Here is a 71,195-nt window from a genome sequence, read left to right on the forward strand (position 1 = left end):
GGGTTTTGTTCTTTTATCCATTCTGATACCCCATGTCTTTTGATTGGAGCATTTAGTCCATTTACATTCAGAGTGATTATTGATAGATATAATTTAGTGCCATTGTATTACCTGTAAAGTTAGTGTTTCTGGGGATTTTCTTTGTTTCTTTCTAGTCTTTGTTCCTTTTGGTCTTTCTTTCCAACTCAAAGAGTTCCCTTTCATATTTCTTGCAGGGCTGGTTTAGTGGTCATGAACTATTTTAGTTTTTGTTTGTCTGGGAAACTCCTTATCTTTCCTTCTATTTGGAATGACAGCCTTGCTGGATAAAGTATTCTTGGTTGCATATTTTTCCCATTCAGCATGTTGAATGTATTAGGCCACTGTCTTCTCACCTGCTAAGTTTCTTTGGCTAGATCTGCTACTAACCTGATTTGTCTTCCCTTAAGGGTTAGGGTTTTCTTTTCCCTTGCTGCTTTCAGGATTCTTTTCTTATTTCGCAAATTTTGCTATGATAGTTCTTGGTGTTGGCCTGCTTTTGTTGATTTTGATGGGAGTTCTCTGTGCCTACTGGATTTGGATATGTTTCCTTCCCTAGATTAGGGTAGTTTTCAGGGATAATTTGCTCAAATCTTCTGGCCTCTTTCCCCTCTCTTCTTCTTCTGGGACTCCTATGATGCGAATGTTATCATGCTTTATAGGGTTGCTGAGTTCCCGAGGTTTACATTTGTGATCCAATATTTTTCTTTCCCTCTTCTTTTCAGCTTCATTATTTTCCATCCTTTTATCTTCTGTATCACTTATTTGTTCCTCTGCTTCTTCCATCTTGTGATCATTACATCTAGTTGATTTTGCATCTTGGTTATAGCATTTTTTATTTCTGCCTGACTAGTTCTTAGGTCTTTTATCTCCATGGTAAGGGACTTCCTGGTATCTTCTATAGTTTTCTCAAGCCCAGCTAGTATCCTTATGATTGTTTCTTTAAATTCTGGAGTAGGCATATTACTTATATCTGTTTTGATTAGATCCCAGCTGTGACCTCTTCTTGTTCTTTCATTTGGGGTGAATTCTTCTGTCTTGGCATTTTGTTTAGGTCTCTGTCTTCTGTGTATTATTATTTTTTAGTCTTTTTTTTTTTTAAATCTTCTATGTGTTATGAAAGCCTTTTATGTTTCCTGCTCCTGAGACTAATGGATGGAGATATATATATATTTGAAGACTTTATTTATCTGTTTGAAAGAGAGAAAGAGAGCACGAGTAGCGGAAGGGGTGGTGCAATTTTAAATGGTATTTAAATGGAATTCATTATTAGTGTAGAGAAATGCAAAATATTTTTGTGTATTAATTTTGTATCCAAAGCTTTACTGAATTAACTTTTCAGTTATAATAGTTTTCTGGTGGAGTCTTTAATGTCTTCCATATATAGTATCATGTCATCTGCAAATAGTGACAGTTTTGCTTCTTCCTTATCAGGTTGGATGCCCTTTATTTCTTTTTCTTGTCTGGTTGCTGTGGCTAGGACTTCCAGTACATGTTGAGTAAAAGTGGTGAGAGTGGGCATTCTTGTTCCTCTAAGATGAGGAACAGTTTTTCCCCCATTGAGTATGATGTTAGCTGTGGGTTCTCATATATGGTCCTTATTCTGTTTAAGGATGTTCCCTTTAAACCCATTTTCTTGAGAGTTTTTATCCTGAACAAATGTTGGATTCTGTCAAATGCTTTCTTGGCATCTATTGAGATGATTATATGGTTTTTATCCTTTCTCTTGGAAATATGTATCACATTTATTGATTTGTGCATATTGAACCACACTTGCAACCCTGGAATAAATCCCACTTGATCATGGCAAATGATCTTTAAAATGTATTGTTGAATTCAGTTTGCTAATATTTTGTTGAGGATTTTTGCATCTTTGTTCATTGGTTATATTGGCCTATAGCTTGTTTTTGTTTTTGTTTTGTTTTTTGTGTCTGTTTGATTTTGGTATGAGGGTAATGCTGGCCTTGTAGATAAAATTTGGAAGCTTTCCTTTCTCTCTCTTTTTTGCAATATTTTGCAAAGAATAGGTATTCTTTTTTTTAAAGATTTTATTTATTTACTTGACGGAGAGACCGAGAGAGAGTGTGTAGGAAAGGGAGAGGGAGAAGCAGACTCCCTGCTGAGTAGGGAGCCTGATGTGGGACTCCATCCCAGGACACTGGGATCATGACCTGAGCCAAAGGCAGATGCTTAACTGACTGAGCTACCCAGGCACCTGAGAATAGGCTTTAATTCTTTAAATGTTTGGTAGAGTTCACCTATGAAGCCATCTGCTCTTGGACTCTTATTAGTTGGGAGGTTTTTGTCTTTGATTACTGATTCAGTCTTATTACAAGTAATCACTCTGTTCAGATACTATATTTATTCCTGATCCAGTTTTGGAAGATTTTATGTTTCTAGGAATTGATTCATTTCTTCTAGTTGTCCAATTTGTTGGCATATAATTTTTCATAATAATCTCTTTTAATCCTTTGTATTTCTGTGATATAAGTTACTTCCCCTTTTGTTTCTGGGTTTACTTATTTGTGTCATCTTTTTTTTTTTCTTGATGAATGTGGCTAAAGGTTTATCAATTTTGTTTATCTTCTGAAAGAACCAACTCCTGATTTCAGTAATTTTTTTTTTTTTGGTCCCTATTTCATTTATTACTGCTCTGATCTTAATTATTTTCTTCCTTTAAATAGGTTGGGCTTTGTTTGCTCTTTTCTACCTCTTTTTAGATGTAAGGTTAAGTTGTTTATTTGAGATTTTTCTTATTTCTTGAGGTAGGCCTCTTATAAACTTCCCTCTTAGAACTGTTTTTATTGTATTCCAAAGATTTTGGACTGTTGTGTTTTCATTTCATTTGTCCCCATATATTTTTTTGATTTCCTATTTGGTTTCTTGGTTGACCCATTGGTTGTTTAGTAGCAAGTTAGCCTCCACATTTTTCTCAGATTTTTTTCTTTTAAATGATTTCTTGTTTCATATTTTTGTGGTCAGCAAAGATGCATAATATGATTTTAATCTTCTTAAATTTATTGAGACTTGTTTTGAGGCCCAACATATGATCTATCCTGGAGAATGTTCCATGTACACTTGCAGAGAATGTGTATACTGCTGTGTTTGGATGGAATGTTCTGTATCTGTTAGATCAGTCTGGTCTAATGTGTCATTCAAAACCACTGTTTCCTTGTTGATTTTCTGCCTGGATGATCTATCCATTGCTCTAAGTGGGGTCTTAAAGTCCCACTGAGCCACCCAGGTTCCCCTCTATTATAGGTTTTTAATTTATGGTTATCATTGGGTTCATATATAACATCTTATATTTATAGCAATCCGTATTAAATTGATGTTCACTTAAGCACATTCTAAAAGCTCTAAATTTTTACTCTCTCATATTTTATATATACAATGTCATTTTTTACATATTTTTTTTGTATCCCTTGACTATTTTGTGTAGATAATTGATTTTACTGCATTTTTGTTTTAATCTCCATGAGTGATTTATAAGTGATTAATCTACTGCCTTTATTATATGTTTGCTTTTACTGGTGACTTTTTTTCCTTTCATAATTTCCTTCTGCTTATAGCATTTTTTTTACACTTAAAGAATTCCCTCTAACGTTTCCTGTAAGACTGGTTTAGTGGTGATAAACTCCTTTAGCTTTTTTTGTTTGGGAATCTTTTGATCTCTCCTTCAATTATGAGTGATAACCTTGCTGAGTAGAGTATTCTCAGTTGTAGGTTTGTACTTTTCAGCACTTTGAATATATTATGCCACTTTCTCTGGTCTGCAAAGTTTCTGCTGAAAAATCAGCTGATGGCCTTATATATGTAACTGTTTTCTTTTCTCTCATTACTTTGTAAAATTCTCTCCTTATCACTACTTTTTGTCATTTTAATTATTAAGTGTCTTTGTGTGGACCTTTTAGGGTTCATCTTGTTTGGAGCTCTGTGATTCCTGGACCTGGACGTCTGTTTCCTTCCCAGATTATGGAAGTTTTCAGCTATTCTTTTCTACCTTTCCTTTCCTTTCTTTTTTTTTTGCTTTTTTTCCCTTTTCTTTCTTTCTTTCTTTTCTTTCTTTTCTTTCTTTTCTTTCTTTTCTTTTCTTTCTTTCTTTTCTTTCTTTCGAGATTATGTGCACACATGCACACACAAGTGGGGGGAGGGGAAAAGGGAGAGGGAGAGGGAAGATTTTAAGCAAGCTCCATGCCCAGCATGGAGCCCAACATGAGGCTCAATCTCATGACCCTGAGATCATGACCTGAGCTGAAATCAAGAGTTGGACGCTCAGTCGACTGAGTCACCCAGGTGCCCCTTCAGCTCTCTGTTCCCTTCTCTCTGTCTTTTTCTTCTGGGATTCCTATAATGCAAATGTTATTATGTTTGATGATGTTGCTGAGTTCCTTTAACCTATTCTCATTTTTTATTATTCTTTTTTCTGTTCAGCTTGGTTGCTTTCCATTATGCTGTCTTCCAGATCACTAATCTGTTCATCTGCTCGTCTAATCTGTTCTTGATTCCCTCTAGTGTCTTTTTAATTTTAGTTATTGAATTCTTCATCTGTGACTGGTTCTTTATTTATATTTATTTCTGTTGAAGTTCTCAGTGAGCTCATCATCTCTTTTCTCAAGTCCAGTGAATATTTTTATGATCATTACTTTGAATTCTTTATTAGGCATGTTGCTTATCTCCCTTTCATGTAGCTCTATATTGTAGTTTTGTTTTATTCTTTAATTTGGGACATGTTTTTGTGTCTTTTCATTTTGTTTAACCCTCTGTGTTTGTTTCTATGTATTAGGGATGTAATAGCTACAGCTACATCTTCTAGTCTTGAAAGTAGTGGCCTTATATGGAAGAGGTCCTATGATGCCCCATAATGCAATCCCCTTGTAGGTCAACAGAACCTGGTGCTCCAGGGTGCCCCCAGTGTGGGCTGCATGCATCCTCCTGTTGTGGCTTAGCTCCATTTGCCTTTAGCTCAGTTGGCTGAAATGAGCTGCTCTGAGTGCACTGGGCGGGGTTTGGTCCTAACACTGTTGAAAGGCCTGTCTGAGGTCACTGTGTGATAATTGGTGGTTGGGGCTAGCAGGCAGCCTAGCTATCTGCAGTTAGCCTTTCTGCCATAGTTGCGGGTGCCCTGGAGGGCAGGGCTTGTTCCCTGCATAGCCAGCTGAGAGGCTAGACTGCTGGAACTTCAGGCATGCTGGTGTCTGCGGCTATCTCCCCCTCTTCCCAGGGCAGGAGTCACTTCTGAGTAGTGTTGAGTCTTGCAAGGGCTGCCTACAAGGCGTGGCAGGGCAAGAGCAGCTTTGGATGGGTGCTTACCAAGGTGGGAGGGTTGAGTGGGACTGTCAGTAGGGAAACAAGGGTAGATGCTAGCAAGGTAGATGGATAGTGCAGCTCTAGCTCAAGCAAGTGTCCTGGTATCTAGGCTGAGGGAGGGGAAGAGAAGTGGAGACTGCTAGCTTTTTTGTTGCTGAGATCCAGGAGAAATCTCTTAAAGATCCCCACCCCTCCTGCATTAAGATTAGTCAGTAAATCTCCTTAATGTATACCCCATGTACTCTTCAAACTGCTGCTTCTGTGCTGGGTCTCAGGCTGAGTTTTTAGGCTTTTTAAGATCAGGGACTCAGTTTCCTATCACCCTCTAGCTCTCCTGGAGTTAAGCTTGCTGTTTTTTAAAAGCTACTAGAATTAAGGCCCACTAAAGCTCCTTGGGTTAAGCCCCATTGGTTTTCAAACCCAGATGCTATAAAGACTTGTCTTCCCAGTGTGGGTCTCCAGTGCCTGGGGTGGGGTCTGATCCTCTCACTTCTCCATGCTTGGGATGTCACTCTTGTTTGTTGTTAATCTTACTGGGGGTTTGGTTCTTGGCTGTGCCTCCACCCCTCCTACCCTTTTCAATGTGGCCTTCTCTCTATGATTAGCTGTGGAAGGTCTGTTCTGCCAGTCTTCAGATCATTTTCTGAGTTAGTTGCATAAATGTGGCTGTTATCTTGGTGTGTGTGTGGGGCGGGGGGGACAAGGTGATCTCAGGATCCTTCTACTCCACCATCTTCCCTAAACTCCTTACATTTTGAACTTTGCGGACTGCATCCATATGGTCCTATCATATTACTTTATTTCCTGATTTTGAGAAAATCAATAATTAGGTCTACTTCATATTCAGGTTGGAATTTTAATTTTTTAAAATTTTTTAAAAAGATCTTATTTTTTGACAGAGAGAGACACAGCGAGAGAGACAACACAAGCAGGGGGAGTGGGAGAGGGAGAAGCAGGCTTCCCACTGAGCAGGGAGCACGATGTGTGGCTCGATCCCAAGACCCTAGGATCATGACCTGAGCTGAAGGCAGACTCTTAATGACTAAGCCACCCAGGTACCCCGTCAGGTTGGAATTTTTTAGCAAGGATATTTCTTAGGTGATGATGTGTGTATTTCCTGTTGTTTCACATCAGTGGGCATGTCAAGTCTGGTTGTCTTTCTCTGTGATCAGAGGATGTATCTTGGCAGGTAAGGTAGAGCAAACTTATTATGCTAATGTCATAAGGAACTAAGTTTTCAGGAGACAAAAAACAGGTACAAACATAAAACAAGATAGGTATATAAAACCTTTTTAACCATAAGTTTGAATTGGAAAGGTCAGAATAAAATCCTAATATATCTTCTTTAAAAAAAATAGGTTTGTCCTAACTCTGTTTACAAAAAAAGGCATATAAAAAATAACCAGCCTAGAAGCAATAAGCACCTGTAAGCCCATATTATAGTTTGTAAACATAATTTCTCACCAAAAAGTACCAAAACTTTTTTGGAGAAATACATGGGTTGAATCTGGGACAGGAAATATAGGAAATGAGCCTGGAAGTTTCTTGCCTTTCCTGCATGGTACCTCAAGATGTAAAAAAAGTAGATGAAGAAAAGTTCTTTATGGAAAAATTCTAATAAATGAAAAAGGAATAATAGAATTAGATTATCACCATTTTGCAATTTCTCAATGGACTAATGGAACTAGACAAAGTACAAAGTCAGGTTCTTTTGTTTCATTTTGCCTATTTTACTAGTTATTCTAGGAGGGAGGGAGTATAATTTTGGGAGCCTCCTTGTGCCAGTCCTTAGGGTGATCTGTGCCTTTTTCTAACACCCCTCCATCTCAGGTACTAAGTGGTCAGGCATAAGGTAAACATTCTTTCTTTCTTTCTTTTTTATTTTTTTATTTTTTTATTTTTATTTTTTATTTTTTTTAAGATTTTATTTATTTATTTGAGACAGAGAGAATGAGAGAGAGAGAGCACATGAGAGGGGGGAGGGTCAGAGGCAGAAGCAGGCTCCCTGCCGAGCAGGGAGCCCAATGCGGGACTCGATCCAGGGACTCCAGGATCATGACCTGAGCCGAAGGCAGTCGCTTAACCAACTGAGCCACCCAGGCGCCCATTTCTTTCTTTTTTTAAAGATTTATTTATTTGTTATTTGAGAGAGAGAGAGCGAGCATGTAAGGGGGAGGGGGAGGAGCAGAGGGAGAGAGAGAATCCCAAGCAGACTCCCCGCTGAGCACAGAGCCTAACTTGGGGCTAGATCCCACGACCCTGAGATCATGACCCAAGCAGAAACCAAGAGTTGGACGCCTAACCAACGGAGCCACCCAGGCACCCCAAGGTAAACATTCTTCAGTGATTATAGAAAGGTACTAGTATCAGGTGCTGGTTCAGCCTTCATTTCAATGGAGCCACTCCTTCCTCAGAAACTCTCTTGCCAGGTTATTACTAACAACAAAATAATTCTATTCCAAGAGGTCTTTACCCTCTGGGTCTTTTGTTGCTGAGGTTTCATGAGATTCCCACGTACAATTAGTGACTAACCATCCCAACAGCTGGCGATGCTACCTGAAGGAGATTTGTCCTACCCCCTAGTTGGACTTTGATTCCTGATCTGCTGATTATTTTCCAGAAAGTTATAGTGACTGCCTGGCCAGATGCCAGCTCATTGTACCAGCTGAGTGTAAAAATGGGCAAATGATCAAGTAGTGTGCATATCAGGCCTGCTAGCACAGGACTCACTAGGAAAAACTTACAGGATTAGTCTCTCCTTGTCTGTCCTAGGTGGATCTGAACCCCAGAGTCCCTTTCTTGTGCCATGGGGCATTTAAGTTAAAAGATGGAGGAAGCACTGACTCCTCCTCCATCATCAGGACTGGATGCCATTGCAATATAGTGAGGCATCTCCTAGTTCCTGGTCTGATCCTGCCACATCAGTTTTTCAGGTTAGGAGAATCACCAGGCCTCCCACAGTGATCAGGGGGCTGAGGTCCAAGCCATGTAGTTATACCTCTTGGAGGTGGCTTTCTGGCAGGATTTTCCACAGAAGTGTTCAGGATTGAGTTCCAGCCCTGACCCTGGCATCATTAGGATGGGGGGGATGGGTCCTGAGATTTAAGCTGACTAGAATTGATCACCTGAAGCACAGGGCCACAGAGATTTCCAGGGAGAGTCACAGGAGGCCCACTACTTTTCTGGAAAACTAGCCTGCAAAGGTTCGGTCTTAACCATGTTAATCCTTTCTCTCTCAGCATTTGGGTTGTTTCCAGGCTTTTGCTACTGGAAATAGTGAGGCAATGAATAGCCTTGTACTCACCTTCTTTTCAAAATTTACCATCATATCTTTGAAATTGAGTCCTGGAAGTAGGGTTCCTGGGTCAGAAGCCACATGCAAATTTTCTAGAAATTACTTACTCCCTTCTCAGGGGTTGTACTATTTCATCAGAATTTTTAAAAAGTTCTCTTAGTGATTCTAAGATACAGGCAGTATTGAGAAACACTGATCTAGAATAGATTCCCCCAAATTTCTTATATCATTTGAAAATTACTTGGGCTCTTCCATTTCTTGGTAAATCTCTAATTCCAAATCTTGGTAAATCTTCAGGTAAAAAAATCCCTGCAAGGCGTTAGCACTACAATTATGGGCCCTTAAATCCTGGCTGAATGTAACCATAATACCTTATATTCAGACAGCAGTTTCACTAACATCATCTCGTTCGGTCCTCATAGTATTTCAGTGAGGTAAAGGAAACTGATGTCCTTATCTCCATGTTATAGTTTTGGTGTATAGAAGGGAGCCAGATATCTATACCACAGAGTTCAGTCTGGGGTTCATAAGTGGGCTTTGGAGGAGGACCTCTCAGCCCCTTAAATTATATGTGGCATTAATGTGGGCATATTGTGGTGGTAGTAATGGAGGGAGACTTGGCCCATAGTGTTCCTCAGATTCTCAAAGGAATCTGTTGCCCCAAACAGGCTAAGTGGAAAGAACATGGGATTTGAAATCAGAAGAAAAATTATCCTAGTATTTCCTGGCTGTGTGATTGGATTTGAGGGAGGGCTGAGTGCTGCCCACTGCTCAGCCCAGCTGGTTGAATTGACAGGGCCAATCTGGCTTTCCCATGCAGGGTACTTTTACTTCTTTTAAGGGTGGGGAACAGTAGGATCTAAAGGCAGGGTGACCAAGGTAGAAAACAACTCAGGCACTCAGTTCTTATTCTTTTTTTTTTTTCTTTTCTTTTTTTATTATTATTTAAGACCTTTATTAACGGGTGCTTGCTGTTTGTTGATTTTTTTGAAAAAATCAAGTTGTAAACTTTTTATTACAAATTAAAAATGAGGTTCTTAAAAATCTCAACTTGACCAGATATGAAACAATTTAAAAAACCTTTAAAGGTGTATTGAGAAAAACCAGTTTTGTTTTTTTTTAAAAACACTTTTGTCATTACCAAAAAGAGACGTCTTTAGGTAAAAATAATAAAAACCCCATTCTGCATAGATAATGCAGATGGTTCTATTTATCTGGTCAGTGGGCAAAAAGCAAGCACTTAAGGTCTTCAGCTCCAATCTTTTGTTCATTTCTTATTGCTGGAATTTCATCTTCATTTCTTCCTGGTGGATGACTAAACCGGATGATGGTAGAGATGGTAAGCCGGCATTTACTCAGCCCCGCCCTGCTCAGCCTTGGGAGCGGACGAATTCTCAGCTGGTGGATCGGCTGCTTTTGTCTCTTTGCCATCTTGTGGTTTAGGGTTTTCTGGGCGTCTGGGTCGGTAATTGAAGTTGCCGTGGTACCTACGTTGAGGTGGCTGCTGACCTTGGGTCTCGTCTCCTTGATTTTCCTTATCTTCCTCATTGCCATCCTCTCCAGGCTGTCTTCGGCGAGGAGGACCCCTGCGGAGTCGTGGTCTCCAACCCCGATACATATTCGGTCTCACTGGTCTACCTTGTTCTCCTGCACCCTGGTTGTCAGCACCCTCCATCACTTCTCCCTGCACAGGAGGGTTGGAATACGGTGGTGCGCGCCCATAGGGTCTCCGCATGTAGTAAGGTGGGAACCGTCACCCGCGGGAGGGCTGGCGCTGTTGGGCCCGGCCTTCGGGAGCACTTTCCGATGCCTCGTTCTTTCCCCCACTCTCACTCTGCTGGTGATTCTGCTGGGAATTGCGTGGAGGACCCCTGCGACGCGGACAGCGTCTATAATGGTTACGGTCTGCTGCATGTTTGCTGCCTTGCACTGGAACTCCCCCAGGGCCTGGCACATTTGCTGCCCCCGCACCCTTTTCTCCTTCAGCCGCATCAGAGTCCGCAGGCTCTCCATCTCCTACACTGCGAAGGTACTTCCTGGGCCTATTCTTCTTTACGGTGGTCTGGTGTGCAAATACATCCTCCTTGGTGTCATTCCTGTTGGTGAAACCAGATCCGTGTCTTACATTGAACCACTTTACCGTTCCCAAAACCTTCGTTGCGATGAGGTTTTTGTCCCCGCCGGCAGGCGCCGCCGATGGGAGGCCCCCCGGGCCGCTGCGGGGCTTGGTGTCGGCTGCGCGGACGGCGGGGACGGCGGGCGGCTGCTGCGTCTCGGCCTCGCGGCTCATGGTTGCGGTGACGGTGACTGGGGCCGGCGGCGGCAGCTGCGGCTCGTCCCGGGGTGTGAGGGTAACTAGCCCGGCGGCCGCGGCGGGCCTGCTCGGGGCTCTCTGGGGTCCGCTCTCCGCTCCCGCTACCCATCGAACCTACTCACTTCTTGTTCTTCACGGTGTTTAAACATCTTGGATTTGAATGATTTGGGTGGGAAACACTCCTGTATTCCACCACTCCTTGTTGTTCGCCAAGGTCGAGAGTCACAGCCCATCTTACGTGAGTTTCCCCCACGGTTCCCTCTTCCTGGGGAAGCCCATCCCTCAGATCTTCTTATGGTTAACTCTCTCATCACTGAGGTCTCTGCTTCTGAAAGGCTTTCCTTGGTCCATCTGGATCAGCAACATTCAAAGGACGTATGACGGGAGTCACAAATATGAGCCACACATGTAATTTTACATTACATTAAAAACAAGTAAAAAGAACCAGGTGAAATTGATTTTAATAATATATTTCATTGCATCCAATGTGTTTAAAATATCATGTCAACTTGTAATAAATATGCAAATTATGATCGGGATATTTTACGTTCTTTTTTTTTGTGCCAAGTCTTTGAAATCCAGTGTGATTTTATACTTATGACATATCTCCATGTGGAGTAGCCATATTTCAAATGCTTAATAGACACATGTAGGCTAGACGCTCTCATAGCAGACAACCATAGGCAAAGTGCCTCCCACTCCCACTCAGAATGATGTTTTATTGCTTTCATAGTACTTATCATATTCTAAAATTATCTTTTTCATTTGTTCTGTATGAGCTTGTTATTTTCCTCCTCGAATGTGACCTCCATGAAGGCAAGGGTTTTATACATTCACTACTGCATCCCTCATCATCAATGCTCAATAAGTACTTCTTAAATGGATAAATGAGTAAATGCTTACTTGTTAAAGAGATAAATTAATGAATCGGTGATTAAAAAAAAAAATGGATGAAACTGCCTGGTCTCTAGAGGCATTTGAATATGTGACCCCTGCCTTAGGCAGTCACTTGACTTTTCTCAGCCTCTATAAAGTGGGGGTAATATTATCAACTTCATAGGATTGTAAGAATTAAATAATAGTGTGAAATTGTTTCATAAACTGTAAAATCCTCTGTAAAGGGCAGTTATTAAGTGACTTGCCCAAATGTATATAATTAGTAATTGTGTGTAAGAATGTGTAAGAGCAGGACTTTGAAATCAAAGAGTCCTGGCTCTGCCATTTACTGCTCACATGACCTGGGCACATTGTTTACCTTTCATGACCTACAGAAACAGAATCTCCAGGGGCGCCTGGGTGGCTTAGTCTTAAGTATCTGCCTTCAGCTCAGGTCATGGTCCCAGGGTCCTGGGATAGAGCCCCGCATTGGGCTCCCTGCTCGGTGGGAAGCCTACCTCTCCCTCTCCCACTCCCCCTGCTTGTGTTCCCTCTCGCTGTGCCTCTCTCTGTCAAAATAAATAAAATAAAAAAAAAAAGGAACAGAATCTCCAGGGAAGGGGCCTGGCAAACTGGATTTTTAACAAACACACCAAATGATTCTTATTATCAAACAAGTTTGAGGAACACTAGTTCTGACGTGACTGCTCTGTCAGGATTGTCTGTGATTCACATTAAGACATAGTTATCCTGTTAAGCCCCTGTGTCTGGTTTAGCATTTTTGAGTGCATAGCTTTGGAAAGATTGGTGAGCAGCCATGAGAAAGTTGATAACACCTAGAGACGCGGTATCACTCTGGTGATCAGTGGGATGACAGATATCACTGCCAACTCTTTCTTTCTCATCTGAAGGCTGATGTCAGCTCTGGCATCCATTACCTGGTCATGGTGTACTTTACAGACAAGAAACCAAAATCAAGACCAAAGACCCTAGGAAGGATCAGCAGTCTCTCTCTCTCTGTCTCCCTCTCTCTCTCAGTAGAAGGGTTAGTCATCAAAAAGAGGGACCCTTGTGGCCACCAAGAAGGCACTTGCCACCTGATGACAGGCCCCCAAATAGAAAGGATCCAAAGTAATAGCCTTGTGAGTTGTGCTAGTCCTTTTGGGTTAGAGTGTAGAAATGTCAAGACAGCCTGCAAATGGGTGCTAGGCAGCTATGATACATATAATATCTTTACGCTCTAAGATGAATTTTAAAAAATAGCCCTCTCCTAATTTCTTTTGACTATTCCTTAATATTTAGTAAATATTTATTATTTCAAAGTGTCCCCATTTCCCACCTAAAACATACAATCCTCAACTTATAATAAAAGACTTATAGTACTATCTTTTTATCTTTATCTTTTTTTTTTTTTTAGATTTTATTTATTTGAGAGAGAGAGAGAATGAGATAGAGCATGAGAGGGGGGAGGGTCAGAGGGAGAAGCAGACTCCCCGCTGAGCAGGGAGCCCAGTGTGGGACTCGATCCCTGGACTCCAGGATCATGACCTGAGCCGAAGGCAGTCGCTTAATCAACTGAGCCACCCGGGCGCCCTATCTTTTTCTTTTATTTATCCAATTGGCAGATATCTAAAAGTCAACATACTGTGTTAGCAAGGATATAGGAATTAGATACTCTCATAGATTGTTGATGGGAGTATAAATTGCTACAAAACCTTTACTGCATTGTGAGGGAGTGTGTAGTTCAGCAATAGACATAAAAATTATAAATGTATACATCCTTGGATCAAGTGATTCTATTTCTATCCCATGTATGTGACTATACATGCAAAATACCATATGTGCATACATACAAAGGAATGTATGTTGTTCAGCCTTAAAAAAGAATGAAATTCTGATCTATGCTACAACATGGATGCATTTTGTCTCAGTGAAATAGGTGAAATAAGCCACAAGCAGCTTGTAAATAAATGGCTAAATGAAATAACCCAGATACAACAGGACAAATACGCTCCCACTTATATGAGGTACCTAGAGTAGTCAAATACGTAAGGACAGAAAGCAGAATAGTGGTTACTAGGGCCTGGTGGGGAGCAATAAATGGGGAGTTATTGTTTAATGGGTGCAGAGTTTCAGTTTGGGAAGAGGAAACCGTCTGGAGATGGATGGTGGTGATGGTTGCATGGTAATGTCAATGTACTCAATGACATTGAATGGCATACTTAAAATGTAAATTTGGTACTTATGTCCTATCGTAAAAATATATGTGAAAGTTATTCATTATAATATAGTATTGATAACAGTATTGTTGACAACAACAAGATTGGAAACAACCTAAATATCCGTGAGCAGAGGACTGTTACATATAACTTTCTGGTATATTCATACAATGAAATACTATGCAGTCATTAAAAATTAATGTTTATACATTGACATGTACACTGGATAGTGTTTATTTTCTTCTCCAAATTCACTGTTTACCTTCTTTGCCCTGTTTTGTTCTCTGGAAGGCTACCCTTTCTGCAATGAATCGACTGGGCTCCATTGGCCTCTGGCTTCCATTGGTAAGGTCAGGAGGAAACACCAACAGGAGTTAGTTCCTTGGTTCTCTCTCCTCTAGGCCTCAGGTTGGCAGTGGCAGTGTTTGTCTCCTGTTGGACAGAGTTCTGGCAATATTGCTCCCCATCCAAGCCTAGGGTAGAGGTAGGTAGCTCTGGGGAACTTCACTGTGCTGTGTTGTATGTGGAGATATTTTACTAAAGTCTGGACTTAGTATTGACATATAATCACTGAGAATGGTATGTTATAAGTTCCCTGGAATACTGTACAGAGAGAAGTCCAAAGGCTTAGGGAGAGAAAAATGTTTTAATTAATTGTTTATGTGCAAATTGCTATGTCCCCCTAGAAGGTCTGGAGGAGACTCATTTCCTGAGACATTAGAAAGTACATTATCAGTGAAAGGAGCACCAGCATCTTTGAACAGTCCTGGGGCGGCCATACTCTCTGGGTTGGAAGTGAGGGTAGGAGATGCTGCAATGGAGTTTCAAGGGGAATAATGGAATCCTGGTGTGGTGGAGGCCAAGTGGCAGCAAGGGGCAAGGAGTACATTACTACAATAAGCCATGAGGGTTTCTGAGTGGAAATTAGCGATTTTGATCTGTAGGGCTTTGTGATGGTGGCTAATTGATCACAGAGTCCTTAGGAATGAAGTAGATGGGCAGACTTCTAAGGTTGCTTGAACTAGTAGCTTGACCCGAAAAGCAGAAAAATATTCTAGGGAAGGTGGGCAGAAATCTGACCTGGTGTCTTGTTCGGTTTCCAGATCTAAGACAGTACACAGGCTTGGAGCCCATTGATTGAGGAAGAGGTAAGACCCATTGAGGAAGGACTCTGCAGGGCGCCTGGGTGGCTCAGTTGGTTGGGCAACTGCCTTCAGCTCGGGTTATGATCCTGGCGTCCCGGGATCGAGTCCCATACCGGGCTCCCTGCTCAGCGGGGGGTCTGCTTCTCCCTCTGACTCTCTTCCCTCTCGTGCTCTCGGTCTCTCATTCTCTCTCTCAAATAAATAAATAAAATCTTAAAAAAAAAAAAAAAGAGGAAGGACTCTGCAGTGTGGCCACAAACCTCCCTTGGAGGAACCTGTATTCATTTAACAGGGTGACTATACAGTAGAAAAAATTTATACCCAGACCTCCCTGGAGTTACCAGTTACTGGTTCTAATACGATGCTAATTTCTGGAGACCCCCAAATGCCATTGTAGTTTCCTCTATTGAGAAAGGACTTAGAGAATTTAGGTAATAGATGAAGTCTTGTTCCAAGCCTATTGCAAAGTGGATCCTGGACCCATCTGTGCTCATTTCCCTTGTCCCAGATGGTAGTGACAACAGATATACTGTGCAAATGGATGAACCCTCATACTGGCTCCCTGACCCATGAAATGGCATTAGGTAGCAAGAGGTCAAATAGAAGCCCCTGGTACTGCCCTCATCTGACCTCCAACCCAAGATAGTAAACAAAAAGCAACACCACATCTCTGGGGGAATTATAGACACCAATGACTCACTCAAAGACAACACAGAATGGGTAATTCCTACCATATCTCCATTTAACTCACCTGTTTGGACAATGCAAAAACCAGAGCATCTTGGAGAATGTAGATTATTTCAAATTTATTTGGGAGTAGTACCAAGCTCAGCTGAGGATCTGAATATAGCATCTTAAGTGGCACAAATTAGCGCAGCCCCTCACTACCCTCTACTAGTATTCTGCTATTGATTTATCATAGATTTTTAAAAAAGGTTTTTATTTATTTACTTGACAGAGAGAGAGCACAAGTAGGCAGAGCGGCAGGCAGAGGGAGAGGAAGAAGCAGGCTCTCTGCTGAGCAGGAAACCCGACGTGGGGCTCGATCCCAGGACCCTGGGTTCATGACCTGAGCTGAAGGCAGCCGCTTAACTGACTGAGCCATCCAGGCGCCCCTATCATAGATGTTTTTGTTCATCGCTATCAGCAAAGATACCAAAAGCTGTTTGCCTTCATGAAGCAGGGAGATTAGTATTGTTATTATTTTACTTAAGGGCTAAGTCCGTTCTATTTCTGTCACAACATAGGCTAGAGGGAACTCGATCGTCTGGATATCTCACAGAATGTCACATTGTTCTGTATTAATAAAGTTATATTAACATCCCTGGTGAGTGAGAAGTAGCCAGGACCCTATTTGCCACAGTAGAAAGCATGCACGCCAGAGGATGGGAAATAAACCCAGCAAGGGGCTTGGCCACAGTGGGGGATGTATCTATGGAAATCCAGGGGACTTGGGCATGTTTGGATAGCCCCCCTGAAGTGAGAGAGAAGATTCTTCACTTTGTACCTTGTACCATGAAGAAAGGGGCACAATTGGTGGGCCTCTTCTGCTTTTGGAGGCAACATATACTACATTTGGGCAAGATGCTCTGATCTACATGCTGGGTCAATTGTAGGTGATACCCAATGAAACGACTCTAGCAAGTCAAGGCAGTGATGCAAAATGTCTGCCACTTATGTCTTACAACCCAGTAGGCCCAGTGACCTCTGTGGTTGACACAAATGCTTTGTGGAGCCTCCTGTAAGACCCAGTAAAAGAATCAGAACCCAGACTCCTAGGATTTCAGAATAAGGTCATGTTCTCCTCTTCTGACAACTATGCCCTCTTGGAATAGCAACTCCTGGATTATTACTGGGTCCTGGTAATGACTGAATGAACGTCTGATTATGGCATACTAATCAACTCTGTCCCAAATGACCCATCATGAACTGGATGTTATTGGACCCACAAAATCATAAAATTGGACACATGCAGCAGCATTCCAATGTTAAATGGGGATAGACTATCCAAGACCAAGCTGAGTAGGTCTGGCAGACACAAGTGACTGCATGATCAGGCAGCTCAGACTCCTGTGGCGTCTGTGGCTAATGCATTGCTATGTCTCACTCAACTTAGACTACAGGCCATGTGGGGATTCCCTATAAACAGAGGAGGAAAAGGCACAAGCCTGCTTTACTTCTGGGTCTATTATTTATGGTATGCTGGTACCAGCAAATGCAGATGGCCACTGCTTTTCAGCCTTACTTAGAGATGGCCCAGAAAGTGTGGTAAAAGGAAAGTTTTCCCAGTGGATAGAACATCATATGGATTGGTTGTCCACATCGGGTTGTCCACTTTGCATGGAAGGAGAAATGACCTGATGTATGGATCAATCCTAATTTATAGGCAGTAACTAATGGACTAATCTGCTTATTGGGGAGAGAACAAGACTGGAGAGTTAAGGACAAAGAAATGTGGTGGCGGTGAAGTAGGTAGATTGAATGGTCACAGAATGTGAAACTATTTTTGACCCATGTGAACGTTCACCAAAGGTCATGCATTGCAGAGGAGTTTCTTCGTAATTTGAGGACAAGAGGATCAGTCAGCCCCTCTTAACAGATTTCTTTGCTTGCTTAATAAGACACCGTGCAATATGCCCTCCTTGGCAGCAGTGATTTAACCTCACCCAGGTGATCTGGTTGTCAACACAGTTTTTTTTTTAACTTGTATTTAGTGTAACTTTATTTTTTTTTATTAAGTTCAGTTAGCCACCATACAGAACATCATTAGTTTTTGATGTAGTGTTCAATGATTCATTAGTTGCGTATAACACCCAGTGCTCACAGTTTGAATGCTCAACCTATCAATAGCAGTGATCAAGGGTGACCTCCTACTGCGGCACCATTCCCTGGAGGGATCAGCCAAGCACCTGGTGGCAGGTTGATTACATGAGATCCTTTTATCATGAAGGGGGCAGTAATTTGTTCTTAACAGATAAATACATATTCAAGTTATAGATTTGCTTTCCCTTCCCACAGTGCTGTTTCCAGAATTTGTTGACTTGAAGAAGGTTTTTATCCGTTAGCACGGTATTCGCTTTGGCACTGACCCTGACCAGAGTCACATTTTATGACAAAGATGTTGTAACAAAGGGCTCTTGTTCTCAGAATTTGTTGATCTTACCATATGCCCCATCACCCAGAAGCAGCTACCTTGAAAAAATGGTGGGAAAATCTACTGAAAGCTGAAGTGCTTTTCCACAGAATGCAGTATATGCTTTCACGTGGGGACCACCCTGTGGTGGTATCTGCCTTATAGTCAGGATCCAGGGGTCCAACAATCAAAGGGTAGAGGTGGGAATGGCCTCTCATTATTCTTTTTTTTAATTATTTACATTTTTCTTTTTAATTAATTTATTTTTTAATTTAATTTTTTATTATGTTATGTTAATCACTATACATTACATCATTAGTTTTTGATGATGTGTTCTATGATTCATTGTTTGCATATAACACCCAGTGCTCCATGCAGAACGTGCCCTTTTTAATACCCATCACCAGGCTAACCCATTCCCCCACCCCCCCTCCCCTCTAGAACCCTCAGTTTGTTTCTCAGAGTCCAGTCTCTCATGTTTCGTCTTTTCCTCCGATTTCCCCCCTTTCATTCTTCCCTTCCTACTATCTTCTTCTTTTTTTTTTTTTTTTTTTAACATATAATGTATTATTTGTTTCAGAGGTACAGGTCTGTGATTCAAGTCTTACACAATTCACAGTGCTCACCATAGCACATACCCTCCCCAATGTCTATCACCCAGCCACCCCATCCTTCCCACCCCCACCACTCCAGCAACCCTCAGTTTGTTTCCTGAGATTAAGAATTCCTCAAATCAGTGAGATCATATGATACATATCTTTCTCTGATTGACTTATTTTGCTTAGCATAATACCCTCCAGTTCCATCCACGTCGTTGCAAATGGCAAGATTTCATTTTTTTTTTTGATGGCTGCATAATATTCTATTGTATATATATATACCACATCTTCTTTATCCATTCATCTGTCGATGGACATCTTGGCTCTTTACACAGTTTGGCTATTGTGGACATTGCTGCTATAAACATCGGGGTGCACGTACCCCTTTGGATCACTACATTTGTATGTTTGGGGTAAATACCCAGTGGTGCAATTGCTGGGTCATACAGTAGCTCTATTTTCAACTTTTTGAGGAACCTCCATACGGTTTTCCAGAGTGGCTGCACCAGCTTGCATTCCCACCAACAGTGTAGGAGGGTTCCCCTTTCTCCACATCCCCGCCAACATCTGTCGTTTCCTGACTTGTTAATTTTAGCCATTCTGACTGGCATGAGGCGGTATCTCATTGAGGTTTTGATTTGGATTTCCCTGATGCCGAGCGATGTTGAGCACTTTTTCATGTGTCTGTTGACCATTTGGATGTCTTCTTTGGAAAAATGTCTGTTCATGTCTTCTGCCCATTTCTTGATTGGATTCTTTGTTCTTTGGGTGTTGAGTTTGAAAAGTTCTTTATAGATTGTGGATACTAGCCCTTTATCTGATATGTCATTTGCAAATATCTTCTCTCATTCTGTCGGTCATCTTTCAGTTTTGTTGACTGTTTGCTGTGCAAAAGCTTTTTTTCTTGATGAAGTCCCAATAGTTCATTTTTGTCCTTGCTTCCTTTGCCTTTGGCGATGTTTCTAGGAAAAAGTTGCTGCGGATGAGGTCGAAGAGGTTGCTGCCTGTGTTCTCCTCAAGGATTTTGATGGACTCCTGTCTCACATTTAGTCTTTCATCCATTTTGAGTCTGTTTTTGTGTGTGGTGTAAGGAAATGGTCCAGTTTCATTCTTCTGCATGTGGCTGTCCAATTTTCCCAACACCATTTGTTGAAGAGACTCTCTTTTTTCCATTGGACATTCTTTCCTGCTTTGTCGAAGATGAGTTGACCATAGAGTTGAAGGTCCATTTCTGGGCTCTCTGTTCTGTTCCATTGATCTATGTGTCTGTTTTTGTGCCAGTACCATACTGTCTTGATGATTACAGCTTTGTAATAGAGCTTGAAGTCCAGAATTGTGATGCTGCCAGCTTTGCTTTTCTTTTTCAACATTCCTCTGCTATTCAGGGTCTTTTCTTGTTCCATACGAATTTTAGGATTATTTGTTCCATATCTTTGAAAAAAGTGGATGGTATTTTGTTAGGGATTGCATTAAATGCATAGATTGCTCCAGGTAGCATTGACATCTTCACAATATTTGTTCTTCCATTCCATGAGCATGGAACATTTTTTCATTTCTTTGTGTTTTCCTCAATTTCTTTCATGAGTATTTTATAGTTTTCTGAGTACAGATTCTTTGCCTCTTTGGTTAGATTTATTCCTAGGTATCTTATGGTTTTGGGTGCAATTGTAAATGGGATTGACTCCTTAATTTCTCTTTCTTCATTCTTGTTGTTGGTGTATAGAAATGCAACCGATTTCTGTGCATTGATTTTATATCCTGCCACTTTACTGAATTCCTGTATGAGTTCTAGCAGTTTTGGGGTGGAATTTTTGGGGTTTTCCACATAAAGTATCATATCGTGTGCAAAGAGTGAGAGTTTGACTTCTTCTTTGCCACTTTGCTGTGGCTAGGACTTCTAGTACTATGTTGAATAGCAGTGGTGAGAGTGGACATCCCTGCCATGTTCCTGACCTTAGGGGGAAAGCTCTCAGTTTTTCCCCATTGAGAATGATATTCGCTGTGGGTTTTTCATAGATCACTTTTATGATATTGAGGTATGTACCCTCTATCCCTACACTGTGAAGAGTTTTAATCAAGAAAGGATGCTGTACTTTGTCAAATGCTTTTTCTGCATCTATTGAGAGGATCATATGGTTCTTGTTCTTTCTTTTATTAATGTATTGTATCACACTGATTGATTTGTGGATGTTGAACTAACCTTGCAGCTCAGGAATAAATCCCACTTGGTCGTGGTGAATAATCCTTTTAATGTACTGTTGGATCCTATTGGCTAGTATTTTGGTGAGAATTTTTGCATCCATGTTCATCAGGGATATTGGTCTGTAATTCTCCTTTTTGATGGGGTCTTTGTCTGATTTTGGGATCAAGGTAATGCTTGGCCTCTCATTATTCTTTATGACTCACTTTCCGAATTTTCCTTTTCTATTCCCGTAACCTTGAATACAGTGATTTGGAGGCCCAGGTTCCCAAAGGAGGAATGCTTTTCCAGGTAAGACAGTCAGGCAGTCTTGTTAAATTGAAAACTAAGACTTACTCTCTGGCCATTTTTGGCCCCCCCTGCTTTTTTTTTTAGATAAATAGTTCACTGAGTGAACTATCTATCCTTATGCTGATAGCACAGTGTTTTGATTATTGTTGCTTTGTAGTAAGTTTTAAAATCAGGAAATGGGAGCCTTTCAACTTCGCTCTTCATTCTCTGTGTGTGTGCATGTGTGTGTGTTTCCCTCTTTGGGGTCCTTTTCATTTCCTTTTGAATTTTAGGATCAGTGTGTCCATTTCCACAAGAAAGACAAGTGAAATTTTGATAGGGATTGCATTGAATTTATAGAACCTGCTGATAATTTAAATGAAGAGCAATGTAGCAAGTAAAGTTTAATGATTTTGAAATATGACTGAATGATATTCCCTTATGATGGTGTGGTAGCTGGTGGGACTTTATGTTCCCGTTTTGAAGACACATTTCTCATCTAGACAAAGGATAAAGTAGGTGCTGAGAAGTAACATGAGTGGACAATGCTGGATATTTTCTTCAGATAAACTCTCCACCTTTTCCCATATTGCTCTGGACTCTAGGAGGCTGACATTTATGGATTGTATCATCCAGGCTCTCTTGTTATCTGGCTTTTGGTTGGATTCAGGAGGCACCAACAGAAGATTGTAGAATGGGAAGAAAGAGGTTAGTACATGCCTTGGGCTTCCTCCCCGATGAGGTAAATGTTGGCAGTGGCTATGTTTTCTTCTGGTGGGTCACCCTGTTGTGCAGCAACAGATTTTTCTGGGTTCTGATAACCAATTCATCTACTTACCTTTTCAGGCCTGAGGGTACTAGTGGCTTCCTTCTCCCTTACTGGTTTCTCCTAAGCCTGCAAAAATCATCATAAATAGTCCTGTTATTTTTGTAAATAGTCTTGCTATTTTTCTCTTGATCACCTGTTTATAGTGTGCCATCTACTTCTTCCCATCCCTGACAATACGTAAAGGAAAGATCTATAAGATATATTAAGTCAAAGAAGCAAAATACAGAGCTATGTAATAATTTATTATTTTTTTGTAAAAATAAGGGTAGGGAGAATGTATCTATGTATTTTCTTAGATATTGTACAGTTGACCCTTGAACAACAGAGGTTTGAACTGTGTAGGTCTACTTATACGTGGATTTTGTTGGAAAAATAGTATAGTGCTGTAAATAAATTTTTTCTTATGATTTTTAAAAATTTTAGAGAGAGAGAGTGAGAGAGTGCATACATGCGAGTGGGTGGGAGGGGCAGAGGGAGAGGGAGAAAGAATGTGAAGCAGACTTAGTGCTGAGTGTGGAGTGTGACTTGGGGCTAAATCCCACCACCCTAAGATCATGAACTGAGCCAAAATCAAGAGTTGGACACTCAACTGACTGAACCACCCGGGCACCCCCTTATGATTTTCTCAATAACATTTTCTTTTCTCTGGCTTACTTTATTTTAAGAATATAGTATATAATATGTATAACATACAGAATATGTGTTAATCAAATGTTTATTTTATCGGTAAGGCCTCTGGTCAACAGTAGATTATTAGTAGTTAAATTTTTGGAAAGTCAGAAAAGTTATATATGGATTTTCAGTTGCATGGGGGAGGGTGCCCCTAACCCCCAGGGTGTTCAAGGGTAAGCTGTACTAGTTAGGAATTAGGTTTAGCTTCAAGAGATAATTCCCAAAAAGAACAGTGACTTGAAAAAAAAAAAAGATTACTTCCCTCCGTAAATGTCTGGGTGAAGGTAGTCCAGACCTGAGATGGGCTCTGTTGCATGGTACACCCAGGGAGCCAGGTTCCTTCTAGCTCACAAGCCCCTTATCCTTAGGGTATGGCCTTGTTCTCAGTCAATGGAAACATCCACCTTCCAGGCAGTGGGATGGAGAATGAGAAGAAGAGGCAAAGGGCCTACACCAGGGACGTTTCCTGGAAACTGCCACATAGCCCTTCTCTTTATACCCCTTCTAGTCACACCTAGCTATAAGGGAGCCTGGGAAATATAGTTTTTATTCCTAGTAGCCTTATGCCCAAATTAAAATTCTAATACTATTTAAGAAGAGGAGACTTGATATTGGAAGTAATTAGCAATCTTTGTTACATATGTGTATTTAAAATAACTCAGGAAGAATATCAAGAAACTAAAAGCTGTGGTTTCTAGGGAGAGGGTTGTCAGGTGAGAATAGGGCCAATGAAGGATAACAGTGGCAGGAAGAGTTTTCACTATATCTTGTTACATATTTTGATTTGTGAAACCTGTATCTGTATTTTCTATTTACAAACTCGAATAGATTAATTAAAAATTCTTCTCTAAAGATAAGTAAATAAAAGAAGAAAAATAAAAAAATAAAGAAAAAATGTTTTAGCCAACTAAAGTTAGCCAACTTTGGTGAGGATAAAGGAACCCCAGAGTCCAGTGGACAAATGACCCCAGCAATTAGATGACCTACTTGAAAGAGGAACGTATAACTTTGGGTGCATTAGTTTTCTATTGCCGTGTAACAAATAAAATAAATTAATCAGCTCAAAATCACAAATTTATTACTTCACCATTTCTGTGTGTCAGAAGTCTGGCATGTTTTTACTGGGTTCTCTGTTCAGGGTCTCATAAGTTTGCAATCAAGGTATTGGATGGCTGTATCATCATCAGAAGTTTCAACTAGGGAAATATCCACTTCAAGCTTATTTAGATTTATTTCCTTAGTTGTTAGCTCTCAGGTCCTAGCCACATGTCTTCCTCCATCTCTGCAACATACTTTTGTCAAATATTGCTCATGTTACTTTGCCCATGTGGCCAGTCAGAGAAAACTCTCTGCTCTTAAATGGCTCATGTGATGAGGTTAGACACACCCAAATAATTTTTCTTTCTTAAAGTTTACTGTGCCAATATAGAGCAATGAAATAGAATAGAGAGCCCAGAAATAAATGTTCATATATGTGGTCACATGATTTTCCCTAAGACAACTCAATGGGGAAAAGACAATGTTTCCAAGAAATGGTGCTAGGAAAGCTATATATCCACATGCAAAAGAATGAAATTAGACCCTTATCTTCCACCATATACAAAAATTAACCCAAGATGGATTAAAGGTCTAAATGTAAGACCCCAAATTATAGAACTCCTAGAAGAAAACAGGAAAAACTTTATGAGATTGGATTTGGCAGTGATTTCTTAGATATGATACCAAACATACAAGCAACAAAAGCAAAAAAAAAAAAAAAAAAATATGTACCATACCAAGCTTAAAAACTTCTATGTGTCAAATGAAAAAATCAGCAGTGAAAAACAATGTATAGAATTGGAGAAAATATCTGCAAATCATATATCTGGTAAGTAGATAATAGCCAGAATAAAGAACTCCTACAACTAAACAGCAAAAACAAATAACCTAATTAAACAATGAGTAAAGAACTTGAATAGACATTTCTCCAAAGATGATATAAATGGCCAACAAGCATATGAAAAGATGTTCAACATCACTAATCATTAGAGAAAAGCAAATAAAAACCACAATGAAATATCATCTCACACCCATAAAAACAGAAAACAACAGAAAATAAAAAACAGAAAATAACAAATGTCAGCAAGGATGTGGAAAAATTGGAACTGTTGTACACCTTTGGTGGGAATGTAAAATGGTGCAGCTGCTATGGGAAATAGTAACGATAGTTTCTCAAAAAATTTAAAGGCAAATTTTAAATCAGAACTACCATATAATCCAGCAATCCCACTTCTGGGTATATATCCAAAATAATTGAAAGCAGCGTCTCAAAGAGATATTTGCACACCCATGTTCATTGCAGCATTATTCACAACAGCCAAGAAATAGAAGCAACCCAAATGTCCACTGATGGAGAAATGGATAAATAAAATGTGGTATATATATATACAATGGAATATAACTCAGTCTCAAAAGGAAGGAAATCTTGTCCAATGCTACAAAACACATGAATCTTGAGGATATTAATTGAAATAAGTCAGGTACAAAAAGACAAACACTGTATGATTCTACTTATATGAGTTGTCCAAAGCACTCAAATTCACAGAAACAGAAAATAGAATGGAGATTGTCAGGATCTGGGGAGAGGGGGAAATGGAAGTTGCTATAGAGTTTTAATTTCACAAGATGAAAAAGTCCAGAGATCTGTTGTACAACAATGTGAATATGCTTAACTTGACTGAACTGTACACTTTAAAGTTAAGGTGATAAATTGTACATAATTTTTTTTTTACTACAGTTAAAAAAAAAAGTCAACTGTGCCATATAATGTAACCTAATTCTGGGAATGAGATCTCATCTATTCATAGATTCTATCCATACTTCAAGGAAAGGGGGATTACACAAGGGTGAACGTTATTTGGGGGTCATCTTAGATAGAATTCTGCCTACCTCATAGTAGGACTGAAGCCACTTTTTCAGAGACCTTTCCTATCTGGATTTTTAAGTCCCAGCTATAAGCTTTGGAGGTTCTGGATTCTGTTTAAGAGAGACAGGATTTCCTTCTTTTATAATATTCAATGATATCTGTCTGAGTATACTTCTGTTGGTGGGAATTTATTTTTTAGAGTGAAATGGCTGTTCATTAATGGTGTGTCCTTCATGTTAGATTGACCTGCTTGTGGCAACTTTGGGTTTGTCTGCCTGAGGTGATCATCAAAACTTGTCTGGGAAAACCTTATTTGTAGTGAAGAAATATTTTCCTGAGAGTTAATAGTTTGAACACACCTAGGAAATAGGAAGAGGTTAAGGACTTGAAAGTATTGTTTTCATCACATTTAACTTTGTCCCAGATCTGATGGATTAAACCATACTTGTGGAAAATCTGAGTTTGAATAATTCAGTACCTAAGAAAATATTCTTAATGGTTAGAAGCTTGAGAGAATTGTGAATACAGTATTTACACAAATGATACACAAATGAAGGCAGGATGGCTGGTTTGCAAAGAGAACTTAATGTAGTCATAGTACATAAAACATAATTTAGTTATAAGAGAGGTAGATGATAAATTAAGCAGTTAAAAATGTATAGCATCTAGCATTCTAAAGCAAAGGAAAAACAATCTTGTATATTTTTCAATATATAACTTGTACGCAGAGAGAAGATCCCTCTAAACCTTCTTCCTCTTAAATTAGAACATGAACTTTACATTTTTTTTTAAGATTTTATTTATTTATTTGAGAGAGAGAATGAGAGAGAGAGAGCACATGAGAGGGGGGAGGGTCAGAGGGAGAAGCAGACTCCCCACTGAGCAGGGAGTCCGATGTGGGACTCGATCCCGGGACTCCAGGATCATGACCTGAGCTGAAGGCAGTCGCTTAACCAACTGAGCCACCCAGGCGCCCTAGAACATGAACTTTAAAGAGCATGCAAGCTACCCCCAATTTTTCCCATCTCAACTTCTCTTTCCTTAGTGTCCTCGTTTTTAGAAGTCAAATGACTGACATTGTTCTTGTGGGAAGGAAGTTTAGTGTATCCCCTTTAATGATTTGGATCATTAACCTGTTAGATGACCCTGAATTTTACTCAGCTTAATGTTCCCAAAATATCACAAGGAGTCTGAAGGGCCATTTTTCTCAGCAAATCAAAGTCCAGAGAGATTGTATCTTGGTGGTCTGCCTCCTCAGCTAGTGAGCACCAGAAGAGAATACCTGAGCTAGAAAGTTGAGGTAATGCCTCTTTTCCAGACAAGATGCCTTCAATTTTTTAGGAACACTTGGTGATTTTTTTTTTTTAAGATTTTATTTATTTGACAGAGAGAGACACAGTGAGAGAGGGAACACAAGCAGGGGGAGTGGGAGAGGGAGAAGCAGGCTTCCTGCAGAGCAGGGAGCCCTATGCGGGGCTTGATCCTAGGACCCTGAGATCATGACCCAAGCCGAAGGCAGACGCTTAACGACTGAGCCACCCAGGCGCCCCCAGGAACACTTGGTGATTTGTTGCTGAGAGCGTAACCTAGTTTCAAAGCTATTCTTGCCAAAGAACCACTTCAGTGTTTCCAAGCAGTATGTTGATTGGGCTTGTCAATGATAGCCTGTCCCATTTCAGACCAGCCTTTCACACCGAGAAATGGAAATATACTAAGGACCTGTCTTAATTGGTCACAATCTTGGAAGCTGCTGATGTGAGTTTCTCTTGGCAGAATTGTCTGCCTACATAATAAGCAGCCAGACTGTATGGTCTGTGGATATGGACGTTACAGGATAAGCCCTCTTCTACTCTGAATCCATCTTGGATAATATCATCTCTCCTTTGGCTTAATCTGAGGGCTCTTTGAGCAACCTCCAGATTCCAGGGACACTGTCTAACCTGATAAGCCCCTTAATGTTTTCTTCCCTCCCTTGGCCAAGGTTATTGTATAAGAAAGCAATGAGTCATTCAGATCAGCCTGGAAATTTTTCTAAAAACCATTCTCTCCCAAGCATCATTTGAAGCTGTTATCTGATTTCTCTGATTCCTATCTTATTACTTTTGTATTTAATGTTTTTTCCTCTGTCCCAGGTCTTTTCTGTTTGTGTTTGTTTGTTTTAGTTAATAGTCTACCAGGTTTTGGGATTCGACTTCTCCCTGAGGTAGTGTTGGGTAGCTGGGGACCCAGAGCATCCAGGTGTGGGCTGGTCTGGGAGGGAGGCCTGACACTTGTGGGATTTGTTTCTGGTAAATTGCTTCTGGAGGCTGCACTTACATTCTGTCCCTACTTAGAGCTGTGTCGAAAGCAATTCTCCATGGCATTCCTACACTTTTTGGATTATCTGTTCAAGGATATATGAAGAATAAATGACCTTGGAAGCTAGAGATAATAAAGCCTAGAAATGTCACCCTCCCCAGACACATTCCAGGGTAGTAAAATCCTCCTCCTCCCTCTGGAAAGACTTGCTTACATTCCAGAGGAAAGATAACTCCTTTCTCTCCGGAGAAGAGAATGGGCAGGTCACCGGCAGCTCCAAATAAATCAGTTTTTCCTAATTTGGGGGTTCTTGTCTTATGAGGAACCCCAGTACATTAGGCCCTCACTGCGTCACCGTATGGGACTGGGGCTTTGGGAACCCGCACAAGATACTGCCTTGGCAGCTGATTTTGTCGTGATTAATCAACGGTCTTTGTTTCTGATCTAAAGTGTGTGTGTTCTGTCAGTATGCAGTATTTGTATAAAACTATATGTAGCAGTCTTACTTATTAGCTTTCAAGTAGGGCAAAATCTTCAACCTTTCAGTTTCTGACTTACTAGTCTCCTGTAGTATTCCAATGAGATTCCAAATTCTGGAATAGAAGAACACAGTGAATGAAATCTCAAATTCTGGAATAGAATACAATTCAGGCCCCAGTTGAGATTTTTAAGCTATGCATGTTGACATGAGGAAGACTTAGCTATAATTTAACTACTAGAACTCTGGAACGTTCTTATTATTCTACATTACAAGGTCCAAGCTGTTTATGTTTCTCATTATCTGTAATAAGAAAGAGGTTTTATTGGAAATAACATCCCAGAAATAAATATGGTGAATGAAACAATAAGAAGAGATTTTCATGTAAAGTATGGAGGAAAACAGTTTATTTGTTCATAGAAATAGGTTAAACACAACACTGCAGTTTTGGAGATACTGTTCAGGGGATTATGTGAAGCTGAATTTAGTGAGTCTATTGGAAAAAAAAGGAAGTAAAACAGAAACAAGCAATAATTTAATGTGAAAATATGTCCAATTAAAATATAGTATACAAACTATAGAAATACTGTTTTCCTTAGAATAAAATAATATCAAAATTCCTGGAAAGTGACCATTTCTAGTCATAGAAATGTATTTTATACCATCAAATGAGGTTTGGGAGTAAAATTAGGGATGATAAAAAACAAGCTTCCTCCCATCTTTTTTTTTCTTTTTTAAATTTTATTATGTTAGTCACCATACAATACATCATTAGTTTTTGATGATTCATTGTTTTCATATAACACCCAGTGCTCCATGCAGTGCGTACCCTCCTTAATACCCATCACTGGGCTAACCCATCCCCCCACCCCTCTCCCCTCTAAAACCCTGTTTGTTTCTCAGAGTCCATAGTCTCTCATGGTTCCTCCCACCTTCTTAAGAATTTATATGTCTTTTGTCATTTAACTTCTTTGCAAAGTTAGAGCTTTCATTTTGCCTCAAGGTTTTGCACTTTGGTCCAAAGTGAGCAGCATGATATTCATGAAGCATAATTTTTAAAGCTATCTATCTACTTGCATTTGTTGCTACATTCAAGGAGAACAAAGGAATGCTTAATAGGTTGTAGGATCAGTAGCTCAGAGCTACAAAAAGGGGTGTTTTAAATCAATACAGCCCACCATTGTGTTCAGATATTTTTGGTAGTCACGAGAAGTCTTTTGCATGCAAAATAAGTACTGCACATAATATTTAGAGGTGACCATGACCTTGAAGACCATGCAGAGGAACCAAATGTCCATGGTTTAGCAAAGTTCCACAGCAGGATAGTAGTGTGACAAGAAGGGAAGGGCACGTGCTTCCTACACTGCCTAGCATCCCTGTATTTAATCTGTCCCCACTAACCATTAGGTGAAACACCCAGGTGAATATCAGCACTTACCTATGAAGAGTTTACAGAAGAGTTTAAGAATTAATGTTTCTTTTTTCTTTTTTCTGAACATAAAACTATTTATTGACCACTGTTTACCAGTATTTACAATAAAGTAAACAATATACACTTGGATAACATTCTGACTACAAAGTTATTGTTTTTCCTGGTTTCTGCTGAACCAGTAACTCAAATACTGAGAAGACTGAGCCTACATGTCAGGAACGAGTTGGGGTAAAGAAAATACATGCAGGTTAAGAATTTGGATTATAAAAGTCTGTCCACCTATTTATTCCAGCAGGTGCTAAATTGCCAACATCTCTAACCATCTGATTATGATTAGGTTTCCATGAACAAAGTCTTAGACATTCCATGAATCATGACCTTTTAGTCAATACAGCACAGAGATTTCAACTTCTTGAAAAGGAATGGTTCACTAGAAGGAAACTTTAAATGTCCATTTAACTAAGTTTTGCTTACCTAATTAAAACACACCAGGACTTGTCTAGTTTTGTCATTTGGGTGGGGAGGCTGTTGGTGGTGATAAAGTTTTCCTTTCAGGGATCTTGCAAATGAACTTGCATTTATGACTGTAGATATGAGTATGGATTCTGATATGGCTGCTTTTAAATTGTCCAATTTAAAAATTTGAAAGGTTAAGGCTTCAGGAAAAACTTCAGTTTAACTTTAAGTGATTTATTTCTTAAGTTGCTGAAAATGATAACATCCCAGAAACACGGGCTTATCCATGGTTATAAATGCTGTTTTTGTTTTGGTGAGTGTTAAAATAACAAAAACCATTTATGTATGTATTTTAAGTATACACACAAAAACCCCCTAAATAAACAAAAAATCCAGAATGGTCCTTAGGCATATAGGAGTTAAACACAAATTCTGACTGAGTAACGACTATGAAGATTTCCCCCTTAGAAAAGGTGTTCTCTAATGCAGGGGGATAATATACCATGGTCTCAAATATTTTTTTCTGATAAAGGAAGCAGCTACAGAAAGCTTTTATTTGTTCAAAGTAACCAATGCTATAGATGTAAAAAAATCCAACAACTCCCCAATACTACTTCAAAACAAACATATCAAACGTGATTTTCATTAGAATATTATTTCTTCACACTAATAAATCAAAAAACAAAGACCCAGATTATATATATATATATATATATATAAAGCAATGCAAACAATTATTGAGCTTCATCTTCTGGACAAGAATGCTAAGTTAGTCTCTCTTCATAAAAAGCAATTACAATCTGAGGACACTTCATATTTGCCTCTTTTGCCAGCACCAAGTCTGCCTCATCTGAATCTTTCCATTTCATGAGAAACATTAATTCATTAATTCTGTGGCACCAATTATTCGTTCAGGATCAAGACCTCTGGCAAAACCTCTTGGTTTATCAGCAGCATCTCTTTTCTCCTTTGATTTGCTATCATCAGATTCATTGTCAGATAAAGATTTTCTTTTTGTACCATCTTTTTCTTTACCAGCTTTTTGAGAATTAAGAAATGCTTCAATTAACTCTGGACAATCTAAATTTTTCTTCAGGTTCCCAAGTATTGTCAGCATCTGTAAATCCCTTCCACTTCAGGAAATACTCCACCTTCCCATTCACTACACGTCCGCCCAGTACTTTTTCCACCACAAATTCTTCAGGCTCTGCCTCTTCTACTTTTTTACTCTTTGCATTTTGTTTCTTTCCCATTTTTTGCAATGTAGTTTTATTGGAGGCCATTTTTTATTGCAGACTTGAAGAGCTATTATTCACCACCTCTGAGCTGCTCCAGGTCCGGGTTTGTGGCATCTCAGGCCCTGCGCGCCTCAAGCTCCAGCCACATCCGAGGAGGAGAAGGGGGCTGGGGAGCTGCGCGCCGGGCCACAGCTCGAGGTGGCTGGGGAGGGGGGGGGGGTCTCTCTCTCTCTCTCTCTTTTTTTTTTCTTTTTAACAGTCTTGAGGTCTTTTATTTTCTTTACATTTATCATGCCATGAACTCATAGGGAATGGGTTGCAGCAGTTTAGGCTCCTTTCCATTAGTTCTCACAAACTGTGCTTCTCTGCGTGGGGCAGGCTGGTGCTTCACTTGAACCCAAGTACCTTCTCTTTGGCTTCCTTCTTTTTCTGATCATTTTCCTTCACACGCTTCAGGAAGCTGTCTCGGCTCTTTGAGTGTTTAATATGCTCAGTGCGTACATTAATTCTCTTGGCAAGAATCTTGCCCTTAACATGTTTGTTTACAACAATGCCAACAGCATGCTGAGTAACATTGTAGACTCTTCTAGTTTTGCCATGGTAACATCTGTGGGGCCTTACTTTTTGAACAGTGCCCATTCCCTTGATGTCCACAACATCACCTTTCTTATAGATTCGCATGTATGTGGCCAAAGGAACAACTCCGTGTTTTCTAAAAGGTCTAGAGAACATATAGCGGGTACCTCTCCTCTTTCCCTTTGTATTGGTCATTTTGGTGAACTACTGGAAGATGGCGGTTCTGGCCTAAAGGAACAAGAATTAATGTTTCTTTGACTGTTTTCTCTACTTGACATCAGGATGTTATCATGCCTAGGAGCTTGGGCTTTCATGTCATTTAAACTGGGACTTAAATCTTGGCTCTTCCACATATTAGCTCGTGATGGCAGATGAGTTACTTAATCTAAGTCAGCATTCTTGTCTGCAAAGGGCACATTAGAAGAATCTTATTTATAAAGAGAAAATGAGATGATATATGTGAAGCATTTAACACAGAGCTTGGCATGCAGTAGGCATGATATGAGTGATATTATTACAATGATCAGACGCATAGCACTGGACTAGGGACATCCTTCATATTCAACCTGCCTTCAATGTATACCTCAATATGTGTTCTCTTTTCTTATGCTGTCAGTTCATTGTGCCCCACTTTGTGCTTCTCACCACCCTCAGAGACCTACTTTATGTTCAATCCTGACTCTGACAGTACACTGAATTATCTATTGCATCCATATGTCATTTAATTAATTGCTATGTGCCATCATATATGCTTGTTCAGTTTCCCCAGATAGTAGATAAGCTTCTGTAAGTTTCCAGCCCTTTGTTGGACTGTCCTAGCAGTGTGAAGCTATCCAAGGAACTTGATAAATGAGTAATAGGTGAGTTGATATATTTTGCCAACAATGACACAAGCCAAGTTCAAGAGCAATTCATGATTACAAAGGCCCATAATTTTTTTTTTTTAAAGATTTTTATTTATCTATTCAGCAGAGAGGGACACAGCGAGAGAGGGAACACAAGTGGGGGGAGTGGGAGAGGGAGAAGCAGGCTTCCCGCCGAGCAGGGAGCCCGATGTGGGGCTTGATCCCAGGACCCTGGGATCATGACCTGAGCTGAAGGCAGACGCTTAACGACTGAGCCACCCAGGCGCCTCAAATTTCCATAATTTCTAAACCAAAATCAAGACATGTGATTTGGCAAGTACAGGTTGATTTAGGGGAAAGTGGAGCAGACAATTTGAAATTGGGACTGTCCCAGAAAATACAGGAGTTCTCATTACGATTCAGCTAGGGAATACACATCAAAGTAGGAGATTATTTTTCTCAGTGATTCTTCCTGGAATTCAAAGTGTTTTTAAAACGCTAGTTTGTAATTCCTTTGTGGTCAGTGAAAACCAGATGACCTCTACTGATGTTTTTTATTCTTTTTTTTTTTTTTTTCCTTTTTCTTCTCCTCCTCCTTATTCTTTTTTTTAACGAATTGATTTCATGTAGAAGAATTGGGATAATAACACTGGGCAAGACAAACAGACAAGAAGAATCTTAAGGCAACAATTGATCAAATTTTAACTTTAAAATTTTAAAGAATATTCTGAGTGGTGAGTATAACTACTATGTATGCCATCAGAAATATGCTTCATATTTGTTGATAGTGTTTCAGAAATGTTCCTGAAAAGATTGAATGTAAGTTGATTTCTGAAAAAGCTTATACTATTTTCAATCCATAGGAAATTTTTATAGACATTCTACAGTGAATCCTTTTGCCAAGAGATGTGTATATTAGTTGTGCAATGTAATATAAAAAATTATACCAACATTAAGCAGCTGAAAACAACATTTATTATCTTGCAGTTTCTATGAGTCAGGAATCTGGTGCTGCTTATCTGGGTCTTGGGGTTTAGGGTCTTTTATGAGGCTGCCATCAAGGTGTCAGCAGAGCTGAAGTCATTTCCAGGCTCAATTGGAGATGGATCCATTTCCAAGTTCACACACATGGCTGTTCCTTGCTCATGGGCCTCTCCATAGGACGGCTTACAACACGGCCTCTTGCTTTACCCAGAGCAAGCAAGTGACTTAATCTCAGAAGTGACATTCGTTACTTTTTTTGCATTTCAAGATTATGTGACATAGCTCCATGAAAAGTGGAGTTGAGAACTTACTAATTCATGTCTCATCCTTTAAGAAAATCCCTGTGGAGACAACTGATTCAGTCATTTAGTTATCTTCCTCTTTCTCCATGTTCATTTATAAAATTATAGTTTAAGTCAGAAAGTACACCCCACCCCATCATAAAAGGAAGGCAGCTGGGAAAAAAAAAATTTTTTTTAAATTTTATTATGTTATGTTAGTCACCATAATATACATCATTAGTTTTTGATGTGGTGATCCACAATCCATTGTTTTCTTATAACACCTAGTGCTCCATGCAATATGTGCCCTCCTTAATACCCGGGCTAACCAATCCCCCCTTCCCCCTCCCCTCTAAAACCCTGTTTGTTTCTCAGCGTCCACAGTCTCTCATGGTTCATCTCTCCCTCTGATTCCCCCCCTTCATTTTTCCTTTCCTTCTCCTAATGTCCTCCATGCTATTCCTTATGTTCCACAAATAAGTGAAACCATATGATAATTGACTTTCTCTGCTTGACTTATTTCACTTAGCATAATCTCCTCCAGTCCCATCCATGTTGATGTAAAAGTTGGGTATTCATCCTTTCTGGTGGTTGAGTAATATTCCATTGTATATATGGACCACATCTTCTTTATCCATTCGTCTGTTGAAGGGCATCTCGGCTCTTTCCACAGTTTGGCTATTGTGCTCGCTTCGGCAGCACATATACCACAGTTTGGCTATTGCGGACATTGCTGCTATGAACATTGGGGTGCATGTGGCCCTTCTTTTCACTACATCTGTGTCTTTGGGGTAAATACCCAGTGGTGCAATTGCTGGGTCATAGGGTAGCTCTATTTGTAACTTTTTGAGGAACCTCCACACTGTTTTCCAAAGTGGCTGTACCAACTTGCATTCCCACCAACAGTGTAAGAGGGTTCCCCTTTCTCCACAACCTCTCCAACATTTGTTCTTTCTTTCCCTGTCCATTTTTGCCATTCTAACTAGTGTAAGGTGGTATCTCAATGTGGTTTTGATTTGCATTTCCCTGATGGCTAATGATGATGAACATTTTTTCATGTGTCTGTTAGCCATTTGTATGTCTTCTTCAGAGAAGTGTCTGTTCATCTCTTCTGCCCACTTTTTGACTTGATTATTTGTTTTTTGGGTGTTGAGTTTAAGAAGTTCTTTATAGATCTTGGATACCAGCCCTTTATCTGTAGTGTCATTTGCAAATACCTTCTCCCATTCTGTGGGTTGCCTCTTTGTTTTGTTGACTGTTTCCTTTGCTGTGCAGAAGCTTTTTATCTTGATGAAGTCCCAGAAGTTCATTTTTGCTTTTGTTTCACTAGCTTTTGGAGATGTATCTTGAAAGAAGTTGCTGTGGGCGATGTCAAAGGGGTTACTGCCTATGTTCTGCTCTAGGATTTTGATGGATTCATGTCTCACATTGAGGTCTTTCATCCACTTTGAGTTTATCTTTGTGAATGGTGTTAGAGGATGGTCGAGTTTCATTCTTCTGCATGTGGTTGTCCAATTTTCCCAGCACCATTTATTGAAGAGACTGTCTTTTTTCCATTGCATATTTTTTCTTGCTTTGTCAAAGATTATTTGACCATAGAGTTGAGGGTCCATATCTGGGTTCTCTATTCTGTTCCATTGGTCTATATGTCTGTTTTTGTGCCAGTACCATGCTGTCTTGGTGATCACAGCTTTGTAATATAGCTTGAAATCGGGCAACATGTTGCCCCCAGCTTTTTCTTTTTCAACATTTCCTTGGCGATTAAGGGTCTTTTCTGATTCCATACAAATTTTAGGATTTTTTTTCCAGCACTTTGAAAAATGTCATTGGAGTTTTGATCGGGATGGCATTGGGTAGCATAGACATTTTAACAATGTTTATTCTTCCAATCCATGAGCATTGAATGTTTTTCCATCTTTTTGTGTCTTCTTCAATTTCTTTCATGAGTGTTTTGTATTTCCTAGAGTATAGATCCTTTACCTCTTTGGTTAGGTTTATTCCGAGGTATCTTATGGTTTTTGGTGCTATTGTAAATGGAATCGTTTCTTTAATTTCTCTTTCTACAGTTGTGTTGTTAGTGTATAAGAAAGCAACTGATTTCTGTGCATTGATTTTATATCCTGCCACATTACTGAATTGCTGTAGAAGTTCTAGTAATTTGGGGGTGGAGTCTTTTGGGTTTTCCACATAAAGTATCATGTCGTCTGCGAAAAGAGAGAGTTTGACTTCTTCTTTGCCAATTTGAATACCTTTTATTTCTTTTTGTTATCTGATTGTTGTTGCTAGGACTTCTAGTACTATGTTGAACAATAGTGGCGAGAGTGGGCATCCTTGACGTGTTCCTGATCTTAAGGGAAAGGCTCTCAGCTTTTCCCCATTGAGGATGATATTTGCTGTGGGTTTTTCATAGATGGATTTTATGAACTTGAGGAATGTTCTCTCTATCCCTATACTCTGAAGAGTTTTAATCAGGAAAGGATGTTGTATTTTGTCAAATGCTTTTTCTGCATCAGTTGAGAGGACCATATGGTTCTTCTCCCTCCTCTTATTAATGTGTTCTATCACATTGATTGATTTATGAATGTTGAACCACCCTTGCATCCCAGGGATAAATCCCACTTGGTCGTGGTGGATGATCCTTTTAATGTATTGTTGGATCCTATTAGCTAGGATTTTGTTGAGAATTTTGGAATCCATATTCATCAGGGATATTGGTCTGAAATTCTCCTTTTTGATGGGGTCTTTGCCTGATTTGGGGATTAAGGTAATGCTGGCCTCATAGTATGAGCTTGGAAGTTTTCCTTCTGTTTCTATTTTTTGAAACAACTTCAGTAGAATAGGTATTATTTCTTCTTTGAATGTTTGGTAGAATTCCCCAGGGAATCCATCAGGCCCTAGACTCTTGTTTTTTGGGAGGTTTTGGATCACTGCTTCAATCTCGTTACTGGTTATTGGCCTATTCAGGTTGTCAATTTCTTCCTGTTTCAGTCTGGGCAGCTTATAGGTTTCCAGGAAGGCCTCCATTTCATCCAGATTGCTCAGTTTATTGGCATATAGTTGTTGATAATAATTTCTAATAATTGTTTCTATTTCCTTGGTGTTAGTTGTGATCTCTCCCCATTCATTCATAATTTTATTAATTTGGGTCCTTTCTCTTTTCTTTTGGATAAGTCTGGCCAATGGTTTATCGATCTTATTCTTTCAAAGAACCAACTTCTAGTTTTGTTGGTCTGTTCTCCTATGTTCCTGGTTTCTAATTCATTGATCTCTGCTTTAATTTTAATTATTTCTCTTCTAATGCATGGCTTAGGCATCGTTTGTTGCTTTTTCTCTAGTTTTTTTTTTTTTTTTTAAAGATTTTATTTATTTGACAGAGAGAGACACAGCAAGAGAAGGAACACAAGCAGGGGGAATGGGAGAGGGAGAAGCAGGCTTCCCGCCAAGCAGGGAGCCTGATGCAGGGTTCGATCCCAGGACCCTGGGATCATGACCTGAGCCGAAGGCAGACGCTTAACGGCTGAGCCACCCAGGCGCCCCTTCTCTATCTAGTTCTTTAAGGTGTAGAGTTAGTTGGTGAATTCGGGATTTTTCTATTTTTCTGAGTGAGGCTTGGATGGCTATGTATTTCCCCCTTAGGACTGCTTTTGCAGTATCCCATAGGTTTTGGACCGATGTGTTTTCATTCTCATTGATTTCCATGAATTGTTTAAGTTCTTCTTTGATTTCCTGGTTGACCCAAACATTCTTGAGCAGAGTGGTCTTCAGCTTCCAAGTGTTTGAATTTCTGCCAAATTTTTTCTTGTGATTGAGTTCCAGTTTTAAAGCATTGTGGTCTGGGAATATGCAGGGAATAATCTCAATCTTTTGGTATTTTTTGAGACCTGATTTGTGACCCAGTATGTGGTCTATTCTGGAGAAGGTTCCATGTGTGCTCGAGAAGAATGAGTATTCTGTTGCTTTAGGGTGGAATGTTCTGTATATATCTATGAGGTCCATCTGGTCCAATGTATCATTCAAAGCTCTTGTTTCCTTGTTGATTTTCTGCTTAGATGATCTGTCCATTGCAGAGAGTGGAGTATTGAGGTCTCCTACAATTAACGTATTGTTATCAATATGACTCTTTATTTTGGTTAACAGTTGGCTTATGTTGATGGCTGCTCCCATGTTGGGGGCATAGATATTTACAATTGTTAGATCTTCTTGTTGGATAGACCCTTTAAGAATGACATAGTGTCCTTCTGTGTCTCTAATTACAGACTTCAGTTTAAAATCTAATTTGTCTGATATAAGAATTGCTACCCCAGCTTTCTTTTGAAGTCAGCTGGCATGGAAGATGGATCTCCATCCCTTCACTTTCAGTCTGGACGTATCTTTAGGTTCAAAATGAGTCTCTTGTAGGCAGCATATGGATGGATCCTGTCTTTTTATCCAATCTGCAACCCTGTGCCGTTTTATGGGAGCATTTAGGCCATTCACGTTGAGAGTGATTATTGAAAGATATGAATTAATTGTCATCATGTTGCCTGTGAAGATGTTGTTTTTATAGATTGTCCCTGTGAATTTCTGTTGTATATCACTCTTGGGGTCTTCCTCCTTTTATAGAAGCCCCCCTTAATATTTCTTGCAGGGCCAACTTAGTGGTCACATATTCTTTCAGTTTCTGCCGGTCGTGGAAGCTCTGCATCTCTCCATCCATTCTAAATGAAAGCCTTGCTGGATAAAGTATTCTTGGCTGCATGTTCTTCTCATTTAGTACCCTGAATATGTCTTGCCAGGCCTTTCTGGCTTGCCAGGTCTCTGTGGATAGATCTGACGTTATTCTGATGTTCCTCCCTCTGTATGTAAGGAATCTCTTCCCCCAACTGCCCTTAAGATGGTTTCCTTGGTTCTAAGATTTGCGAGTTTTACTGTTACATGCCGGGGTTTTGGCCTGTTTTCCTTGATCTTGGGAGGAGTCCTCTCTGTCTCTAGGACATGAATGTTTGTTTCATTCCCCAGATTAGGGAAGTTCTCAGCTACGATTTGCTCAAATACATCTTCTAGTCCTCTCTCTCTCTCTCCACTCCCTCCGGGATTCCAATTATTCTGACATTGAAATGCTCCATGGTGTCACTTATTTCTCTCATTCTATTTTCATGGATTCTGAGTTGTTTTTCCCTGGCCTCCTCTTTTCCCTTTTTATCTATTATATTGTCTTCCAGGTCACTTATTCGTTCTTCTGCCTCGCTTACCCTAGCTGTTACATTATCTAGATTAGACTGGATCTCACTGATAGCATTTTTAAGTTCTGCCAATTCAGCTTTCATTTCTGCCCTTAGAGACTCTATGTTGCCATTAATTGATTTCTCCTTTCTAGCCATTGTATTCACAATTGCTAGCCTGAATTCCATCTCTGACATCTTGGTTATATCTGCATCCATTTGTAAATCTGCAGCTTAAGTCATAATCTCTGAGTCTTTTCTGTTTTGGGGGCTCCTCCTCGTAGTCATTCTGTTGATGGGTGGTTGAGGGAATGTATAGAATCCAAATTATTGACCAGAACCCAAGCAAGATGCACCTGTTTTCTAGGGACCTTAGGGTTGCTGGCCACTTGTTTTTCCAGCCTGTCTTCTGCGGAGGGGCCTGCCGCGCTGTGACTCAGGCAACCCTGTTTGGGCAGAGTTGCCCTGCGCCCCTGTGGTGGGGGATGGGCTCAGTGGGAATCAGTCTTTGGGGCTTTTGTTCTCTGGCGCCTTTCCCTGGCGGCTTTCCATGTCTCTTCTGCAAGTCAGAGCAGAAGAGACCATTTCCAACCCTCTGCCTCAGAGCAGAGAGAACTCAGTCTGTTCTTCAGTGAGCTCTCCAGGCCACACCGTCTCCGTTTCTGTCCATGCTGCTATAAACTGCAGCATCCTGGGTTGTGCACCCCTCCACAGCGCTCCCCATCCTGCCTCAGGTCAGAGCATGTCTCTGTCCTTTGTGCTTCCAAAACCGCCAGCCGCTCCCAGTTTGCCCGTTCGACCCGTTGTTCTGGGTTTCCGCCCCGGGGCTGCCCTAAAGTACTTTCCCTGCTGCTACTGGTCTGGGAGTCTGTGCCTCTCCCCGGCACACGAGGCTGTCGCTCACCGGCGGTATAGGATCCCCATGTCCAGGCTCCCTCCCGCTGCCGTTTATCCTCTGATATCTGCTCACAGAATCACGGCTCCCCGCTTCCTACCTCAAAACCAACCGCCTGCGATATTCTGTTTGTAGAGATCCAGATCTTCTTACATCTCAGGCTGGTTTTGTGGGTGCTCAGAGTGGTCTGGTAGATATCCAGCTCAATTCCGGGGACCAGTTGAAATAAGGTCCCCTACTCCTCTGACATCTTTCCTTCCTCGAAAAAAGATTTTTTTTTAACTATAAACAGTTTTCAGGAGACAGAAAAGTAGAGAAAATAGTATAATAAACTGCCTGGTAACCCACTACCCAGAAGAGGCTGTTCTAGCATTTATTGAGTACCTGTGCAAATCATTGTACAAAATGTTTCCAGAACACTGTTTTCACTTAATCCTCTCAACAACTTTGTAAAATAAATGTTTTACTTACGAATAAGATAAATATTATACTCTGTGTATGGAGAACATTGAGACTCAGGTTTGGTAAAAAAGAGATTGTTCATGGTTATACAATTGGCAGAGCTGGGATTATTTTCTCTATTTTGAAATTTAACTTTATTTTTTTAATTTATCTTTTTTGAAGTTTATTTTTAAAATAAACTCTACCCCCATCATGGGGCTCAAACTCACAACCCCAAGATCAAGAGTCGAATGCTCTACCAGCTTAGCCAAACAACTCCCAATATTTTTTTGTATTCCATTATCATGCTTCCCCCACTCTTTTTGCTATGATTGTGCTGCAATTACATCTTTACACATTTTAAGTCCATCAACAGTTTTATAGATATTGCTTTATGCAATTGTCTTTTAAATTAGATAGAAGATGAAAAGTTCCTAACTCAAATATATATATGCTATCTTTTATATTTACCTATGTAGTTACCCTTACTGGTACTCTTTGTTTCTTTTCTTTTTTTTTTTTTTTTAAAGATTTTATTTATTTATTTGACGGAGAGAGACAGCGAGAGAAGGAGCACAAGCAGGAGGAGTGGGAGGGGGAGAAGCAGGCTTCCTGCCAAGCAGGGAGCCCGATGTGGGGCTTGATCCCAGAACCCTGGGATCATGACCTGAGCTGAAGGCAGACACTTAATGACTGAGCCATCCAGGCGCCCCTCTTTGCTTCTTAATAAGGATTGGAGTTGTCAGGATTTCTTGTATGGGAAGTCTGCTGCTGCAGAGCTAGGATTTGAATCTCCATCTTCAAACTCCACGTTCAAGACTATTTTTATCACACCTCTGGGACAGTGACAATCCTAAACTACTTTCCCATGAGGAGCTCAATTTATCATCCTGGATGTTGATCTGGATAGAATTTCTCAGTGCTTTTATGAATATTATTCACCCTTCATTGCCATAGAAACTTTAATGAGCAAGTGAGTTTTACTACTTCCTTAGTCTATGTTGTCCAGTATCACATTATGCCACGAGCAATGAGGGAAGGGAGAGGTGGGAACTGAAAACCACAGTGTGATGTAAATTCAGATTGCCAAAGATAAGTGGATAATCTAATCAGAAATCTATTTGTAAGAAAACTAGTGAGTTCTTGATGAAGTCAAGTAGTAAGATTAGGAATTCAGTTATCAGAGCAGAGCAGAGCAAAGGTAAGCCACAGTGAAGCCAAAATCGAAGTAATCAGCTACAAGCATTCTAGCTTACAAAGAAGACCTTTGCATTGGTTATCCTTTTATTCAGTGCTGGAATCTGTGGTGTCAGGGTTGCCTGGTATTTGCCTGATAGAAATCTCTAAGCTGGGTATTATCTAAGAAGGAGAAGGGAGCCTAGAGGAGTTCTCCTAGGGGCCGTATCCTTCCCAGTGTGTTAATCAGAATTTCTTAACTTTGGATAATATATGCAAAGTTGTAAAAGAGACATGGACATCTCAAGCATCCAGGTGTGACTTTTAAAAAAAGAAAATGTACTGAAGCGTATGCCTTCAGCTCAGGTCATGATCCCGGGGTCTTGGGATTGGCCCTGCGTTGGGCTCCCTGCTCAGTGGGAAGTCTGCTTCTCCCTCTCCCCCTGTGCTCTCTTGCACTCTCTCTCAAATAAATAAATAAAATCTTAAAAAAAAAAATGTGCTGTGTTTTAAATGTTTAATGTTGCTAGCATATCTCAGTTACAGTACATGTGTCTTTATTTGGAGAGAACCCCCCATAATCTAAGTTTCTGATCTTTGTGAATGTGAGATCCATGATCAGTGGGCCTTCTGGTCAACTACCCTCTCCCCAGCCATCCCTTGTGATAATTCAGAAGGCAGGAACCATTTAAAAACTACTGGTTTTGTAAAACTGATTCATACCTAACACAAGAAATTAAGTACTATGGAAAAGTTAGAGAAAAGAAGCAAAATAAAACATAAAAAACCCCAAGCAAAACACTCACCAACAACTACCCAGAAATAATTATCATTAATACTTGGCAGACATCATCTTAGTCATCTCTTTATATATCTATTATGTATATAGATATAATTCATGAAAATAGGATCTAAGTGCTTTTCAAAGTAAGAAGTATTAAATTTATCTTTAGTTGAATTTAACAGAAAAGCAAATGAAATTGACAGAATTGCTCAACCTCAGATTAATAATAATTTGTTCATATAAGCACTTTTATTTATTAAAAGATAACTCTAAAATTTTGAGTTTCTCACTTAAAAAAAACATGAAAATGCTTCCATTTATTTTTATTTTATTTTATTTTTTAAAGATTTTATTTATTTACTTGACAGAGAGAGACACAGCGAGAGAGGGAACACAAGCAGGGGGAGTGGGAGAAGCAGGCTTCCCGCTGAGCAGGGAGCCTGATGCGGGGCTTGATCCCAGGACCCTGGGATCATGACCTGAGCTGAAGGCAGATGCTTAATGCCTGAGCCACCCAGGCACCCCTATTTTTATTTTCTTTAAAGATTCTGTTTACTTATTTGAGATAGAGGTAGAATGAGAGAGCACGAGTGGAGAATAGAGGGAGAGGGAGAAGCAGTCTCCCCACTGAGCAGGGAGCCCAATGTGGGGCTTGATCCCAGGGCCCTGGGATCATGACTGAAGCCGGAGGCAGACACTCAGCCAATGGAGCCACCCAGGCATCCCCAAAATGCTTCAATTTAAACAATATCTATGAACTTCCTGCTCTGAAGATGAAAAACTTGACATTTTTCCAATCTCATCCCTTTAAGACCATATTTCTGTTAATCCTATTACTATTTTTACATTAAGATTCATGCATTTGTTCTTTCCTATAATTCTCACAGTGTTGTTTTTTCTTTAATTATCCACCATTCATTGGCCATAGAACCTCCATTTCTAGGTTCTTTATTTTCACTTATTTGTTGGTTTGCTGGATTTTATAGTTGGATGACTTTTTCAGAGAACTCCTGAGTACTAAATTTCATGTACTGTTGCTTACTTGAGAAAGTCTGTTTCTGTCCTTTATGTGTAAAGGACAGAATTGTTGGGCCCCAAATTATCCCTTCCTTCCTTAGAATTTTATAAATAGAGCTCCACTGTCTCCTGGCATTAAATGTTGCTGCAGAGAAGTCTGAGGTTAGTCTGATTCTGCACTTCCTAGTCAGCCCTCACATTTGGAAATTTTCTTTTTCTCCATGGATGTCCTTAAAGTTTTTAGTTTAGTTCATGATATGTCTAGGCATTAAATATTCCTTATCAAATTTTCCTGGGAAAAGTTTTCTAATGGTTTCAGTCTTTATTTTTTGTTATTAAATCTTTCAGATCTTTTTATTTTGCTATTTGCCTCCTTTCTTTAGGAATACCAATCGTTTTTATATTGCATCTCCCTTGTCTGTATTCCATATCAGTAATCATCTCTAATAATGTCCATCTTTTTTCATTTCATATGATATGTATCTTCAAAGCTGTCTTTTATATTCTTGTTTTCAGTCATACATATTTTATTTTGGTTGCTGCAATATGGCCATTATCTGTGAAAAGAGTTGGTGGCACCCCCCCACCAGACTTGCCTTTTTGCACTTTGAACAACAGCATCATGGACTTACCTAGTTTTGGCCTTGTTCATTTTCTTTCCTCCTTAGATTAAAGATCCTTGCAACACTTTTTGAATGGATCATTCCATTCCATTCACAGTCCTACCAATTTACATTCCTATCAGTAATATGAAAATGCCATTTCCCTCATAACCTCATCAACACCGACTTTATTTATTTTTTGACCTTTGCTAATCTGATGAGTGAAAAATAGTAGTTTGGGATAATTTTATTTTGTATTCTTCATGAGTGAGATTGACATATTTTCATATTTAAGAGTCATTTATATTTCCTTTTTGGGGAGTTGTCCATTTTTTAAAATTGGGGTATTGGTTTTTTTTCTTAGCATATTGTATACCCCACCTGTTAGGAAAAGTAGCCCTTTGTTTCCAAGATGCTATTGCAGATACATTTTCCTAATTTGTTGTCTTTGAAATTTGTTCTTGCTGGCTCTTCCCTTGCAGAAGTGTTGATTTTTACATTGTCAAATTTGTAAATCTTTTTGTTTATGGTCCTTGAGTTTTGTATCATAGTTAGGGAGGCTTTTCCTACTCTGAGTTTATTAAAAAATTCTCTCATAATTTCTTTTTTTACATTGAAGTATAATTGACAAACAGTGATATATTAATTTCAGGTGTACAACATAGTGATTCAACAAGTTTATAAGTTATGCTGTACTCATTACAAATGTATCTACTATCTGTCAACATATAATGCTATTGGGGCACCTGGGTGGCTCAGTTGGCTAAGTGGCTGCCTTCAGCTCAGGTCATGGTCCCAGGGTTCTGGGATCGAGCCCCACATCGGGCTCCCTGTTCAGTGGGAAGCCTGCTTCTCCCTCTCCCACTCCCCCTGCTTGTGTTCTCTCTCTCGCTGTGTCTCTCTCTGTGTCAAAAAATAAATAAAAAAATCTTAAACAAACAAACAAACATGCTATTACAATGCCATTGGCTATATTCCTTATGCTGTAACTTTTACTCCTGTGAGTTATTCTTTTCATAACTGAAAGCTTGTATCTTTCTTTCCCCTTCACTCATTTGCCCATCAGCCCACTCCTCTCCCCTCTGGCAGCCATCTGACAGCCTGACAGTTTGTTCTCTGTCTTTATGGGTCTGTTTCTGCTTTTTGTTTGTTTATTCTTTTTTTGTTTGTTTTATAGATTCCACATATAAGTGAAATCATGTGGCATTTGTCTTTCTTTGTCTGACTTATTTCACTTAACATAATACCTTCTAAGTCCATCCATGTTGTTGCAAATGGCAAGATCTCATCCTTTTTTTTTTTTTTTTCCTGGCCAAGCACTATTCCATTGTTTACGTATACCACCTCTTCTCTATCCATTCATCCAGAAATGGACACTTGGGTTGCTTCCATATCTTAGCTATTGTAAAAAATGCTGTAATAAACATAGGGATGCATATATCTTTTTGAATTAGTGCTTTCATTTTCTTTGGGTAAATACCCAGTATTGGAATTACTGGATCATATGATATTTCTATTTTTTATTTTTTGTGAACTTTCATACTCGTTTCCAGAGTAGCTGTACCAATATACATTCCCACTAACAGTGCACAAGGTTTCCTTTGTCTCCACATCCTTGCCAACACTTGTTATTTATTGTCTTTTTGATTGTAGCCATTCTGATGGGTATAAGGTCACATCTCATTTTGGTTTTGATTTGCATTTCCTTTGATGATTAGCAAGGTTGAATGTTTTTTCACATGACTATTTGCCATCTGTATGTCTTCTTTGGAAAAATATCTATTCAGATCCTTTGCCATTTTTTTTCTTGGATTATTTTTCTTTTTTTGGTATTGAGTTGTAGAAGTTCTTTATATATTTTGGATATTAACCCTTATTGGATATATCATTTGCAAATATCTTCTCCCATTCAGTAGACTGCCTTTTTGTTTTGTTGGTTTCTTTTGCCTTACAAGAGCATTTTATTTTAGTATAGTCCCAATGGTATATTTTTACTTTTATATTCCCTTGCCTTAGGAGACATATCTAGAAAAATGTTGCTATGGCTGAAGTCAAAGAGATTACTATCTATGTTTTCTTCTAGAAGTTTTATGGTTTCAGGTCTCACATTTAGGACTTTAATGCATTTGGAGTTTATTTTTGTGTAAGGTGTGAGAAAGCACTCCAGTTTCATTCTTTTAAATATAGCTGTCCAGTTTTCCCAGCACCATTTATTGGAGAGATTGTCTTTTCCCCATTGTATATTCTTGCCTCCTTTGTTGTAGATTAATTGAAGATATAGGTGTGGGTTTATTTCTGGACTCTCACACTGATCTGTGTGTCTACTTTCGTGCAGATACCATACTGTTTTGTAGTATATCTTGAAATCTGAAACTGTGATGTCTCCAGCTTTGTTCCTCTTTTAAAAAATTGCTTTGGCTATTTGGGGTCTTTGTGGTTTCATAAAAATTTTAGTAATATTTGTTCTAGTTCTGTGAAAAATGCTGTTAGTGTTTTGACAGGGATTACATTGAATCTGTAGATTGCTTTGGGTAGTCTGAACATTTTAATAATCTTCATATACACAAGCATACTATATCTTTCCATTTGTATCATCTTCAATTTCTTTTATCAATGTCTTACAGTTTTTAGAGTACAAGTCTTTCCCCTCCTTGGTTATGTTTATTCCTAGGTATTATATTCTTCTTGGTGCAATTGTAAATGAAATTGTTTTCTTAAATTATCTTTCTGCTACTTTGTTATTAGTGTATAGAAATGCAATAGATTTCTGTGTGTTAATTTTGTATCCTGCAACTTTACTGAATTCACTTTTTTTTTTTTTTTAAAGATTTTATTTATTTATTTGACAGAGAGAGAGAGAGACAGCAAGAGAGGGAACACAAGCAGGGGGGAGTGGGAGAAGGAGAAGCAGGCTTCCTGCTGAGCAGGGAGCCCTATGCAGGGCTCGATCCCAGGACCCTGGGATCATGACCCAAGCCAAAGGCAGCCGCTTAATGACTGAGCCACCCAGGATCCCCATGGATGTTGAATTTTGTCCAATGTTTTTTCTGCATCTGTTGACGTGATCATATGATTTTTATTCTTCATTTTGTTAATGTAGTGTATCATGTTGATTGATATGTGAATACTGAACCACATCCTTGCATCCCAGGGATTAATCCCATTTGATCATGATGAATAATCCTTAATGTATTGTTGAATGCATTGTGCTACTATTTTGTTAAGGATTTTTGCATTTATGTTCATCAGAGATACTGGTCTGTAGTTTTCTCTCTTTTTTTTTTGTAATATCCTCGTCTGGTTTTAATGTCAGGGTAATGCTGACTTCATTGATTGTATTTGGAAGCTCTCTGTCCTTTTCTATTTTTTGGAATATTTTCAAAATGGGTGTTAATTTTTCTTTAAATGTTTGGTAAAATTTACCTGTGAACCATCTTGTCCTAGACTTTTTTTTGTTGGGAGTTTGATTACCAAATTAATTTTTTTTTTTTTTACTAATAATCTATCTTTAGATTTTCTGTTTCTTCCCCATTCAATTTTGGAATATTTTATGTTTTTAGGAATTTATACATTTCTTCTTGGTTGCCCAATTTGTTGGCATATAATTTTTCATAGTAGTCTCTTTGTATTTCTGTGGTATTGGTCATTACTTCTACTCTTTTGTTTCTGATTTTATTTATTTGGGTCCTCTCTTTTTTTCTTGATAAATTTGGCTAAGGGTTTATCAATTTTCTTTACCTTTAAAGAACCAAAGTCTTGCTTTCACTGATCTTTTCTATTGTTTTTTTTTAGTCTCCACTTCATTTATTTCTGTTTTGATCTTTATTGTTTCCTTTTTTCTACTCATCTTGGGCTTTGTTTGTTCTTTTTCTAGTTCCTTTAAGTGTAATGTTAGATTGTTTATTTGAGCCTTTTCTTTTTCTCTTGAGACCTGTATTACTATAAATTTCCATGTTAGAGCTGCTTTTGGTGAGTTCCAAAGATTTTGGACTGTTCTGTTTTCATTTTCATTCTTCTCCATTTATTTTTTAAATTGCTTCTTTGATTTCTTCATTGACCCATTGGTTGTTTAGTAGTATGTTGTTTAACCTTCACATGTTTTGGTTTTCTCCAGTTTTAAAAAATTTTTTGGGGATTGATTTTTAGTTTCATACCATTGCCATAAAAGATGCATGGCTTAGCATTAGATTCATATATGACATCCTCAGTATATAGCAGTTTATTTTAATTTGATTGTCATTTAATTTTGAACACATTATTTAAATATTTTCTAACTATGGCCTTTTCCTTTCCACTTAAAGAAATCCCTTTAACATTTCTTGTAACCTTACAAGTTAGTTCTTTTTTTTTTTTTTTCGCTCCTTCAGTAAACATGTTTCAATTCTTGAGGCTTGCTATTTCCACTCCTGTTATTATAACTCTTGCAAATCTGTTATGGTCCTCCCAATTTAAAGTACATAAAACACTCAAAATACTAACCAGATTTTTAAACTATAAATCCCTTGACCTTTCTTAAGACATGAAGCAGAATTTCTTTAAAAAAAAAAAAAAAGATACTTTTAGAGTCACTGTTGGAAAAAATGGACTCCAGATATGCCATTTTAAGTAAAATAATATCTCACCAAAACCAAAAGTAAAAACTATTCAGACATTCTCTTTGTAAAAAGGTCCCACTTTCTCACACAATAAATAATATAGTCTATGTATAGTTAAAATAATGTTACTTCATTCATTCAAAGGACATTTAATAAGTACTTATTTATTATGAAAGAGTGTGTCCTGGATTAAAAGATAATAAGTCTTTCTGCAAAAAAACCCTCCAAACTCAAAATCAACCAAACAAAAAAATACCCAAAACCAAAAACCAAAAACCAAAACAAAAACATATCTTGTAAGACTGATTTAATGGTAATGAACTCCTTTAACTTTTGTTTGTCTGGAAACTATCTCTCCTTCAATTCTGACTGATAATAAGTAGAGTATTATTGGTTTAAGTTTTTCTTTTCAGCTCTTGGAATACATCATGCCACTCTCTTCTGTCCTGCAAATTTCTGCTGAAAAATGAGTTGATAGCCTCATGGATTTTCTCTTGTACATAACTTTTTGCATCTTCCTGGCTGCTTTTAAAATTCTCTTTTAATATTTGACCCTTAACATTTCAATTATTATGTGTCATTGTATGAAATTCCTTGGGTTCATTTTGTTTGGAACTCTTTATGCTCCTGAACTTGGATGTCTATTCCTTTCCTTTGTTAGGGAAGTTTTCAGCTATTTATTCAAATAAATTTTCTGCCCCTTTCCCTTTCTCCTCCTTCTGAGACCCCTATCACCTATAATGTGAATGTTTATGTGCTTGATGTTGCCTAAAAAGTTAACCTATGCTCATTTTTTAAGTTCTTTTTTTTTTTTTACTTTGCTGCTCAGCATGAGTTCTTTGTATATTCTGTCTTCCAATTCACTGATTCATTCCTTTGCATCATCTAATCTACCATTTCCTCTAGTGTATTTTCTATTTCAGTTATTGTATTCTTCAACTCTGACTGGTTCTTTTTCTATTTACTATCTCTTTGTTGAGTTCTTCCACTCTTCTATCCAGTCCAGTGAGCATCTTTATAATCATTACTTTAAAGTCTTTATTAGGTGTATTGCTTATCTCTGTTTCACTTAGTTCTTTTTCTGAGATTTTTGTTTTGTTCTTTTGTTTGGAGCATATTCCTTTGTCTCTCCATTTTGCTTGACTTTCTGTGTTTGTTTTTATGAATTAGGTGGAATAGATACTTCTAAACTTGAAGAATGGTCTTATGTATAGTCATTCCCTGTGTGTACTGTGTGTATCTGGTGGACTTTTGCTGGCTGGCTGAGCTGTGGCTGACATGACTGGGGGTCATGGGGCACTCCATACTCTTTCTGCCCTGATGGGATGGCAAGAGCTGAAGTGTTCATGAGCCAGTGTGGTCCTGAGGTTCTATGAGGAAAATGCCCTGGCAGGACAGCTGAAGCTGAAGTGTTAGCAAGCCAGGGAGCTGAGGCTCTCCACAGAGTAGGCAGCCTGCCTGAACAGCTAAAGCCGAAGTAGGTGCAAGCCCAGGGATCTCGGGCCTGTTTGCACTCAGGACACCTTGACAGGATAGCTGAAGCTGAAGTGGATTGGGTGTAAACTAAGGTATTCTGGGGCCCTCCACACAGAGCATGTCCTGGCAGAGCTGCTGGAGCTGAGGCAGGGTATGAGCTGAAAGGCCTTGGGGCTCTCTGCTCAGCAGGTGCCCTGGCAGGATACCTAAAATTTTTCATGATTTCTGATAGCACATTTATAGTATTATTATTTCAACCGAAATCTTTGATACAATAGGAAATTTTCCTGCTATAAATTAGGAAGTATTGATACAACTTTAGTTTTATTTTTAGATTGCTACTTGGTTTCCCAAAGTCATTTACAAAATAAATCTCTTTTCATCATTGAATTTAAGGTTCCATCTTTTCTTTACTAAGTGAAAGAGAGGGCTTTTGTATAAAGGTTCTAGAATATATTTGAATGTTGTCAGGAATGATCCAGTAGAGAGGGAGTGAGTTGAAAATTCATGAGTAAAATCCCTGAGATGGTGAAAGATAATATGATTCACAACATTTTAGTAATAAATAATAAAAGTTAATATTTATTGAGGGTTTATTATATGCCAGGCAGTGTTCTAAATGCTTTACATGGATTAAATAATTTAATCTTCCAAATAAAGATATATTCCCCCCTTATAACATCACTTATTTAGGAAATACCAAAACTGGTTCACCATAGCTGGTTCTAACCAACTGAAGCTGGAAAAATGACAAAGAGCTCTGTGTGAGAGATGAACCATGAGAGACTATGGACTCTGAGAAACAAACTGAGGGCTTTAGAGGGGAGGGGATTGGGGGGATGGGTTAGCCCGGTGATGGGTATTAAGGAGGGCACGTACTGCATGGAGCACGGGGTGTTATACGAAAACAATGGATCATGGATCACTACCACAAAAACTAATGATGTATGGTGACTAACATAACATAATAAAATAAAATTAAAAAAAAAAAGGAACTCTATGTGAACTTGAATGGCAGAGCCCCATTAAAACTAACTGAAGATTTTTTCTTGGCCAATGAAAAATGGGACTAATATAGACCTATGGATTCATTCTTCCTTATCCAGAGGGCAAACTTTTTATCCTTAATTAGTTTACCACTGGGAAACCCAACTGTTCCTTTATTTATTTATATACCCCCTTCCCTGTGACCTTCTTCACAGATGCATGTGGCCTTGCCTGGCAAATAAATAAACTTAGAGCTTGTTTTATTGATCACAGTAATGGCCAATGGCTTTCCTTTACAAGCTCACAACAACCCAATGAAGTGGGTTCTAAAATTACCCCTATTTTATTCTTGAGGAAACTGAGGGCAACAGAGGCTAGAAAACTTATAGACAAGCTAAGATCACATTGCTGGTAAGCGGTGGAGCTGGGCTTTGAACCTAGTCTAACCTGCTCTTAATCACAATTCTATGTTGAAAAGGTAGGAAAGATATTAACAAACATGAATATACAGGTAGGTATAAATTGCATTGTAGGAAGAGAGTATGACTTCTATTTTCCTGTTGAAGTAGATTATGATGAATACAAGAAAACCAACCTGCTGAATTGTATGATTTTCTCTAGTAATGATGACATGCCTTCATGTGTGCAAAAGAAAAGTCCACCCATGTTGGGAAAGGGGCTCTGGAAAGCCTGTGGCTGATCTGAAGAAAAAAATAAATGGACAGAGAAAGAGCCACTAAAAGAGAACTAAAGGAGAGGGTAATAGGGCACTGAAGATCAAAAATCCATTTCACAACGTTCTCTGGAGCTGCTCCTGCATTAGAATGGATGTGAGCCTAAGCTGTCAGGGTTCAGGGTGGGGAGAGGAGTATGATTCTATTTGTTTACATTTAGTTTTGGCTGACAGGTCACTGTCCCTATATTCTCCCAGGAGGTAGTGCCCTCACTGCCAGATGACAGTGATATTTGGTTGCTCTAAATTATGATCACCCTTTACTTTGCTCTTGGGTAGTTTTGCTTTTGAGTCCTTCATTGCTGAACTTCAACCCACGCATCTTGGCCTTGTTTCTACTAGCTGGTCCTAGTGACCTCCTAACTGTGGGCTGAGAGAGCAGCAGGTGAAAAGCAGTCCCGTGACAGATATGAGAATATGGGTGAAATGAATAGAGGGTATTAAAAAATACATGCATGGGGAAAGTAGTGGAAACCTCAACTTTTTTATTTTTTTTAAATTTTATTTTATTTATTTATTTGAGAGAGAGAGAATGAGAGAGAGCACATGAGAGGGGGGAGGGTCAGAGGGAGAAGCAGACTCCCCACCGAGCAGGGACCCCGATGCAGGACTCGATCCAGGGACTCCAGGATCATGACCTGAGCCGAAGGCAGTCGCTTAACCAACTGAGCCACCCAGGTGCCCGGAAACCTCAACTTTTTAATTAATATTTAACAAAAGCTGATTACAGAGTAGATGTTGTGTTAGAAGATTGAATGACTCCTAAGCCATTCCTATAAAGGTGAGGAGCATGATTTCACCTTTCAGCTAATCTTTGAAGATACTGATTACTGGTCCTGGTGTGAACTAAGTACTTATTAAATGATTATTGAATGGATTAATAGAGGAAGGAGGGAATGCCTTGGTGTCTTTGCTTGTGCCATTCTCTTTATCTGGAATACTTTCTCTTTTTTTAATACAACTCATATATCCCACCCTTGTTTGAAGCCTCTCTGTCCTCCATGAATCTTTCTCTGACTAACTTCTGTCTAGTTAACGTCTCCTTTTCTAATGTCTGTAGTACAAATATTATCTATATTTTGCTTCCATTTCTCTTTCTCACTCTTACTCTTTCTCATACTATATAGATACACAAATATACTTTCCAACAATTGTGTACATTTCCTAAATGCAGAGACTACATCTTTTCCCTTTTCCCTAATGCCCAGTGTTATTGATATAATGCAAGGTACAAAGTATTGCCCTTGGAATACTTACCGATTTAACTTTTTGTTGTCTCAAAAGCAACACTGTCTACGTCCTTGCAAACAGGGAAAGGGAGGGAAAACTGAATGGGAAGAAATCAGAGAGGGAGAAAAACCATGAAAGACTCTAGACTCCAGGAAACAAACTGAGGGTTACAGAAGGGAAGGGGTGAGGGGATGGGGTAACTGGGTGATGGGTATTAAGAAGGGCACATGTGGTGATGAGCACTGGGTGTTATATGCGACTAATGAGTTGTTGAACACTACATCAAAAACTAATGATGTACTATGTTGGCTAACTGAACAATAAAAAAGAGAAAAAAAGAAAAAAATGTATAATTAATAAAAACCAAACCAAACAAACAAACAAAAAAAGCAACACTGTCAGAAAAAAGCTAAAGGCTTCTTGCCAACCCAGCCTGGATGCAGACTTGTAATGACTTTTTGCCTAATCCTCCAGCCCTGAAAATGTATGCACCCTTGATCTATAAGGCATGCTATGGCATGCTACTCTATTAAGCAGTGGAAATTGAAAGATACATTAAAGTATCTTTATTTGGAAGTATCATGAAACTATTGAGGTCTGTAGACACAACCTTCATGTGAATGTTAAGTGTAAATACTTATTATCAGTTGAGGTTCAAGTCCAATGTTACAGAGCCATGACGGTATCAACTCACTAATCTTTTTTGAACATACTCTATTTACTTTGTCAACTCTGAGTTTTAATCAGTGGTTTTCTTCTCTCTAGTGAATATTACAATGATTTTTCTTTATATGAGTCAGTCTAAAACTTCTGAGGTTTTTAAAGGCTAGAGGCAGTTTGTGAATGTTCAAATAGACAAAATTCCAAAGTACACATTTATTATTGACTAAGGTTAGCTTCCAAGACAAGCAGAAGTTAGTTCATACTAACATGAAAGTAGATTACATACTTGAATTAGAAGGACAGAGGAGCACCAGAGATTCTATGGGATGGATAATAGAAGACACTGTAACAGATAATCTAGACAGTTTCTCTTCAAAGCTTATCTGTTATTTTGTATTTTTATTACTGGCTGAGCCATAACCTGAAGATTTACACCAGAATTTTGTGGCTCCTCAAGGTTGGGGTCTCATTACCAAACTACATTTAAGGTTTAGCAGGAAGGCCTGAAGTTGAAAGAGTACTTTTTTGGCTATAAAATAATTTGATAAGCTTGTGGAAACTCAGTTTTGGACTAAATGACCTCTAATATCTCTTTCTGCTCTAAGATTCTTAATTTATTTTCATAGACCTAAATGCCCTTCCTGACCATTTTCACCTATTCAAGCCTTACTCCATTCAAATATGATATCTTTTGTGATTTGTCCTCCTGGAGTGGTCATCCATTCTTTTGAACTCTTCATAGATATTAGCTTGCAACTCTTATATTGCACTTAACCCTTTCTGGCTGGTGTCTTAGATATAGATGTATGTGATATCTTCCTTAATTAACTAAAAACTTAAAAGCCAGGAGAGTAACTCAGTCATATTTGTACTAATTGCAGCAGAGTATTGGACCTTACATATTTTTTTTAATGCTCACTGAATGCTTATTGAATATGAATAAGGTCCTACAATGTATTAATGTTAAGATACAAATTCATTCATTCATTCATTCATTTATTCAACCATTCATTAATAGAAGAGGTTATACTTAGGGAAAAAGAATAGACTATGGTGCAGAGAACTTGTGCTGGTAAGTAAAAAACTAGTTGAGAGTAGGTGGAGATGTTTGAATGGGTAAGAGCAAAACATCCTGTCTTCCTGCCTCTAGGTGTGTGGCTACTGTCTACACATAAACATGAACAATTATTTTATAACTTAAATCAGATAATGTCGCTCTCCTGTTTATTTTTTAAATTTAATTTATTATGTTATGTCACCATACAGTACATCGTTAGTTTTTGATGTAGTGTTCCATGATTCATTGTTTTCATATAACACCCAGTGCTCCATGCAATACGTGCCCTCTTTAATACCCATGACCAGGCTAACCCATCCCCCCACCCACCTCCCCTCTGAAACCCTCAGTTTGTTTCCTGGAGTCCATGGTCTCTCATGGCTCATCTCCCCCTCTGATATCCCCCCTTTCATTTTTCCCTTCCTTCTCCTAATGTCCTCCATGATATTCCTTACATTCCACAAATATGTGAAACCATATGATAATTGACTTTCTCTGCTTGACTTATTTCACTTAGCATAATCTCCTCCAGTTCCATCCATGTTGATGTAAAAGTCGGGTATTCATCCTTTCTGAAGGCTGAGTAATGTTCCATTGTATATATGGACCACATCTTCTTTATCCATTCATCTGTTGAAGGGCATCTCGGCTCTTTCCACAGTTTGGCTATTGCAAACATTGCTGCTATGAACATTGGGGTGCATGTGCCCCTTCTTTTTCCTACATCTGTGTCTTTGGGGTAAATACCCAGGAGTGCAATTGCTGGGTTATAGGGTAGCTCTATTTGTAACTTTTTGAGGCACCTCCACACTGTTTTCCAAAGTGGCTGTACCAACTTGCATTCCCACCAACAGTGTAAGAGGGTTCCCCTTTCTCTACAACCTCTCCAACATTTGTTGTTTCTTTCCCTGTCCATTTTTGCCATTCTAACTGGTGTACGGTGGTATCTCAATGTGGTTTTGATTTGCATTTCCCTGATGGCTAATGATGATGAACATTTTTTCATGTGTCTGTTAGCCATTTGTATGTCTTCTTTGGAGAAGTGTCTTTTCCTATCTTCTGCCCACTTTTTGACTTGATTATTTGTTTTTTGGGTGTTGAGTTTGAGAAGTTCTTTATAGATCTTGGATACCAGCCCTTTATCTGTAGTATCATTTGCAAATATCTTCTCCCATTCTATGGGTTACCCCTTTGTTTTGTTGACTGTTTCCTTTGCTGTGCAGAAGATTTTTATCTTGATGAAGTCCCAAAAATTCATTTTCACTTTTGTTTCACTTGCCTTTGGGGATATATCTTGAAAGAAGTTGCTGTGGCCAATATCGAAGAAGTTAACTGCCTATGTTCTCCTCTAGAATTTTGATGGATTCCTGTCTCACATTTAGGTCTTTCATCCATTTTGCGTTTATCTTTGTGTATGGTGTTAGAGAATGGTCGAGTTTCATTCTTCTGTATATAGCTGTCCAATTTTCCCAGCACTATTTATTGAAGAGACTGTCTTTTTTCCATTGCATATTTTTTCCTGCTTTGTTGAAGATTATTTGACCATAGAGTTGAGGGTCCATATCTGGGCTCTCTATTCTGTTCCATTGGTCTGTGTGTCTGTTTTTGTGCCAGTACCATGCTGTCTTGGTGACCACGGCTTTGTAATACATTCTCCTGTTTAAAAACCTTCAGGTACTTCCCATCATTGTGTTCTGGTAAAATTCAGACTCCTTACCCTGCCTACAAAGCCCTACAGGACCAGCCCATGCCAATTCTCCATTCTTGCCACCTACTGCCTTCTCCACTATTTTATACTTGCTATGTCCGCATTGAACATCTTTGGTTCATTGGACATATCAGTCTCACTTTCACCCTTATTGTTCTAGACCTTCCCTCTGCCTGCAATACTCTTTGTCTTGAGTTTATTTTGCTGGCTTCTTGTTATAACAGCAGATGCAAAGGGTCAGAGGTGGTAGCTTGCTTGACCTGCTTAAGAAAGAGCAAAATGACCACTGTGACTGGAGCAAGAGTAAGCATGGGAAGAAAGGAAAAATGAAGCCTGAGCAGTGGTCATAAGCAACATTGGGTGGGGCTTGTCAGAAATGATAAGGAGTTTGGATTTTGTTTTAGATCAGAAGAGAAGCCATAGAGATTTTGAGCAATCTGACATATTCATAATGAATTACTCTGACTTTGTGTGAGGAATGCAATACAGAGATTTTAGAGTGGAAGTAGGGATATCACGTAATTAGTCCAAATGAGAGATGAGGGTTTCTTGGGTGAAAGGGACAGTTTCCTAATATTAATTTCATCAGAGACTGTCCATAAAAATCCATTCTTCACCTTTTCTATACTGATGGTATTATAGTCAGGCATAGAGCTATCTCACTTCACCTTCTTTTCCAGGATCCCTTGCAGTTAAGTGTGGCCATGTGACTCAGTGGAATTGGAAAAAAAATGTGTGTCCCTTCCCGGCTGAGGTCTTCAGACAGTAAGCATGCCTTCTATAGGCTCTTTTTGTCTTTCCCACAAAACAGTTTTGAGCCCGCAGATGAGGGCAAAGTACTAGGAGATGGTAAAGAAATAAATTGCAAGGAACTGGGTTTCTGAATGACCACATGAAACAAAGTTGCCTGCCAACCTGTTATGCTGACTCTAGACTATAATGTGAGAAATAAACCCCTGAATTATTACTGGGTCTTCGTTGGGTCTCTAGCTTTTACCCCTGCTAATACATTTATTAAGTTACTTAACCTCTTTGAGTCTCATTTACCTCATCTTTAAAGTGGGAATAATTTTTTTTCAAATTTTAAATTCTAGTTAACATATAGTATAATATTGGTTTCAGGAATAGAATTTAGTGATTCATCACTTACATATAACACCCAGTGCCCAACACAAGTACCCTCCTTAATATCCATCACCCATTTAGCCCATCCCCTGCTCACCTCCCCTCCAGCAACCCTCAGTTATTCTCTATAGTTAAGAATCTCTTAACTGTTTGCCTCCCTCTCTTTTTCCCTCTTCCCCTATGTTCATCTGTTTTGTTTCTTAAATTTCACATATGAGTTAAATCATATGGTATTTTCTCTGGCTGATTTATTTTACTTAGCATAATACACTGTAGCTCCATGCACATTGTTGCAAGTGGCAAATGGCAAAATTTCATTCTCTTTGATGGCTGTAATATTCATACACACACACACACACACACACACACACTACATCTTCTTTATCCATTCTTCAGTTGATGAACATTTGGGCTCTCTCCATAGTTTGGCTATTGTTGATAATGCTGCTATATACATTGGAGTGCATGTACCCCTTTGAATCTGTATTTTTGTATCTTTTGGGTAAATACCTAGTAGTGCAATTGCTTGGTAATAGGGTAGTTCTATTTTTAACTGTTTGAGGAACCTCCATACTGTTCTCCAGGCTGGCTACACCAGTTTGCATTCCCATCAACAGTGTAAGAGTGTTCCCCTTTCTCCACATCCTCACCAATACCTGTTGTTACCTGTGTTGTTAATTTTAACCATTTTGACAGGTGTGAGGTGGTATTTCATCGTGGTTTTGATTTGTATTTCCCTGATGATGCGTGATATCGAGCATCTTTTCATATGTCTATTGACCATCTGGGTGTCTTCTTTGGAAAAATGTCTATTTATGCCTTCTGCCCATTTCTTAACTGGATTATTTGTTTTTTGGGTGTTGAGTTTGATAAGCTCTTTATAGATTTTGTATACTAACCCTTTATCAGATATGTCATTTGCAGATATCTTCTCCCATTCCATAAGCTGCCTCTTAGTTTGTGCAGAAGTCTTTTATCTTGATGAAATCCCAATAGCTCATTTTTGCTTTTGTTTCTCTTGCCTTTGGAGATGTGTCTAGCAAGAGTTGCTGCCACCAAGGTCAAAGAGGTTGCTGCTTGTATTCTCCTCTAGGACTTTGATGGTTTCCTGTTTCACATTTAGGTCTTTCGTTCATTTTGAATTTATTTTTGTGTATGATGTAAGAAAGTGGTCCAGTTTCATTCTTCTACATGTGGCTGTCTAGTTTTCCCAACACCTTTTGTTGAAGAGACTCTTTTTTCCCATTGGATATTCTTTCCTGCTTTGTCAAAGATTTGTTGACCATATAGTTGTGGGTCCATGTAAAGTAGGAATAATATTGATACATCCCTTGTAAGACTGTGGTGATAAATACATGAGATAATCCAAGTAAAGTACTTATGCAATATCTTTCTCATGGTAATCTTTTGATAAATGTTTTCTATGAGAACTAATAATGAAGATAATTCCACCTTTGGTTTGGATGATGGGTATCTGGCTAGCAAAGCAGATGGGGTTGGTGAACTAGTGGAAAGACCTATTGAAACAAACTTGCCATGAGTCATATAGCATCTGTTAATTAAATGCCTTAATGCTTTCCTTTGGAAGGAAGACAAGTATAGAATTCTTGATATTCATAAGTGCTAGAAAAAAAAGGGAGGAATAATGGGTCAAGTTAATCATATTCAATGAAACGATTTTCCTGTGAATACTGATGCTAAAAAAAAAAAAAAAAAAAAAAAGAATAACCCTGCATGAGAGACTTCCATTTTGGGCAATATGGTCATTTACATTCTACAAAGACCCCTACTGTAAAACAATTAGATCCTGCATTAGACTTAAGTTTTATTGCATTTCTGGCCTTAGAAGATAAGGAAAATGTCCAGGCCCACAAACCCAACCCAAATAAATAAATTTGAGAGAAGTGAATTATGAGCAGACACACAAAGTGAGGCTGCATTAAATGCTAACATCAGCACTGAAACTAGACCAAATCTTGGGTTTGCATAGAATGGGGCAGATAAACTTAAGACTCCTGGATTAAGCAGGAGATCCTAAAGGGAGTCAAATTTGTCCCAGGTTAATAGTGTCGTTGGACCACTGGATGAAACAAATGGAAATCATCTCTGGAAGAAAGCATGCCTCATTTAATGGCCTAGGATTTCTAGGTATAAAGATCAACCTAATATGAGCCAATGAATGAAGGCCAAAAAATAGACAAGAAAACATACTTTTATGAATGAAGAAAGAAACTGCAAAGACATCAGATACTATAATTATCATATTCAAAACAAAACTGTATAAAGTTTTTTAAAAAAGCTTTATGGAGATATAATTAACATACTGTACAACTTAGCCACTTAATCCATTTAAAGTGTGAAATGTAATGATTTTTAGTATATTCACAGATACATACAAACATCACCAGAGTCAATTTTAAAATATTTTCATCGCCTTAAAAAGAAACTCTGTACCCTTTAGCTATCATCCCCATCTCCCATTTCCCTCTCCCCCAGCTCTAGCAATCACTAATCTACTTTCTATTTTTGTAGATTTCCCTATTCTGGACTTTAATATGAATGAAATCATATAGTATGTAGTTGTGTGTGTGTGTGTGTGTGTGTGTGTGTGAGACTGCCTTCTTTCACACAGCATGTTTTCAAGATTCATCTATGTTGTAGCATGTATTAACACTTTATTCCTTTTTATGGCTGAATAATATTCCATACATTTCATTATATGAATATACCATATTTTGTTTATCCATTTGCCCATTGATAGACTTTCGAGTTGTTTCCATCTTTTGGCTATTGTAAATAGTGCTGCTATAAACAGTCATTTATAAATTTCAGTGTGGATGTAAGTTTTCATTTTTCTTGGTATTTACCTAGAGGTAGAATTGCTGGGTCATATGGTAAATCTATGTTTAATCATTTGAGGAACTGCTAGGCTGTTTACCAAAGTGGCTGCACTATTTTACATTCCCACCAGCAGGTGTATGAAGGTACTGATTTCTTCACATCCTTGCCAACACTTATTATCTGATTGATTCTAGCCATCTTATGGGATGAAGTGGTGCTTCATTATGGTTTTGATTTGCATGTCCCAAATGCTGTCAAGAATCTCTTCATGGACTTATTTGTCATCTGCATATTTTTTTGAGAAATGCTTATTTAGATCTATTATGGACCAAATGTGTGTCCCTGCCTAGTTTCATATGTTAGAGCCCTAACCCTCATTGTAATGGTATTTGGAGCCAAGGCCTTTGGGAGGTAACTAGGTTTAGATAAGGTCATGGGGCGTGGGCGGGTGGGATCCTATGATGGGATTAGTGTTCTTATTAAAAGAGGAAGAAAGCCTAGCTTTCTCTTTCTCTCTGTGAGGACAAAGTGAGAAGGCTGCTGTCTGCAGGCTAAGGAAGAGGGCCTACATCAGGAACTCAATCTGGTATCACCTTGATCTTGGACTTTCCAGCCTCCAGAAATGTGAGAAATAAATATCTGTTGTTTAAACTACACAGTCCATGATATTTTTTTATGGCGGCTTGAGATGACTAATACAAGATCTTTTGTCCATTTTTAATTGGGATATTTATCTTTTTATTATTGAGTTGTAAGAGTTCTTTATGTATTCCAGACACATATCCCTTTTGAGATATATGAATGCCAATATTTTCTCCCATCCTATGGGTTGTCTTTTACTTTCTTGATGCTGTCCTTTGAAGCACAAAAATTTCTAATTTTGATGAAGTCCAACATACGTATTTCTTTGATTGCTTGTGCTTTTGATATCAAATTTAAGAATCCTTTGGCAAGTCCAAAGTCATGAAGATTTACCTTTATGTTTTCTTCTAAGGGTTTTAGTTTTTGTTCCTTTTTAAGTTGAAGTATAGTTGACATACAATGTTATATTAGTTTCAGGTATACAACGTAGTGATTCAACAGTTCTATTTTTATGCTATGCTCACTACAGTAAGTGTAGTTACCATCTGTCACTGTACATTATTATCAAATACATTCCCTATGCTCTACTTTTAATTCTGTAACTTATTTATTTTATAACTGGAAACTTGTACCTCTTAATCCTCTTTACCTGTTTCAACCATACCCCCAACCTCCTCCCCTCTGTCAACCACCAGTTTGCTATCTGTATTTTTGGTTTCTTGTGTGTCCATTTGTGTTGTTTTTTAGGTTCCACATATAAGGGAAATCATATAGTATTTGTTTTTCACCACTGGACTTATTTCACTTAGCATAATGCCCTCTAGGTTCATCCATGTTATTGCAAATGTCAAGTTCTCATTCATTTTTTATAGCTGAGAGATATTCAAACACTAATTTGAAAACAGATACCCAATCTTATATTGCAGCATTTTTAACAACAGCTAAGTAATAGAAGCAACCTAAGTCCATTAATAGATAATGAATAAAGAAAATGCAGTACACACACACACACACACATACATTCTTATTTTTAAAAAACTTTGACTGCAGTTGATACAAAATGTTACTTTAGTTTCAGATGTAAACATAGTGATTTGACAAGTTTATATGTTATGTTCACCGGAAGTTTAGCTACCATCTGTTATCAGACAATGCTATTTCAATACCATTGAGTGTATTCCTTATACTGTAACTTTTATTCCTGTGACTTATTTATTCCATGACTGGAAGCCTGTATTTCCAACCCCCTTTATCAGATGTGGGTCTCAATCTTATTACCCTGAGATCATGACCTGAGCTGAAACTAAGAGTTGGATGCTTAACTGACTGCACCTCATATAGTATTTCTATCTTTAATTTTTTGAGGACCTCCATACTGTTTTCCACAGTGGAAATACACCAGTTTGCATTCTCATCAACAGTGCACAAGGGTGCCATTTTCTTCACATCCTTACCAACACTTGTTATTTCTTGTCTTTTTGATTCTAGCCATTCTGACAGGTATAAGTTTATATCTCATTTTGGTTTTGATTTGTGTTTCCCTGATGCTTAATTATGTTGATGTATGTTTTTATGTGTCGGCCATCTGTATGTCTTCTTTGGAAAAATGTCTATTCAGGTCCTCCGCCCATTTGTTTAATTGGATTATTTGTGGGGTTTATCTGTGAGATATATAGATTCTTTATATGTTTTGGTTATTCCTTATTGGATATGTAATTTGCAAATATATTCTCCCATTCAGTAGATTGCCTTTTAATTTTTTTTTAAAGATTTTATTTATTTATTTAACAGAGAGAAAAGACAGCGAGAGAGGGAACACAAGCTGGGGGAGTGGGAGTGGGAGAAGAAGGCTTCCTGCTGAGCAGGGAGCCTGATGCGGGACTCGACCTCAGGACCCTGGGATCATGACCTGAGCTGAAGGAAGATGCTTAATGACTGAGCCACCCAGGCACCCCAGCCTTTGAATTTTGTTGATTTTCCTTTACTGTGCAAAAGCTTTTTATTTTAATGTAGTCCCAATATCTATTTTTGCTTTTGTTTCCCTTGCTTTAGGAGACATATCTAGAAAAATGTGGCTATAGCTGATGTGAAGGAGATTGCTGCCTGTGTTATTTTCTAGGAGTTTTATGGTTTCAGGTCTCACATTTAGGTCATTAATCCATTTGGAGTTTATTTTTATGTAGGATGTAAGGAAGTGGTCCAGTTCCTTTCTTTTGCATGTAGCTATCCAGTTTTCACAGCACCATTTATTTGAAGAAAGATTCATGCTTTTCCCCATTGTATAATCTTGCTTCCTTTGTCATAGATTGACCATATAGGTGTGGGTGACAGTACTACACTGTTTGATTACTATAGCTTTGTAGTATATCTTAAAATCTGGAATTGTGATACTGCCAGGTTTGTTCTTTCTCAAGATTGCTTTGACTACTCAGGGTCTTTTGTGGTTCCATACAAATTTTAGTAATATTTGTTCTAGTTCTGTGAAAAATGCTGTTGGTATTTTGATAGGGACTGCATTGAATATGTAGATTGCTTTGGGTAGTATGAACATTTTAACAATATTCTTTTACTCCATGAGCATGGTATATCCTTTTGTTTGTGTCACTTCAATTTCTTTCGTCAATGTTTTATAGTTCTCAGAGTAGAAGTCTTTCACTTCCTTAGTTAAATTTATTCCTGGGTATCTTATTGGTTTTGATGCAATTGTAAATGGAATTGTTTTCTTAATTTCTCTTTCTGCTATTTTGTTATTAGTGTATAAAAGCACCACCAATTTCTGTGAATTAATTTTGTGTCCTGCAACTTGACAGAATTCATCTATTGCTTTGAATAGTTCTTTGATGGAATCTTTAGGATTTTCTATGTATAGTATTATGTCCTCTACAAAGAGTGACAGTTTTACTTCTTCCTTACCAATCTTTATCCCTTCTATTTCTTCTTCTTGTCTGATTGAAATGGCTAGGACTCCCAGTACTATTGGAAGTTGGAGAAAGTGATGAGAATGTATATCCTTGTCTTGTTCCTGATCTTAAAGGAAATGCTTTCAATTTTTCACCTTTGAGTATGATGTTAGCTGTGGATTTGTCATAAATAGCCTTTATTATGTGTTGAGGTAGGTTTCCTCTAAACCCACTTTGTTGAGAGTTTTTATCATGAATGAATGTTGAATTTTGTCAAATGCTTTTTCTGCAACTATTGAGATGATCATATAATTTTATACTTGGTTTTCTTGATTTATGTTTCACACTGATTTGTCTGTGAATATTGAACTATCCTTGAGTCTCTGGAATAAATCCCACTTCATTGCATGTATAATCCTTTTAATGTATTGCTGAATGCAGTTTGGTAATATTATGTTAAGGATTTTTACATTTATGTTCATCATGGATATTGGCCTATAGTTTTCTTTCTTCTTTTTTTTTTTTTTTTTTGTATCTTTGTCTGGTTTTGATATTAGGGTAATGCTGGCGTCATAGAATGTAGTTGGAAACTTTCCGTCCCTCTTTTTTCCTCCAAATTTTAATTTAAATTCTAGCTAGTTAACATACAGTATAATATTAGTTTCAGGTGTAGAATTTAGTGATTCATCACTTACATGCAATACCCAGGGCCCACAACAGTGCCCTCCTTAGTACCCATCCCTTCCATTTTTTGGAATAGTTTGACAAGTATAGTTGTTAAATCTTTTAAAAATATTTGGTAGAAGACTTTTGTGAGTCCATCTGGTCCTGGCATTTTATTTATTTTTTTGGTAGTTTTTTGATTACTGATTTAATTTAGTTACTAAAAATAAGTCTTCAGATTTGCTATTTTTTTGTAATTCAGTTTTAGAAAATTATAGGTTTCTGGAAATTTATCCATTTCTTCTATGTTTTCCAATTTGTTGATATAGAATTTTTCACAATATCCTCTTATAATCTTTTGTGTCTTTGTAGTGTCAGTCATTATTTCTCCCTGTTCATTTTTTATAGTACTTATTTGTGTCCTCTTTGTTTTTTCTTGATGAATCTGACCAAAGGTTTATCAATTTGTTTAGCTTTTCAGAGAATCAGATCCTGGTTTCATCGATCTTCTCTATTGAATTTTTAGTGTCTGTCATTTGTTTCTCCTCTAATCTTCATTATTCTGTCCTTTTACTCACCCTGGACTTTGTTTCTCTTTTTCTAGTTACTTTAAGTGTGAAGTTAGATAGTTTATTTGAGCCTTTTCTTGTTTTTTGAGTTAGACCAATATCACTATAAATTTCCCTGTCAGAACTACTTTTGCCATATCCAAAAGATTTTGGACCACTGTATTTCATTTTCATTTGTCTCCATGTATTCTTTAATTTCTTATTGATTTCTTTGTTGACCCATTGGTTGGTTAGTAGTATGTTGTTTAGCCTCCATGTGTTTGTGTGTTTTCCAATTTTTTTCTTGTTACAGATTTCTAGTTTCATTTTCATTCATATCATTCAACCATTGTGGTTGGTAAAGATGCATGATACTATTTTAATCCTCTTCAACATATTGAGACTTTTTTTTGCAGCCTAATGTGATCTATCCTGGAGAATTTTCCATGTGTACTTGAAAAGAATGTGTATTCTGTTTTTGAATGAACTATTCTGTATGTATCTGTTAAGTCCATCTGGTCTGTCCTGTTGTTCAAAGACACTGTTTCCTTATTGATTATCTGCCTAGATAATCTATCCATTGATGTAAATGGGGTGTTAAAGTCCCCTACTATTATTGTTTTACTGTCAGTTTCTCCCTTTATGTCTCTTAATATTTGCTTTATGTATTTAGGTGCTCCCATGTTGTGTGCATAGATATTTACAATTATTACAATTATAATATTTACAAACTTCTTTTCACATTGATCCCTTTATCATTATGTATTGCCCTTCTTTGTCTCTTGTTACAGTTTTTGTTTTAAAGTATATCTTGTCTGATATATATATATATTGCTACTATGGATTTTCTTTTTCTTTTTACTTCCATTTGCATGGAATACTTTTTCTTTGCTTTCACTTTCAGTCTATATTTGTCTTTAAATCTGAAGTGAGTCTCTTGTTGGCAGCATGTTGATGGGTCTTTATTTTTAATCTCTTCTGCCACTCTATGTCTTTTGATGGAGCATTTAGACCACTTGTGTTTAAAGTAATTATTGATAGGTATGTACTTATTGCCGTTTTGTTAGTTGTTTTCTGGTTATTTTGTAGTGCTTTTCTGTTTCTTTCTTCCTTTCTTGCTCTGTTTCTTTGTGATTGATTACTTTCTGTAGTGTTAGTTTTGGTTTTCTTTTTCTATATTATTTGCATATCTATTATAGGTCTTGGGTTTGTGGTTGCCCTGAGATTTATATATAACCTCCTTTATGGGAATGGGAGAAGATATTTGCAAATGACATATCTGATAAAGGGCTGGTATCCAAGATCTATAAGGAACTTATCAAACTCAACACCCAAAAAAACAAATAATCCAGTTAAGAAATAGGGCAGAAGGCATGAATAGACATTTTTCCAAAGAAGACATCCAGATGGGCCACATGAAAAGATGCTCAATATCACATATCATTAGAGAAATACAAATCAAAACCACGATGAGATACTACCTCACACCTGTCAAAATGGCTAAAATTAACAACACAGGTAATAACATGTTGTTGAGGATTCAGAGAAAAGGGAAACCTCTTACACTGTTGGTGGGAATGCAAGCTGGTACAGACACTTTGGAAAACAGTATGGAGGTTCCTCAAGAAGTTAAAAATAGAGCTACCCTATGACCCAGCAATTGCACTACTGGGTATTTACCCCAAAGATACAGATGTAGGAAAAAGAAGGGGCACATGCACCCTAATGTTCATAGCAGCAATGTCCACAATAGCCAAACTGTGGAAGGGGTAAAGATGTCCGTCAGATGAATGGATAAAGAAGATGTGGTTCAGGGCGCCTGGGTGGCTCAGTTGGTTGAGCGACTGCCTTCGGCTCAGGTCATGATCCTGGAGTCCCGGGATCGAGTCCCGCATTGGGCTCCCTGCTCAGCGGGGGTCTGCTTCTCCCTCTGACCCTCTTCCCTCTTGTGCTTTCTGTCTCTCATTCTCTCTCTCTCAAATAAATAAATAAAATCTTTAAAAAAAAAAAAAAGATGTGGTCCATATATACAATGTAATATTACTCAGCCATCAGAAAGGATGAATACCCACCATGTGCATTGACATGGATGGAACCGGAAGGTATTATGCTAAGTGAAATAAGTCAAGCAGAGAATGACAATTATTGTATGGTTTCACTCATAGGTGGAACATAAGAAATACAGGGAGGACCATAGAGGAAGGGAGGGAAATCCGAAGGGGGAGAAATCAGAGAGGGAGACAAACCACGAGAGACTCTTGACTCTGGGAAACAAACTGAGCGTCACGGAAGGAGAGGTGGGTGGAGGGATCGGGTAACTGCATTATGGGCATTAAGGAGGGCACATGATGTGATGAGCACTGGGTGTTATACACAACTAGTGAGTCATTGAACACTACATCAAAAACTAATGATGTACTCTATGTTGGGTAATTGAATTCAAATTTAAAAATATATAAAAAATAAAATTCTTTTTATCTTTAATCTTCAATATTTTAATTATTATGTGTCATGGTGTGAACTTCCTTTGGTTTTTCTTGCTTGGAACTTTGTGCCTCCTCAACTTGGATATCTAATTCCTTCCATAGGTTAGGGAGGTTTTCAGCTTATTTCCTCAAATAAGTTTTCTTCCCCTCTCTCTCTCTCTCTCTCTTATCCTTTGAGATCCTGATAATCCAAATGTTTTTGGGCTTGATGTTGTCCAAGAGATCCCTTAATCTATCTTCATTTATTAAAATTCTTTTTATTTTTGCTGTTCAGCTTGAGTACTTTCCATAATCCTGTCTTCCAAATTGGTGATCTGTTCTTCTGCATCTTTTAATCCCTGTAATGTTTTTATTTTAATTATTGTATTCTTCAACTCTGATTTGTTCTTTTTAATATTTTCTTTTTCTTTCTTTCATTCATTCATTCATTTAAATTCAATTAGCCAACATATAGTACATCATTAACTTGAGATGTAAAGTTCAATAATTCATCAGTTGCATATAACACTCAGTGCTCATTACATCATGTGCCCTCCTTAGTGCCCATCACTCAATTGCCCCATTCCCCCACCCATCCCCCTTCCAGCAACCCTCAGTTTGTTTCCCATAGTTTAGAGTCAAGTCAATCAGAGAAAGATAATTATCATATGGTTTCACTCATATGTGGAATATAAGAAACAGCTCAGAGGATCATAGGGGAAGGAAGGGAAAACTGAATGGAAAGTCATCAGAGAGGGAGAAAAACCATGAGAGACTCTTAGTCCTTTCTAATATTTTCTATTTCTTTGTTGAAGGCCTCTCTCATTTTTTTTCACTCTTCTCTCCAGTCTGATGAACATGTTTATGATCATTACTTTAAACTATTTATCAGGCATATTGTTTGTCCTCATTTCTTCTTTTTCTGGAGGTTTTGTCTTGTTCTTTCTTTTGGAGCATATTCTTCTGTCACCCCATTTTGTTTGATTTTCTGTGTTTTTTTTTTTTTTTTTTTTTTTATGAATTAGATGGAACAGCTGCTTCCCCTAAACTTGAAAAATGGTCTTGTGTATGTTCATCCCCTGTGTAGACTGTGTGTTTGGTGGCCTTTGCTGGTTGGGTGGAGCTGTAGTTGGTTTGGGTTGGGGGTCACAGGGCACTCTGTGCTGGCACTGCCCTGGTGGGATGGCTGGAGCTGAATGGGCATAAGTTAGGCTGTCTTGGGGCTCTTCATACAGAGGGTTCCCTGGCAGTACAGCTGAAGCTGCAGTGGGCACAAGCTGAGGGGTCGCAGTGTGATCTGTGCAGTGGGCACACTGGTGGGATAGAGCTGAAGTGGACACAGGCTAGTGTTATTCCTGTGCTCTTTGCATAGAGAGCATATGACAGGACAGCTAAAGCTGAAGTTGGTGAGGCCGGTGGGGCCCTGAGGTGCTATGTACAGAAAGCATCCTGGTAGGACAGGTGAAGTTGAAGTAAGTATGAGCTGGGGGTTCCCAGGGCTCCCTGCATAGAGGGTGCCCTGGTAGGACATCTGAAGCTGAAGTGGATATATACTTGGATGTTCCAAGCCTCTCTGCACAGTAGGTACCCTGGTAAAGTTGCTAGAGCTGAGGTGACGTGTCAGCCAGGCGGTCCAGGGGCTCTCCATGAAGTGGGCAGCTAAAGTTGAAGTGGGCACAGGCAAGGAGGGTCTCAAGAATATGCAGAGAGGACACCCTAACAGGACAGCTGAAGCCAAAGTGGGTGTCCTGGGGTACTCAGTACCAGGGGTCCCTGGTGGGGCAACAGGAGCTGAGGCCAGCACAGCCTGGGAGAATCCCAGGGTGTTTCATGCAATGGGGGCCCTCGCATAAAAACTAAAGCTTAAGAGGTAGAAGGGGTCCTGGGACTCTATGTGTAGAAGGCATCTTGACAGGACAGCTAAAGATGAGGTGGGTACAAGATGGGGAGTCTTGGAGCTCTTCACACAGAGGGCACCCTGGCAGAACAGCTAAAGCCAAAGTGAGTGCAGGACAGGGGATGCAAGTCAGGGTGTCTTTGGCTTCCCTGGGGTGCTGAGAACAGGGGGTGCCCCGTTAGGGTGACTGGAGCCAAGGCCCTTGCTGGCCAGTGTGTCCTGGGGGTATTTGCTCAGAAGGTGTCTTGGCCAAGTGGCCACAACTGAAGCAGATTGGGCCAGAATTTCCTGGGGTGCTCCATGCCAGGGACACTGGTGAGGTGGCTAGAGCTGAAGCAGGTGCCAGCCAGGAGAACCTGGAGCATTCTGTGCCAGGGGTGCCCTAGCAATCTGTATGAAGCCAGAGTGGTGCAGGCCTGGAGTGTTCCAGGGTTCTCTGCATCTGTGTCATCTTTGCGTGACAGCTGGAGCTGTAGTGAGCACTGACCAGGGGTGTCCTGTTGTGTACCAGGAGCTACTTGGGTGGGATGGTTGGAGTTGGTGTGGTGTGAGGTGGCAAGCCAGTTAGGGCACCTGGACAGTATGCCCATTCATGTTATCAAGGCGGAGAGGAAGTGTAAACTGTGACAAGTTCCAATGGCTTCATTTGGCAGAGTTCTAGGGTTGCTATTTTATATACTAGTTGCTATTTTAAACCATAGCTATTTTTCTGTGTCCCAGAGCATCTGGGGCTGGTGTGGACTAGGGACCCAGTGTTCCTGATGTGGCAGGCTGGCTATGACATCCAGACAGTGGTCCCATCTGCACCCTAGAGGTGGACAGGGAGTGTAAACCATAGCATTCAACATCCCCTCTAACACAGAGAAAGTTCTAGCAGCTCCCCTGCAGTTTGTCAGGGTTCTAAGGCTGAATCTTTTATGTAATAGTTTATCTTTGAAACTGTGGCTATTTGTTTTCCATGAAATGATGAATCTACTCTTGGTCCCTCTGTACTCTCCCTTCCCTCTACAGTTTGCAGCATTGAGGTAGGGGTTCCCTTTGCTACTGTACTTTCCTCTCTCTTGCCATTCCCTCTGTCTTTTATTGTACAGAAGCTCTTCAGTTAGCCCTCAGTTCGTTCGTTCTTTCTTTCTTTCTTCCTTTCTTCCTTTCTTCCTTTCTTCCTTCCTTCCTTCCTTCCTTCCTTCCTTCCTTCCTTCCTTCCTTCCTTCCTTCCTTCCTTCCTTCCTTCCTTCC

At 38.9% G+C, this 71,195-nt stretch overlaps 1 protein-coding gene and 3 pseudogenes across 1 annotated transcript; all 4 read right to left on the reverse strand.

Moving 5' to 3' along the window:
• Positions 1–9,744: 9,744 nt before the first annotated feature.
• LOC118000644 (Y-box-binding protein 1-like) lies at positions 9,745–10,913 on the reverse strand. Its single transcript, XM_034990446.1, is given in 1 exon segment — positions 9,745–10,913. A coding segment is annotated over 1 exon segment (939 nt). The 3' UTR covers positions 9,745–9,974.
• Positions 10,914–31,183: 20,270 nt separating this feature from the next.
• On the reverse strand, positions 31,184–31,732 carry LOC118001098 (annotated as a pseudogene).
• A 244-nt stretch (positions 31,733–31,976) lies between these two features.
• LOC118001252 lies at positions 31,977–32,458 on the reverse strand (annotated as a pseudogene).
• A 38,242-nt stretch (positions 32,459–70,700) lies between these two features.
• The window catches only part of LOC118000931, a 1,959-nt pseudogene continuing 1,464 nt past the window's right edge, over positions 70,701–71,195 (reverse strand).

The sequence above is a fragment of the Mirounga leonina genome, unplaced genomic scaffold, assembly GCF_011800145.1.
Source record: "Mirounga leonina isolate KUSES-001 unplaced genomic scaffold, KU_Mleo_1.0 Mir_53, whole genome shotgun sequence".
Lineage (NCBI taxonomy): Eukaryota > Metazoa > Chordata > Mammalia > Carnivora > Phocidae > Mirounga > Mirounga leonina.